This window comes from Staurois parvus, unplaced genomic scaffold, assembly GCF_062004578.1.
Source record: "Staurois parvus isolate SC_StPar_1 unplaced genomic scaffold, SC_StPar_1.0 ptg000193l, whole genome shotgun sequence".
NCBI lineage: Eukaryota > Metazoa > Chordata > Amphibia > Anura > Ranidae > Staurois > Staurois parvus.
Window position 1 is genome coordinate 294,469 of NW_028317989.1, and position 72,089 is coordinate 366,557.

At 42.8% G+C, this 72,089-nt stretch overlaps 1 protein-coding gene across 1 annotated transcript; it reads right to left on the minus strand.

Moving 5' to 3' along the window:
- Positions 1 to 23,171: 23,171 nt before the first annotated feature.
- On the minus strand, positions 23,172 to 51,184 carry PCK2 (phosphoenolpyruvate carboxykinase 2, mitochondrial). Its single transcript, XM_089677861.1, has 10 exons — positions 51,032 to 51,184; positions 31,946 to 32,200; positions 31,281 to 31,465; positions 29,798 to 30,001; positions 29,515 to 29,702; positions 29,230 to 29,392; positions 26,314 to 26,532; positions 26,097 to 26,234; positions 24,591 to 24,686; positions 23,172 to 23,967 (listed from the first exon to the last, which is right to left on the minus strand). Exons 1-10 carry the CDS (start codon positions 51,148 to 51,150, stop codon positions 23,513 to 23,515), a joined length of 2,022 nt encoding a protein of 673 aa, XP_089533987.1. The 5' UTR covers positions 51,151 to 51,184; the 3' UTR covers positions 23,172 to 23,512.
- Positions 51,185 to 72,089: the final 20,905 nt, after the last annotated feature.

Here is a 72,089-nt window from a genome sequence, read left to right on the forward strand (position 1 = left end):
ACTAGTTCTGTTTTTTCATTGACAGTTTGACAAATTGTGGCTCATATCAGGTCACAGAGTTCTCCAGATAAGGCTGGTTCCAGATGATACAATATGCGGCCGTGCCTCTACATATTTTATGGCCTATACCGCTTCCTGAGGAGGAGAAATGAGCGAAACCCTGAATAAAACATAACAACATAAACATATAGAGTAGAGCAAGGTATAATACAATAAAATGAAATACCAAACCTAATAAATTCCAAGGGTGGTTGAAAATTCACTTGCCTACAAGATAAGATGCCCAAAGGAGGGTCTCACATGAAGGTGCCACAACTTCCTCCAGAGAGAACGTGGTGGGTGTAAGGGGTGCCCAAAATAACCCCCCAAATACAGGCTGAAGAGCAGGGGCAGACTGACAACTCATGGGGCCCCCAGGCAATAGGGGATCATGGGGCCCCTGTGTCCTTGCCTAAACTCACAAAAACCTATGAAAAAGATACCAGGGGCATCTCATGGGGCCCCCTACTGACCCCGGGCCCTCGGGCAGTGCCCGAGTTTCCAAATGGTCAGTCCGCCCCTGCTGAAGAGTCAAACATAGCAAAAATAATCCATAGTACTAAAGGACCCAAACAGAAAGAAAACAGAAATGAAAGAAAAGCCAAGGAAAGGGAGGAAAAAGAAATAGGCAAAAGTGAGGGAGGAAAGAGAGAGGAAAGGAAAAAGAAGGAGACGGGGGTCCTCTACAGCTATTGTAGAGGACACTGAAAACAATAGCCTGGAGTTTGGCTTTAAAAATAGAACTATAATCAGTAATTACAATTTTTCAGAACAAATATGATTGTTAGCAAAAACTTATTTTCCAAAAAATATATTTTTTTTATATATAGGAAAAACCTGGCAATGCTCTCAGTATGAAGTACTTTGTCTAACACATTGACAATACAAAATGCATCCTCAATCAGCCATTAGGACTATATGATTATGTACACTAAGGAGGAGGGTTATCCTCATTGTCACTGCTGATAACCTACTACTCAATGCCAGCCAGTGCAGGAATAACCAAGCTTCATCCCTAGATGCTGTGATTGGCATATCAGCTGAGGGCAATGTGGTCCTGCTTCAGTAGGACCACGTAAGTAGGACTCCCTACCCAATTCCTACTCATGCATTCTGCAATCTGAGCAAGCCTTAGTCCCTGTGATGACATCACAGGTACAATGAACAGGCATTCCAAAAAAATCTTAATAAATAAAATAATTATATTAGTTAATAAAGAAAATATAAAAGTACACAAGTTGGGGTTGCAAATACACATAAAAGCTATTGAACATACTTTGATAATGACATGCAGACTGATTTGCAGTAGACGTATCTAATTTTGTTGGTAATTTCCTTGATATATGTTCCTCATGGTGGTTACTAGTGCTTTTGAATTGCGAGAAAAGACACCTTTACTTTTCTGGTTGTCACTCTATAGGTCTGTCTGGACACAATGTTGTGTTTGTTAGGCTGTTTCATTGTGTGATACTTAATTATCACATCTTGTTTCCTTGATGTTAGTTTTTGGAAAAGCTCTTTACTCACTTTCTCGAGTTTGTGATGAGTTGTGGTTTGACCAACTGGAGAATGGTACAAGTTTTACTACAGTTTTTCCTTTTGCAATTTTTCAGATATGTTTAGAATTCAATTTAGATTCATGCATGCAGAGTTTAGACTAACAATTGTCTGTGTTATTGGAGGGCTGCCACAGCTTACCTAGGGAGTAAATGCAAGTCAATGGTCTTTATATTTACATTATGATGATTCAGCAGTAATACTCCATGTATATTGTGATCAAATTGAATATGTTACCTCCTGTAATGGTATTATCTGCTTTTGGGATCTTCAGGAATTTCTATGTTATGTACTCAGATTCTGATGCAGTGGCCATGGATACCAGTGGAGGAGAGCTAATTGCAAATAATGGAGGGTTAGAACCAGGGGCGGACTGACAACTCATGGGGCCCCCGGGCAATAGGGGATCATGGGGCCCCTGTGTCCTTGCCCAAACTCAAAAAAGCCTATGAAAAAGGTACCAGGGGCATCTCATGGGGCCCCCTACTGACCCCGGGCCCTCGGGCAGTGTCCGATTTTCCAAATGGTCAGTCCGCCCCTGGTTAGAACACAAGCTTGCACCACTTCTTCTAAACACCGCCCACCAAAAAAATGACATGCAGCCACTCATTGAGGTGTGCTGGTGGGAGCCGTGTTTAGAGGATGTCTTTGTATGCCACCCGATCCTCTCATTACTACATATACAAATTCTCTTCAAAAATAATTGTGTTTATGTGTGAAAGTTATAGATTAAGTGCAGATGGATTAGAACTCCTATTAGGTTTTTATTTCTGTGTCCCCGTTACGGAAATTCACCCTCTCTATTTGTCCTGTTTGCCATTATCATTGAAAGTAAAAGAAAATCCCAAATTTTGGGTTGTCCCCAGAAAAGTGGGGAAATCTTCCAATGGGGACACTAGTTCTGGTGATCTGGGGTTCCCAGAGATATTCGCTTAATTTTCAGGGATTTCCTCTCCTGTTCGGCTATAGGAGAGGAAGTGAAGGAAATCTCTGCAATGGGACACAGATGGCAAAAAAAAAATAATCAGACAGGGGTTATACCCTCCCTTACTCTATGCAAAATGAAAAACAAATGTTTTGCCTATAGTTCTACGTTAAGCTGACCATATTCATATAGATTTTTTGTTCATCTTGAAAAATTGAGAACCCCCTGAAAGGTCATCTCTGCAAAACATTCCAGATACTTTGGAAATAAAATCATCATATCATCAATGTACTCTATAGATGCAGGTTAGGAAGTTATATTTGGAGCGAATATTTTAAAAGTAAATCATGTTCATGCAGCATACAAGTCAGAGCTAATATGCACCCATATTTAATGGGTAAAATGTACATGTTAATCAGTGGAGTATCCTCCATGTGTGCAGTGTCTACCGGGCATATTGGCCAAAATGCCTTCAGTACCATGCATTTCAGAGAAATGTGATTTAAATAAATAAATAAATAATAAGGGTGCAGGACTTCTTTACCTGCGTTTCTGCCCTTAGAACACGGGCCACACTGATGCGCTTTGAAGTGTGGCTTTAGGCCAAGCAACAGTTAGACATCTCCTTTATTCTGTTGTGTGCAGATTGGTAGCCAGTAGTATATGTTAGCAATGTCCACACAGCCTCGCATGCAACTTTACCACCATCTCCAGCCCTCCCTTCAGACTTTACAGGTTCCCCAATGTCTATTGTTGGGTCCTGGCCCCTTCAACGTACCTCCATGGATACTGGCAGCTGTGGTCAAAAATATAATCTGCTATTAGCCTAATGCACCTATGCATTAGGCTGCATTTGTTTTCCTGAAGAAATGGTTCAAAAATATACTGATCAGCAAAAAAAAAAAAAAAACTACTGTTTTTCCTTTAACAGTCATTACTGCATGTGTTTAGGTGTCTCAACATATTGGACAAGAATGTTGAAAAATGCCAAATTTATTTAAATTTCAATTAATTTCATATGGTATTCTGTTTTTTTCTGCAAACACGGTAAGCAGTTTTTAAATGAATCCTAAAAGTAGTTTGAGAATTGATCTCATCAGGGCTTGACAAATTTGCTTTGAATTTAGGAGCCAGCTAAAAAAGCTAGGAGCCAGGTTTTTTTTTTTTTTTTTTTTTTTAAGCAAAGAGGGGGTTTCCACGCAACAATCCCAGCAAAACAGTACAATTTTTTAGGAGTCATTGAAAATAATGGTACCTGAACCTGCATTTTACGATCACAGCGATTCTGCCATGATCCCAAAATGAGTTGTGAATGGAGCCGCCCTGGTTCACACATATGCAATTCTGCATGTGTTTTCAAACTCGCAGATTTGCATTCCTATTGATGTGGTTCACACAGATGTGATCCACACGCATTGTATTTTGAGTGCCATTACGAAAAGGTCCTGTGTGAGTTTGTAGCGGTGCGTTCCAGACTTGCAAGTGATAGAGTGGAGTGGCATGTGGAGATAGGTGTTCACATAGGATTGCTAATCATAGGAATGTTTGCATTGAAGTCAATGGGAGGCATTTTCCCTTGAAGTCAATGGGACGTGTTTTTGCATTGAAGTCAATGATAGGCAGTTTTGCACTTAAGTCAATGAGACGCAGTTTTGCACTGAAGTCAGAGGGAGGCAGTGTGTGAACCCAGGCACCTGGACACAATTTCTAGATGCCATTGTGACCTGGTGCCTCGGATTTGTCGAGGATCTCATTTGCAAAGGTTGAAATATCCATATCACAAGTGCCAGACGAATTGTGTTCACCCAGTATTAACATTTGATGACCATGGAGTGAAGTGCCATGACTTAATATTATGTGTGTATATTTGTGTGTTTTGTTAGTAACTGTGAAGTTACACAAATGCAGAGAAACCTGATAGCTCTGATTTGGCCATATTCAAATTTCAGCCAATTTGTAGCAGGCATATAGAACACATTTTATTCTCTGTCATTTCTTTATTACAAATAACATACAATTAAATTGGTGTTAAGATATTTTTCACATTATAAATAAGCACTGCAGTTCTTGTAGAGCTGGAATTATTCTGTGTCTAACATTTTCAAGGTCTTACTACAACTCATAACTTGGCCTATGAAGAGTTTGCTTCATAACAAGCTGTGTTTTCCAAAACTTTGTGCCCTAATGTACTGAAAATTCAGTCCAGGTATATTCTTGCTTATATATTCTAAATGCATTCATTTAAAATGGAGTGTATCTAAAAGGTGGCCATATATCTTTTAACCCTCCCCCCTCCAAAATGTTTCCACACTAAATTTCAAATTGCTTCAGCAAGAATCAGAATACCAATTCTCTCAATCTTGCTATTTGGTACTGTTAGTAAGCAGAGTATACATGGGGATCTCTAAGAGATCATCACTTGTGTGGATCCAGGGTCTCCCCTGCCACGCTATTCTGACAGTGGGGACCCCTCCAAAATACAGATAAGCACTGCATCCTTTGGCTGCAAGCATTCATTGAATCCTGGTTCTCCAGCAGGACAGTTTGACAGAAGCCAGTTGTTAGACTGGCTTCTGTTTAACAGAAAGTGGTATACTTGGCCAGTTCTTGCTAGACTGGCCAATTTTCAGTCTGTATATACCAGCTGTTAGTGGGGTGATTTAGATTTAGCAGTCACTTGCCATTGTACTTTCTGCTCTTCGTGAAATTGAGTTGCAGAGGATAACTACAAATCATTGTGCAATGGCAGACTGACCATTTGGAAACTCGGGCACTGCCCGAGGGCCCGGGGTCAGTAGAGGGCCCCATGAGATGCCCCTGGTACCTTTTTCATAGGCTTTTTTGAGTTTGGGCAAGGACACAGGGGCCCCATGATCCCCTATTGCCCGGGGGGCCCATGAGTTGTCAGTCCACCCCTGTCATTGTGTTGTACTACCCTACAAGCTTGCATGCAATGTTTTAATATGTTTTATTCAGATAGTTAAAATATTTTCATGCCACAGAATTTTTGTATATTTTTTGCATTAGCCCCTGGTGCTCAAACCTGCAGCCCATTGGTACTTGTGTGGGCTCTGAACCTCAGCAGTCCTTAGTAGTCCTAAGAAGTAGCATTGAACTGTTGGTTTATACTGGTAATGTTCTTTAGCAATCTCATATAACATGTCCCCAACCACATCAGCTGTTTGCCCAAAGACTGTAATCATCTTATGTAGTATGTCTGCATACCTCCCAACTGTCCCCGATTTGGAGGGACTGTCCCTCATTTGGAACAATGTTCCTCTGTCCCTCATTTTGGTCTGATGTATATTCCTGTATTAAAAATGCACTATTTACCTATCAAAAATGTTTTACAGTGTTAAACCTTTCATACAATTTCTAACTTGTTGCATTTGTACATTTCAAAAGCCAATATAAAGAAATAGTAGTGGTAAAAGAGCACTTGTGGGTTTAACCAATCATTTTTTGCGTATTCATTTTCCTTGTAAGGGGAAGTCACAGGGGGTGTGTTCTATGAATACATAATTTTGCTTATAAGTGTCCCTCATTCCCATCTCAGAAAGTTTTATTTATTTCAGGTACTTATGTAGCTCTGTCAATTTACACAGCTCTTTACCTATATTTTGTACATTCACATCAGTTCCTAACCCTCAAGGGGGGTGTACAATCTAAAGTCCCTAACTTACATTCATACATACTAGAGCCAATTTAGACAGGATCCAATGCACCTACCAGCATGTCTTTGGAGTGTGGGAGGAAACCAGAGTACCCGGGGGGAAATCCATAGAGGCACAGGGAGAACATGCAAATTCCAGGCAGGTGGTGCCATAGCTGGGATTTGAACCAACAACCCTAGTGCTGCCAGGCAGAAGTGCTAACCATTTAACCACTGTGCCAAATAGTTAAGTATGTGTCTGCAGCCTTTTGAGTCTTCTAGAGTAATAAATAAAATAAATATTCTGCAGTATGTGGCTTCATTGCGGTGTCAGTGGCTGCCCTTAAGATCCCATATGCTTTGTAAGCTGACCACCATTGATATGAAATAATTTTTAGAATACAAGTAACAGTCTGTGTGTGCTGGTATGCACAAATACAAGAGACTGCATAAGCAGTAGATAGAAACACACTGCCAAGGTCAATGTCTGAGACAGGGAACGAGCCCAGCACCAATATCCAAGACGGCAGCGTCCGAGGCCCTGAAATAGGGGATGAACTTCATGCTAATGTTCAAGGCCCACAGAGACAAGTGTGAGAGGCCCTGAAATGGGATAAACTCCTCACTAATGTCCGAGGCCCACAGAGACAGAGGAGTGCCAGGCCCTGAGTACAGGGTACGAGGCCAGTATCTCGGCCAGATTAATGGCAAACTGACAGGCCAGGAGCTGCAGCCAAAGAGCGCGGGCTTCCCTAGTGAAACATGCTGCTCAAAACCCCTACAGCTTTGCAGATCAGTAGCTAGACCTAAACCTAGTAGCTCTTCCCCCACTTTGTGTCTTTTTGCCCCATGTTGGCACTTTGTCTGCAGTAGCATTTGCAATGGCAGAGTAGGACTGGCCAAAAGGGATTACTATGTTGCAGTTGGCCAGCTTAAACATGTATTGAAATATGTGTGAACTAAAAATCCCTATTTGTATTGTAAAGTTTGCTGGAAAGCAGATGTAGCAGTGTGCAGAGGGTTCTTCCTGGACCTTTCCTTGTCTTCTGTGGCGCACAAAGGTGTTATTTTACAAATGTGACATTGGGTGCACTGTAGGCCCTAGTGGAGCACTGACAGATTGTGCAATGGGCTAGAACACTTTTAGAGAGTCCTCTTTGGGCTACTTGTTGGGATATATTGACAGTGAAAGTCAAGCTTTCACCTGTAACCACTAGAGATGATCTAAAGGTTGGATATTTCTAATCTGTTCAGGAGAGCTTGGTACCAAGGCCAATGTCTGAGACAGGGAACAAGCCCAGCTCCAGTGTCCAAGACGTCCGAGGCCCTGAAAAAGGGGATGAACTCCACGCTAATGTCGCAGGCCCACAGAGACAAGTGTGAGAGGCCCTGAATAAGGGGATAAACTCCACGCTAATGTCTGAGGCCCACAGAGACAGATGAGTGCCAGGCCCTGAGTACAGGGTACGAGCCCAGTGTCTCGTCCAGATTAGTGGCAAACTGACTGGCCAGGAGCTGCAGCAAAAGAGCGTGCGACGCCCTAGTGAAGCATGCTTCTCCGATCCTCTACAACTTTGCAGGTCAGTAGCCAGGCCAAAGCCTAGTGTCTTTCCCCCCACTTTGTGTCTTTTTGCCCCATGTTGGCATTGTGTCCACAGTAGCATTTGCATTGGCAGAGTAGGACTGGCCAAAAGGGATTACTTTGACGCAGTTGGCCAGCTTAAACATGTATTGAAATATGTGTGAACTAAAAATCCCTATTTAAGTGTTCTTGCATGGCAAGACCACTTACTGTTATCTCACATATATATTCTTATTATTATAGCCAAATTTACCACCCTAACTCCTCCCACAGTTTTTACACTACATAGACAGTAATATACGGAAACGTGCGGATTGTTCCCGATTGGTGTGCTATTACTTTGTGGAACGTTTCGCCGAATGGTTCACAAAATATCGGCGTTTTTGTGGTGAAATTGGTCCCATAGGAATGAATAGAGAAATGTTCAAAACTAGAGTGGGAGCTGACAAAAGCTAGAGTGTGAGCTGAAAAATCAGGACATGATTTCTAAACTGCCATCACTCCCTCATTTTCAAGCCCACCTACACAAATCTTATATCAAAACGTTCAGCTATCCTTGCTGCCACTAAAAATGTCCACGACTATGCCATAGTCCTGATAGTTTTCACAATATGACCATTTGTTTGCAACTCATGCCGCCCATTGACATTCATTGAAACTGCACTCTAGCCACCTCAAATTTGAAGGGCAATTTCTAAACTGCAACTGTGCCTTCATTTTTAATATTTTAGAGACATACTATGCATCAAAATGTAGGTCTGGGTCTTGTGATTCTCACAATATAAAGCTCTTTGGTGTAGGATTTATAATTTTTAAACTACAACCGTTTGAAGATGGAAACCACCAGTGAAGTGAGCAAGTTGGAGCAGTTTGTTTTTAACTGCTCTTCTCTGCCCTTGCTGTAGAGTGAGTTGCTATAGGAACCCAGGTGTGTGAGCAGGCAGCAGATTGACAAAAGCTAGGGTGTGAGCTGAAAAATAAAAGTTGAACTGCATTTCTCACTCTATCAAGCTTGCCATGTGCACTTTTTACATTTGATCAATCAATTGATTAGTGTAATGTTTACTATTTTTACTCACTCCAAACACTCCACACAGTTACTCTGCCCACTCCATAAAGTTACTCTGCCCAGTCCAACCTTTTCACAGTTACTCCAGCCACTCCACCCAGTTACTCTGCCCACTCCAGTTGTAGACTACTGGTGGAGCAAGAACACTTCACACAATTTCCCCAGAAATTGTAGCTTTTCTAGTTTTATTATAAAGTTTGATGGAAAGAGATGTAGCAGTGTGCAGAGGGTTCTTCCTGGACCTTCCCTTGTCTTGCGCACAAAGGTGCCATTTTACAAATGTGACAGCGGGTGCACTGTAGGCCCTAGTGGAGCATTGACAGATTGTGCAATACTGATGCATTATCCAGCTGGCTTGCTATGTTGTCTCCAGCTGCAGTGTATCAGTAAATTATTACCATCCAGTGATTTCATAATCAACCAAAATATCATTATGGTCACAGTCTTCAGGATCAGTTTGTCCCCAATCTGTTTACAATGAATGATATCCTATAAAAACATTATTGACATTTTAATTGGCCTGTTAAACTTATTAAAGCAGTATAAATCATAAAAAAATTATTTTGTGTCTAAAGCTTGTTTTTCATTTTGAAAAAATTAGGGAAAGGTTAGAACATCACGTTTTTATTGTTGTCCCCACTGGGGAACTTCAACCTTTCTGTTTGTCATGGCAGAAAATGGGGTTGATTTACTAAATCAAATAGAGTGTGCACTTTGCACAGTGCTGTTGCTCCAGAGCTTTGTAAATGAGGTAAAGCGTCCCTTTGCAAATAATACCCAAGCACATGCAAGGTAAATAAAAGACATCGCATTTTTGCTCGCACATGATTGAATAATGGAAGTCAGCAGAGTTTCTGCTCATTTACTAAGCTCTGGAGCCACTGTTCTTGCAGAGTTCAACTGCACTATGCAAAGTGCACAGTCTGTTTGCCTTTAGTAAATCAACCACAATGAGACTGAAAGTTAAAGAAAATCCCAAATTTTTCAAAAACAGAGCAAAAGTCTTCCAGTAGGGACAAATGTTTTGTTGACACTGTCAAATAAAGGGTTCAGCTTGTTATGGAGAGATTTTCCCCTACACCTTGTTGCCTCTACAGGGCAGGAAGTGAAGGTATATCTCCCTAATAGGACCATTCTTGTCAGATCAACTTGTTACCATTCTACGAGGAAGTGAGAAATTAGATGGTGGAGGTTCAGTGGACGTTCAGTGGATGTAGATTATCTAGATTTTGCTAAAGCATTTGATACTGTACATCATAAATATTTAATCTGTCAAATAAGGTCTGTTGGACCTTATTCGTACATGAGCGGATCCAGAGAGTAATGATAAAGTATTCTATCACTAAATTGTTTAACGTTGTGAGTAGTGTACCCCGGGGAAATGTCTTGGGGCCAATGCAGACCAGTTTGTTTATTAATAATATAGATTTTGGAATGAACCGCTTCCCCGCCGCCGTATAGCAGATATACTGCTACACAGCAGCACAGGTGCGCAAAATCACGTGTATATATACGTGATTTCGCATTTCTGGGTAGGGGGTGCACGCGCCCTACCGGCGCGCCATTCAGGATGTCAATTACCCGCCCCCTAGTAACACTCTCCCTGTGCATAATTAACCCTTTAATCGCCCCTCATATTAACCCCTTCCTGCCCAGTGCCATTAGTACAGTGCCAGTGCTGTTTTTTAGTACTGATCACTGTATTGGTGTCACTTGGGATGTCAGTGACACCAAGTCAGTTCCCCGCCGCAGTCCCGCTAAAAGTCACTTATCGCCACCATTACTAGTGGGGAAAAAAAAATCCCAGTATCTATACCGCCATTTGTAAACGCTATAACTTTCACGTAAACCAATTAATTTACATGTATTGGTATTTTTTTTAGCAAAGACATGTCGCAAAATACATTTTGGCCAAATTTATGACAAAATTAGATTTTTAAATTTTTTTACTGGACATGTTTAATAGCAAAAAGTCCAAAATATTGTTTTTTTTTCTCAGAATTGTCAGTCTTTTTTTGTTTATAGCACAAAAAATAAAAAATGCACAGGCGATCAAATACCACCGAAAGAAAGCTCAATTCGTGGGTAAAAAAAGAAAGTAAATTTCATTGCAGTGTTGCATGACCGCGCAATTGTCAGTTAAAGTAACACAGTGCCGTAACACAAAAAATGGCCTGGTCAGGAAGGGGGGTAAATCCTCAGTAGGGCAAGTGGTTAAAATGTAAGGAAAGGCTAACTCTAGCTAGTCTTATAACATGTCCTTATCCTCCTCCTACCTATCTTGCATAACCTGTATAAACAACAGATCTGTGTACTTATTTTTAGTCCAGTCCGGTCACTTGATTCAGCAGCTCTGGCTACCCTGAGTCAGTGAGTGTCAGCTGCAGGGGCGAGGAGGGTGCACCAACAGTGGCTGGGCCATGGAAGCCTATGGGTGATATCATGGTTGCAGGAATTCACTCATGACCACATGACAACACTGGATTAAAAAAAAGGTAAGTATGCAGATCTTTTTTATACAGGATATGCAAGAGAGTTAAGAGGAGGGGGAGGGAAGGTTTTTAATAATAGGTAGATTTACCACTTTATTAGCTCAATGTCAGTGTTTGCTGATAATATCAAATTATACAGAGAAATACATTTAGTACATGATATAGCATCATTACAAGAAGACCTTGATAAAATAGGGGGTCGGGCAGCTACATGACAGATGAGGTCCAATAATCAGTGTAGCACTACCCCCTTAGGAGTTGTTACAGATGTGGGTCCCCCTATAGTCCTGCACAGCCAAGAAACATGCATTTTCACATTACCTTGCATCCAGAAGGCAGTAACCAGTCATTCAGCGTGTTTTTTTAAAGTTTTATTGGGGGAATTGAACTTGGATAAGGTAAAAAGAGGAGAAGATAGCAAATCAAGAATTTGGTAAACACCAGAACAATATGTAAAATAAAGAATTATACAAAGATGGCATTAAGCATCCAGTAGAGAAATTGCACAGAAAGCTAGAATGAAAATAGAGTAAATTACTGCACAGTGGAGGGATGTACTGACAGAACAAATGCAGCACCAGTAAGTGCTCTTTTTATGTATGTAATGTAAAAAGATATGGCTATTATGGCTTTTGCTGGTGACATTGTCACTTTAGCCCATACGTTATTCATTATTATATTATTCATTCATTATTTATGTTCAACCAGAAGGCTGAACGAAAAACAATGATTCCATTCCCCCATCCACACACATGGGGAATCCTTCCAGCTGAATTATTGTATTTTGACGGTGGGCAGACTTCCCAGCCATCAGAATACACTGATCAGTGCTGCCGGTTATAACTGGCAGTACTGATCAATTGGCAAAAAATGACAGGGTTGTTTGTGACGATTGCGCGCAATAGAGACATGGATGCTGTACGCGACAATCATCTTGTTAAGGTCTCAGCCATGTTGTTTCTCATTTACAATCATCTCTCCTTTCCTCCCTCCCCCCTTTTGAAATGGAATTTGTAACTGCAAGTTGTAACAAAACTTCAAAAGAGCCTCTTATCTTAAATAAAACACAGATAGATGAAGCTCCAAGAGCTGTAAACCACTAATGAGGCTTGGCAGGATGTCTGTATGGCAGAGACATTTTCCTCTGCCCAATCGTAAAAAAATAACTCAGTCAGCAGTCACACACATGACCTGTTAGGCATTAGGGCTCTAGGAATGCAGAGCGTGCCATGTCTTTTCCACATGTAACCATTTCACATAGAGTTCATAAAAATTAACAGGAATTGGGCACATTAATATTAGGTATATATTTGGATAGATCATTTTAGTGCAAACCAAACAAGGCCATACACAACAATGTTAGCACATAGAAAAAGGGAGAAAGCAGTATCTTCCCTCCTGGGTGACAAGGGAATGTTGTGTTTGGTATCCCTGGGTTTGAAATATAATTCTGAATATTAATCTACCAGTTGCTAGGATGCCACCTGCACCTAATGGAGGTTTTTAACCTTAGTATGAAATTGGAAGGCGACTTGGTCATAACCTTGGTTACCTCCTAGAACCCATCCCCAAACTGGATGATTGGTCATTTGTTCTTAGGCGACATCCCTTTAATATCCTAGAAAAGGACCGACAGGCCTGGAAGAAAAGAGCTCTCCTTTAACATCAATCTAGAAACATTTAACAGACTTGAGAGCCAAGGCAACCTTTTTGCTCGGACAATTGGACTCTGCTAAAACCAGGGCTTTGCAAGTATTCTGCCTTAACTGCTTTCTTTCATTTCTCTGTTGAATTATTGTTCTCTTTATGTCTTAGTAACATCTTTTTCTGTAAATATTTTAATTGCACAGTTTTTAGACGTAGGTCTTCTGAGAGCTCTTTTCTGCGAGGCATGGTTCACATCAGACAGTCCTTCTTGAAGCCAGTAAACCCAAAACAGGTGTGTGTTTTTTAAGGGCAGGACAGCTGTCCAATATCCAATATCATCACACTGATTAGAGTCAAGGTTGGCTCACTCCTGACTCCAATTAGCTCTGGGAGAAGTCATTAAGCTAGGGCCTTACATACTTTTTTCTCCCTGCACTGTGAATGTTTCCATGTTATGTGCAATTAAACCATGGCAACATCTAATGTTTGTGTAGTATTATGTTCAGCAGACTGTGTTCTTCTATTGTTGTGACTTAGATGACGTTCAGAGCACATTTTATGCCCAATTCATGCAAAACTCCACGTAATCCCAAGGGGTTCACATACTTTTTCTTGCAATTGTATATATATATTATATATATATGTGTTTGTGTGCTATATATATGTGTTATATAAATAATTTCTTTTTTTGTTCCAGAGTTATTGAAAATGACTAATGGCAATGATTTTACAGTTTACAGACTGAGAGCTACTATAATAATACATGTTACAAAGGGTATGAGTTATTTGATAACATTAGGAAAGTAAAGACTAATTGCAAAACAAATACTGAGTTACTAAATTCTAAAAACTAGTTACATACAATTTAGGACATAGTAAATGTTTAAGAAAAGCCCTTTGTATTTTGCTATCTTTGCTTAGAGGTCATTTTCATTAGTTATGACGCAAAATCTAGACTGTGACCCAGGGTCCAACAGTCTCTCACAACAACACTGGCAGACCAGTCTGTGCTGTTCCCAGCCTGTTATTTCATACTGCTGTCAGTACAGATTACATGAGAGGCTGCATGTGGCAAGCCAGAACCTGCTGTGATAGAACACTGTGATAATGAAATATTGTCTACTCATATCAGACTGTAACTGTCTTCCTTGTATTGTCATCACATATATTCTTTAGATTCCTGTTACCTCATACTTAAGTTTACAGATAAATCTGAAAGCTGACCTTTAAAAAGCTTACTTTAAGGGTTTGCCCAATTGACTGCATGTCATGTTGTGTATACAAATTAATAAAAAAGCAGCTAATACCTTTTCAAACACAGCTATGGAGTGTACAGCTTCATTAAAGACTGCAGTTGAACAGCCTGTAAAATGTATTGCTAAAAAAGGATTTCAGTTTTTAAGCACTTTCGGCAGCCTATTTAGTAACTTACTGAGTAAGCAGCTTCTTTATTTTTTTTTTATCTTTGCCTATGTTCCTGTTTAAGCTGGTGCCATGACCACTGCTCCAGGTTTTTTGCAGGCTCTTATGGAGCCACCCTTACATGCAGGAACTAGAGTTGTGTCTCCCTACCCTGTGTGCATCAATAGACACACATGGCCCTATAGCTAATAGACTGACTGGAGACTGCACTTTCCACTGTTAACTCTTTCCTGTGCTAGAAGTTCAGGGAAGCCACACTGATAGAGCAGGAGTCAGCAGCACTGTAAACTGCAAGTGCTGGGCTGAGAATTATAACAGTTTAACAGATTTTTTTATTGTGCTCAATGTGGTAAGCTAAGGTTTATTTTATCACTACTTTAACCACTTGCCTTCCAGAGGATTTACCCCCCTTCATGACCAGGCCATTTTTTTCACTATGGCGCTGCGTTACTTTAAAGGAAGAAGGGTTGGCCGCACACTGAAAATGTAGCAATAGCTTTATTGATCCATAAAATACAAATAGCACCAGGACATATGCAGAGCTGTTAACGCGTTTCACACGTGCTTAATCATAACCGTGGTTGTCCTGGTGCTATTTGTATTTTATGGATCAATAAATCTATTGCTACATTTCATCATTCCTCCGGTGTGCGGCCAACCCTTCTTCCTTTGCATTAGGTGTGGTGGCGAGCCAGTATCTGCACCTGTCTTGGTTTGATGTGGATCGTCTGCCTGAGTGGTAATTCCTTTGTTACTTGGCAGCGTTACTTTAACTGGCAATTGCGTGGTCATGCCACACTGCACTTAAATTTATGCCTTTTTATCCCACAAATAGAGCTTTCTTTTGGTGGTATTTGATCATCTCTGCTTTTTATTTTTTTGTGCTATAAACAAAAAAAGTTTTGAGAAAAAAAACAATATTTTTGACTTTTTGCTATTAAACATGTTCAGTAAAAAAAAATTAACTTCCATCATACATTTAGGCCAAAATGTATTCTGGTACATGTCTTTGCTAAAACAAAAACCCAATACATGTAAATTAATTAGTCTACGTGAAAGTTATGGCATCTACAACTGGCAGTATAGATAATGGAATTTTTTTTTAATACTAGTAATGGCAGTGATCAGCGACTTATAGCAGGACTGGGGGACTGTGGCGGGTAATCTGACACTGCGGGGCAGGGGCGGACTGACCATTTGGAAACTCGGGCACTGCCCAAGGGCTTGGGGTCAGTAGGGGGCCCCATGAGATGCCCTGGTACCTTTTTCATAGGCTTTTTTGAGTTTGGGCAAGGACACAGGATTCCCTATTGCCCAGGAGCCCCATGAGTTGTCAGTCCGCACCTGCAGGGGGGGGAACTGACTAACTGTCACTGACATCCCCAGTGACACCAATACAATAATCAGTGCTAATAAAAAGCACTGACACTGTACTAATGACACTGGGCAGGAAGGGGTTAACATCAGGGGCGATCAAAAGGGTTAACTGTGTGCTGTGTGTGTTTTACTGTGTCAGCACATTGCTTTGCTATGCAGAGCAATACAAAGCACTGTACAAGAGCTGACAAGGGAGAGATCTTTATTGTTTACATACCGGTCTCTCCCCTGTCAGTGATACTCGGCGATCGCTGGGTGCCGGCGGGGAATCACGGGCCAGGACCCGGTGATCGACAGTTGAGGCCACCAATGGCGGTGCGGGTAGGACGCGTGCGGCTCATGTGAGCCCCCTACCAGGAAATGCAAAATCACGTATATACTGTTCTAATCCCAAAAACTTCCTCTTTTGAATCTGCAGTGAACGCAATACTTACATCCATGTTCTTTTAACCTATATATAATGGCAATAAGGATACAAACCCTGTCACATATTTTCCCTGATTTGATCTCATCTTTTTTAACAGATATCAGTATACTGCAGGAAGAAATAGATCACTTAAAGCGGAGCTCCACTCAAAAGAGAAAGTTACGTTTTAAGCCCTTGGCCCCCGTTAAGGATTGGTACCTTTGGGGAGGGGGTACTGCACTGCCAGTTCTTAACGGGGAATAAGGGCTTACAGCAGAACTTCCCCTTTTGGATGGAGCTCCGCTTTAAGTGAGCTATTTCTTCCTGCAGTATATTTATATCTGTTAAAAAAGATGAGATCAAATGAGGGAAAATATGTGACAGGGTTTGCATCCTTATTGCCATTATATATAGGTTAAAAGAACATGGATGTAAGTATTGCGTTCATTGCGGATTCAAAAGAGGAAGTTTTTGGGGTTAGAACTTTAACCCAAATAGATCATCAGAGTGAAAGTACACAAGCAACATTCTCTACTACCGTTTATCCTGCAATCTTGATTTTGGACTGTGCTCTTGCCACTTGCTGTTTTCTTTTTTATAAGTCAAGATAAATAATTCACACTTCCCCACTTCTGCTGCAATCGCCTATCGGAATTGGAAGTAGTCCTTCCCCCTCCCTCCCCGTACTCTTCTGGGACAGGTGACAGATCCCAGATGACTACGGGGCCATTCACAAAGCACAGCGCTTCTCGCACATGTGCAGTGGGCACCCGGCTGTGAAGCCGCAAGCTGTCACAGCCGGGTGCCCACACTGAAGATGCCGGTACTGGGGAGAGTAGGGTGGTGAGGACACCACTGGACCAAGGGACAGGTAAGTGGCTGTATTTTAAAAGTCAGCAGCTACAGTTTTTGTTTTTTTCTTTAAATCAACTGGAACTCCACTTTAAATACACTCTGTCCTGTATGCATTTCCAGAAAAGATGTTGTTATTTACTGTTATAGCAGTAGAAATTAGGAATAGCCTCAATGAAAGATGCTTTTTAGAATGGAGATGAGATGTGGCTAGCAACCACTTTCCTGGCTTTCTTATTCTGCTAATTTGACATAATGTATTCAAGTAATTGCTACCAACAGCAGAAAAGTGATTGTTCAGATGACCTATTAAAAAACAGACCTATTAAAAAACCTGGACCCACAAACAAACATAACAGCATATTATTATTATTATTACTACGAGTTTATATAGCGCCAAAGGGTTTGCTCAGCGCTGTACAATAGGGGGGGACAATACATGGCACAGTACAACAAAGACAGACAGCGTACGAGGGGTAAGAGGGCCCTACTCTTACGAGCTTACAATCTAGGACAATCTAGCATATGATGAATTACCATATCCATCCTGGCAGTGAGTAAACGATGACGAAAAATAGTTGATTATGATCTGTCACGTATCTTCTCTGCACACATTAGATAAAAAGGTCCTTATCAGTAACAGAACATATGACCTCCTTTTGCAAATAACCAGACTCATTAGCATCTATAGACAACATAAAGCCAATGGTTGATCTAATTTAGCATGGGGCCTGGATTAATGGCAGTGCCCTGGTAAGGTTGCTGGCTTGCAACTTGGAGGCCTTGGAATCAGATCTAGCCAAGAGATTATATTGTATGTTCTCCCTGTATTCGTATGGTAGAATATCTACCTTCTGTCTTAACTGTCCTTTGTACATGTGCTAAATCAGTATTAAACTGTCACTAAACCCACAAGAATAAAATCTGTGTGTATATGCAGTAATGCATCCTTGTCTTACTCACTCTGGCCCCTAATGGGTTAATCCTCAGCATTGTGTTAAAAAACAGTTTGTTCCTGCCAGTCTCTGCTCCTTCCTTCAATGTCCCCAATTCAGCTGATAATTCTACAGAGCAGCTGTGGCAAGCATGGGCATGCTCTGTTTTATCTGTGTTTTAATGCAGGACATTTCCTCTTTTGATGGGAGCTGTGCAGGTCACATGACTGTGACATCATACATTTGGGCATATATATATAGATGATGTATGACAGCCCACTTCCTCCCTTCTCCTACATGGCCACTAACTAGCAAAAGTACACAGCAGGTGGGATAGTGAAAGAGATTATCATGGATGTATAGCTCCACCCTCACCATGTTGTTGCTGAATAGTAACAAAGCTTGGATTTCAAATATATACTTGTATGATCATTTTATAGAAGGATGTAATGTAAAATCTATAATTTTTCAGCTGTATAATTAAAGGCTTGTGTTTTTATTTTTTTTGGGGGGGGAGAGTCATGTGACCGGGGCAGCACCAATCAGCACTGCCACTGAGTTATGCTTCCTCTTCCGATGTACATGGATACATCAGACGGGAATGGAAGCCACTGTATACAGCTATGGTATACAGGTGCGTAGCAGTTTAATTGTTTAAAATGAACTACACAAACATGAATAGCATACTTTGGCAAAACATATACAGGTTTTTATGATTTATGTGTTTAGTATCACTTTAAAACAGCAGTTTGTTTTGAACAATAATCAGATATGAATGGTCAGATTTTATGTGCCAAAAAGAAAAAATGTGACTAGCAACTGTGGAACATACACAGTTCTGTTTATGTGACAACTTAAGGGATCAACAAATCCCAGGCGCCAGGTCACCATGGAGACTTAAAATTGAATGCCTTGCAAGTGTCCCAGGATTTGATGCAAGCCCCCATATCCTGGTGAATCAAGGCTTGAGTGACTTGTCTGGAGGCGGCGTGCTAGTATGGGCGCAGGTTGCCTCTGCTCCACAGTTTGTGCGGGTTGTATGGGGTACCACACAGTGTAATCTAGTCTCTGTATCTGCAGGGGAATGTTGACTGCAATACAGAGAATGGATCGCGATGTGTGGTATCACATAATCCCGCACAAGCAGTGGGGCAGAGTGTCAAGAAAGGCATGCCTATCGACGAAATGGTTCCTCTGGAAGACCTTTCGTACACAGGCTAAAACATGTTCCCTCTCGTGCTCACAGGAATTGGGCACATGCTAAAGCGCATGCACATACCCATGTGCATACATGTGTGCGCTCAGGTGCACTGGTGGCAGATGTTGGTCCCAAACGGGCTATTTAAGATGGGCCAGATTGTGCTGGAGGGGGGATTGGATTTGAAATTCCCCCACCTCCCCTTCTAGTCCTTTACTCTCCCAAAGTACCCCCCCCCAGTACGTATCTGACCCCACCCAGAACAATTCTCTACCCCTCCCAAAGCACCCCCTCCCCAGTATGTATCTGACACCCCTCCCCCCAGCACTCCCCTTCCAAAGTGCCCCCTCCAAGTACATATCCGCCCCCCGCCACATTCTAGCACAAATCCTCCACCCTCCCAAAGCACCCCCCCCAGTACATATCTAATCCCCCTACTAGACAGCCCAAGTCTGCTCCCCACCCAAAGCACGCCCCATGTACGTATCTGATCCCCTCCCACCCCCAGCACAAGTCCAGTCCCCTCTCAGAACAACTCCCCATTACGTATCTGACCCCCCACCACTAGTCCACTTTCCTTCCAAAGTGCCCCCCCAAGCATATATCCATCCCCCAAAATTCTTGCACAAGTTCTCTCCCCTTCCAAAGCACCTCCCCCCAGTACATATCTGACTCCCACATCCCTCCAGCACAAGTCCACTCCACCCCACCTTCTAGCACAAGTCTTCTCCCCTTCTAAAGGCCCCCCAGCACATAGCTGACCCCCAACCTTGCCTTCTATTACAAGTCTTCTCCCCTCCCAAAGCCCCCTCCCCCCAGTATATTTTTTCTGCCCAACATTCTAGCACAAGTCTTGTACCTCCCAAAGCAACCTCCCCAGCCATACCCAAAGCCTGGGTTTTGTTTAAGCATGCCTCATAAGCCCCTCTCACTGCAAAGTTTGGCCGCACTCATAAAGAAAACAGCTCTTAAGTTATTAATCTGGCTCCTAGGTTCAAAGCAAATTAATCAAGCCATGACGTAAAGTGATTGTAAACCTAGAATTATGTTTGCTTTAAAATAACAAACATGTCATACTTACCTGCTATGTCCAAAAGTTTTGCACAGAGCAGCTCCGATCCTCCTCTCCTCTGGTTCCCCCTCCTGCACTCATGGCTCCCCCCCCCAGTCAAGTACCCCCATAGCATGCAGCTTACTATGGGGGCACTTATGCGGGATCGCTGTAAAGTTTTACATTTACCTCACCCTTTTCTTCCCCATTAATGGGTGTGACGTCACCATCCTCCTGGGACGATTCCTGGGGAATACAGAAAAAGTGAAATCCTGAAGAAGACACTCTCCAGTCCACTACAGGGGCATAATCTCACAAGACTTTGGCTGCTCTGTATTCCCCTGGATAAAGACAGAACAAATGTGATATCATCCTGGCCTAAGCACCATTGGTAGAAGATGGGGGTGAGGTAACTTTAAACCCTAAGGGCTCATGTACACTGCAGCTGATAAGCTGGCGTTCAGGAGCTTTTCTGCATTTTTTTTCAGCAGCCCCTGAACTCTCCCTAATGTTTTCCTATGTGTCCATGTACACATAGTCATTTACAGTTGTTTATAGGCAGTTGAGTTTACAGTCGTTTTTTTTAAAGCACCAAACTTGCATTCAGGAGTAGAATTTATCAGCATTTCAAACGCTTGTAAACGCGGCTAACCCTGTTTAGAAGCGTTTGCGTTTATAAGTGTTTTTTAACTGTTCCATATCCAAATGCTGTCCAGAGCCTCTTTTCATCATCAGAAATGCATGCAAAGCATTTTCCATGTATTCAAATGGACCTAGCACACCATTGCAGTCAGTTTCAGGTTTCGCGTGAAGGAAAAAATGGTAGAACGTGCCCCATTATGCTCATGATGGGATCCGTAGTGAATACAACCAGAAAAGATAGGTCATCTCAACACATACTGCTCTCTCTGCTTCTGCTCTCTCTATTTCTCTCAAAATATCTGAAATAGTTTTTTTTTTACTGTTTTTCAGTGCATTCTGGGCATTTGGGAAGGTCTCCTGATGTTATCTTTAAAAAACGCTTCAAAACACAAACCTACGTTTTCCAGCAGTCAGTTTCCATCGTTCAGAAGTGTTTTCCAAACATCCCATGTACATGAACCCTAACTTTTCCTTTAAAGGCACATTTTACACCTACTAATATTAGGTGATTTGTAAAAGAAGGAGGGGTTCAGGAGAGTGTAAGCAGACATTGCATTTTAATGCAGGGTCTGCTTTAAGGTGCTTTTAAAGAAAAATAAAAGTATTTTTTATATTAATGTTTTATAGCTGAACTACTTTTGGGATATACTGCAGCACTGCAGACTGTAAGCTCCAAGGAGCAGGGCCCTCCTAACCCTCTTGTATTGAACTGTATTGTTGCTGTATTGTCTCCCCTTATATTGTAAAGTGCTGAGCAAACTGTTGGCGCTATATAAATCCTTTAATAATATAATAATAATAAATCAATCTCAAACTTGACTATCCACAAGCTTCATAGCAGCAGTTTCTGTCTGCGATGATTGACCACTGCAGTTCTTCCTCCTTGAGCAGGGCATCTGGTCTTGTGACTGTCCCCTTGTAGTTATTATTATACAGTATTTATAAAGCGCCAATAGTTCACTCAGCGCTGTACATTACAAAGGGGGACAGAACATGTGACAGAACAATACCAATACAATGCAAAACATGAGGGGATTGAGGGCCCTGCTCTTTCCAGCTTACAATCTAGGAGGGAGGGGATAGTGGTATAGGAGAAGATAGCTGTGGGGGATGGAGTGGTAGGAAGAGTGGAGGAGGTCGGCAAGTTAGCAGGGGGTGGGGTAGGCTTCCCTGAAGAGATGGGTTTTCAGGGTGCGCCTAAAGGAGAGGAGAGTAGGTGATAATCTGATGGGTTGGGGCAGGGAGTTCCAGAGGATGGGTGACACCCTGGAGAAGTCCTGGAGGCGGGCATGGGAAGAGGAGACCAGGGAACTAGAGGGAAGGACTTCTTGTGAGGAGCAGAGTGTGCGTGCTGGGCAGTACTTGGATATTAGGTCAGTGATGTAGTTCGGGGCAGTATGGTGGACGGCTTTGTACGTCAGTGTTAGGATTTTGAATTTGATCCATTGCACAATCGGAAGCCAGTGGAGGGATTGGCAGAGGGGGGTGGCGGAAACGGAGCCCAACCCCTCTCAACCCCCCACCTCACCCCCTCAGTCTCTGCCCGTAGTAGTTAAAGCAAAGCGGCACTGGCATGCTTATGTTTGCATTAGGGTTCTGCACATGTAGTAGTTTAAGAGATGCCAGAAAGAATCAAATAATTTTTATACAAATTTACTGTGCATAAAGAGGGGAAAATGGAGGGGTGGATGTGGATGCTGGACTTTAATTTTAATACACATATTCCCCTTTTACATTATACACTTTATGATACTATTTAATATACAAATAAAAGTCTAGCAGCTTTTGCATTCCCATCCTACAGATCAGAGGGAGCTGGTCAAATGCACCTGTCAAGTAATTCTGAATAATATCAGAAGCTTCTCAAAATGATGTCAAATGGATGCCATCACCACCAGCCCAAAGCCTATCAACATACGTAGGTCCTAACTGAATTGGTAATCCCTGCTGAGCTCCCAATCTTTGGTGGGGTGTACAGAACAGGAGCATGGTTCTTTGATCACTCATGCCTCCTCTTTTGGAGGATAGGAGTTGCATCCACATCAAGCTTTAATTTGAGGGGGGACAATATATAAATATATATTTTTTATTTATAAAAATATGTATGTATATAGATTATAAATAATATTGCAAAAACACCTTATAAATGCATGAAACTTTTCTCTTGATTAACGTCATCATTTAATACATGTGAAACTTTGTATCAAGCATTATTCTCACTTCTGATAACACTTGTTTTGGAACTTTTAGCATGCAGTATGTTACACTGCAGATTTGGGTATCGGGCGCAAAATGTCAGAAGGTTAATAGAAGAAGGACACCAAAGACAAAAAAAATGTTTATTCATATTAAAAAAGACAGAAAAATACAATCACAATTCCTGAGGTCATCAGATGGCGGTTTGAGAGGAATAGAATTCTTTGATGCATACATGTTATATAGCATCTTGCTGCTTTTTGTTTGGCTTGTGTCTTCAAGATTCTGAATCACTTTATATAGTGATTAAGCTTCTTGCCCCTATTTTTGTAGTTCATTCAATTCAAAAGGTAGCTTGTAATGTTTTAAATGGTGTTACAGATATGTAAAGAAAGGCACTTGTGCAATGTATGAACTGAGGTGTGCCTATCACTCCCTTTCTGGCCTTGTAGTGTTCCTTCCATTTATCTTCACATGCGGCTCACTCTGGTATGAAGACCCTTCAGCTCCTCCATAATTTGTGGTGGCAAGTCATCATTAACTTGCTCTTTCAAGTATTTACCCACCTCTTGTACTTCTCTTTCCCAGAATCCTTTCGGGAGCGAAAACAGCTCATTTGTGTCAACTCCACCTATCCCTTGCAAATTCAATGCACCCTCAGCAGGGAGATAGCCAATAGGAGTTTGCAGTGCACTCTCTTCTCCCTCTACTCTACGGAAGATCCAGTCTAGCACACGGGCATTTTCACCAAAACCTGGCCATAAGAACTGTCCATTTTCATCCTTTCGGAACCAGTTGACGTGGAAGATTTTGGGAAGACGAAGACCTTCCCTTTTTTGTAGGCTCAGCCAATGAGAGAGGTAGTGGCCAAAATTATATCCGAAGAAGGGACGCATTGCAAATGGATCGTGCATTATAACTTTGCCTGAATGAATATAAAAATACAATTTTAGTAGAATCTGGATCCTTATACACTCACCGGCCACTTTATTAGGTACACCTGTTCTATTGCTTGGTACCACAAATTGCTTAACAGCCAACTGCATGGCAGCAACTCAATGCATTTAGACATGTAGAGGTGAAGATGATTTGCTGAAGTTCAAACCCAGCATCAGAATGGGGAAGAAAGGGGATTTAAGTGACTTTGAACATGGCATGGTTGTTGGTGCCAGACAGGCTGGTCTGAGTATTTCAAAAACTACTGATCTACTGGGATTTTCACACACAACCATCTCTGAGGTTTAGAAAGAATGGTCCGAAAAAGAGAAAATATCCAGTGAGCAGCAGTTGTGTGCCTTGTTGATCTCAGAGGTCAGGGAGAATGGGCAGACTGGTTGCTGCTACATTCAGATGGTAGGGTCAGAGATTGGCATAAACATGACAGCATGGATCCATCCTGCCTTGTAATAATGGTTCAGGCTGGAGGTGGTGGTGTAATGGTGTGGGAGATATTTTCTTGGCATCAGCAAGGTGTACCTAATAAAGTGGTCAGTGAGCATACATCTAAAAGGGATGCTGTGTCTGTCGAAGCATCATCTTTGGACTCACCTTTGTGCTCTGCAGCCGCTGTAGCTTCAGATCTCATAGAAGCCCCAACAAACACACCATGATTCCAGTTGAAGCTTTCATATACTAGCGGCACACCTAAAATATATTTCAATATCCAGCTTAACATACATAGTAAAGGTATTTGGACAAACATACACAGCTCAATTGTTTCAAATTATGCAATTCATTGGAGAATAATGATCTTAACCAGCATGCTTGCATATTGAAGATGCTCATTATTGATCTAAGATATTTAGTAGGAAATGTTTATATCTGAAGATCTATCTTTCCTTTTTCCCTCTGATTCCCATGTGCTATAGTCTGGCATTGTCTGAAAGATCTGCTATCTTGACCCTTAACATAAATGCTATTTGTCAAAAATAAATGTATAAAACTTGTGAGCTGCTATGTGAGTGAAAACAGCTTCTAATTCTAATGAATCGCCCACACCTAACACATACTCATACTAGTGTGTCATAGCAATACTAAATACCAAAGTTGTGCCGTGCTTCACTCAAAATTACTAAATGTAAAACATATGCGCATCTTAGTGCTACTATTACTAATACGTATCAAAGTACTGAAGTGAAATAAATAAAATAGGTATATCAATCAATGTCAGTTTCCAAAAACAAAGTCCATAAACAAGTGAGAAAAATATGAAAGAGGTTAGAAAAAAAGTCCATACATATACTTCTTCAAACATGCATAGAAAAAAATATACAAAACAAAAAATTATAAAATGTCCTGTGCTTCTTAATTGATAATTTTGTGTGAACAAACTTTCATAAATGTGCTCCCCCACCGGTTGTGCTCTCACCTCAAATATATGATCAAACCGTTAAGTAAGGGAATATAACGCTTGTGTCCCTTTAAATGGGTCAGAGTATGGATGAGATGGTATCTTGCTGTTTGGGGTCCTCCTTTGTTCAATCGAAGGCCCTCCTTCCACAGTGGTTTATGTAGAGGATTAATCAGATCATAGCGTGATATCCTTTTAAAACTGTTTTATTATTAAAAGAATTGCACTCACATATAATCTGGATGTAAAACCGCTTTGTGCCAAAATGTATCCTCCAGATTTTTTTCAGTGGTGAAAAACCTAATCTTGCCAGCTGGTGTCCGTATGGAACCATCGAGCATCGTGACGTCAAAGCATCTCCCATGACCTCTTTCATATTTTTACTTGTTTATAGACTTTGTTTTTGGAAACTGACATTGATATACCTATGTTATTTATTTCACTTCAGTACTTTGATACGTTTCATTAATAGTAGCACTAGGAAGTGCATATGTTTTACATTTAGTAATTTTGAGGCTATGGCATGATATATATTGATAGTGCCTACTATATTTGTTATTGAATATAATATATATATATATATATATATATATATATATATATATTCATTAACAAGTATAGTAGGCAATCAAAGGACTTTCATAGAGAAACACCAAGGAAAATAGGAATGCATTATTGCACCAATATATATGTAAATCACTTACCTTCAGGCCGTCTCCCACCAAAAATAATGGCATCTATAGGAACACCCTCTGGAGACTCCCAACTCTCATCCATAATAGGGCACTGAGCAGCAGGTGCACAAAAGCGTGAGTTTGGATGTGCAGAGGGCTCTTTGTCTCCTGTAGATATAAAATTCTCATTACAACTGGAGATCCAAAAACTATGCAGATTAGTTAATAAGAAAAAAGGGCATCTGACCTTTCTTCCATGGCTTTCCCAACCAGGATGTAACTGTAACACCGGGAGGTAGTTCTTGATCCAGCCCTTCCCAATAGACCCCTCCGTCACTGGTCTCTGCCACGTTAGTGAAGATAGTGTTTCTTTCCGCTGTGCTAAGGGCATTGGGGTTGGTCTTTATAGAAGTGCCAGGAGCCACTCCAAAAAATCCATTTTCTGGATTAATCGCACGGAGACATCCTGTAAAAGACAAAACATTTGATCTAGAGTGCTTGCGGTAATTATTTTTTTTGTGCTTTCACTATGGAGAAATAGCAGCTGGTGGACATTCCTGGTACAGGGGACAACAAATAAATAATTTCGACTACAATTTTTTTGGAGTGAAACCATTTTAACATGGGCATGTCGGCGATAAGGACACAGTAAGAATGTTGCTGTTCTCAAACTTTATGGATGATACAATGCTTTATGATGAACAACTGCAGGTATATTTTTGTTACAGATTCTAAGACCAACTAAAGTCATTCTGTAAACTGCTAAGTAAGAGGAAATACCCAAAGAATCAAAATTAAGGCTGTTTATAATTTATAAGTTTTCATAATCACTTGTGGTCCCCAGGGCTTTAGTGCTTGGGTGCTGGGTTGAAGCTTGTTGTCATCCTGTGTATAATTAAATATGGATGACTAAATCAGAAAAATCAGTAATTTGTATATTTTTTATTTCCATGAATATTTGCACGACAATCTGTCAGATTTATGGGGAATCTCACAATTTAGGATCCAGCAACCGTAAGTCACAAACTGTATAATTCTCCACATACTGAGCAAATCTACAAAGCATTTAGCATTTGCTCTATTTGAAAACTGATATTCTCATCTATAAATTTCTGCAAATAGTATAGACAAACTGAAATGGGGGTAGACAAGGGTTTGATTGTAGATATGTATAATCAGAATGAGCATATTAAAGCAAATCTGCAGGACTGACTGATACACAGAAGAGAAAGAGAATTGTTGGCAATATCACGCAGCAGATCGCCAGCATTCAAGCACGGAGTGGGTAGTACCAGGCTTTCTAAACCAGCAACACACACAGATAATGCTTTTACATTGCTCATTTTGGTCCTGTTTACACTATGCTGTGCTACAATAATGCATGTGCTACAACAGCCTTAATCATAGGTCCAGCTTTGCCACATTATTGCCGCCCATTTATTTTGAAAAGGCTTCAACTGCACCACATTGCATCCCTCTTTGTGTGTTGTGGTGTGCTGAAGTGCAAGTGTGTTGTAAATGACTGGCAACTCGAATACACATGATGCAGCAGCATTGAGTAGCGCATACACTATTTAAACATTCTAGGTGTGAACAGGCCTAAGAGCTGAGAGGACACAGCAGTCTGCTATGCAAGGAACTTGTACCTACAGATGTCTACAGGCATCCTGTACCTCTTTCTGAAAATATTAGATGTCTGTCTCTGACTTACTGAGTTGCCAACTCTTCTAGATGGCTTTCCTGCTGTGTTTTGCCAGAATAAACACTTAATGCATATAAACGCATGTAATGCGTTTATGTGTGTTTAGCACTTGAGTGTTAATTAATTTAATTGACCAGAGTAATCATTTATTCTGGCCATTGAAATGAATTAACTCTCAAGAGCTAAATGCTCCTATTACTTAGGCGTGTTTACACACATTTACAGGCATCAAGCATTTATTTCTGCCAATATGCCAATGTTCCTGGATGCGCTGGCAGTGGGTTTGCATGGACACATAGGCTAACATGCAGGAGCATTTAGAGGCAGAAAAAAAAATAAAAATAAGGCAAGACGCCCCTAGGAGCAGCGTTAAAACGTCTACTGTGCAGGAGGGCTTAAAGTGAAATAAGACCTTCTTATCTACATACTTTCTTTCCAGGTCTGTACTTCAGAAAATGTTAAAGCCACTAATTTAACATTACAGCCAGACAACTGGCATTTTCTGGCATGGTCTGCAATGGACTCCCCTATGTTTTCTTAGTACATGTTTTCTTCAATGGCCTCCCTCTTAAAATGCTAGTTTCCTGACATCTCTAGATTCCAGTATGGTACAAACGGTAAGTTTTTTTTTCATTTAGCGCAGCGGAAAAAAAAAACCGTAGGAGCTCGCGAGGAGGTCTCTGTTCTAATGATGCAATGTTAGTACAGTGATCTCTCCACTAAGCTATTGTGTTCTGACAGGAGGACCCCCCCCCCCCATCTAAGCACATTGGCTGAGAGCGCTATTCGGATACCAGTCAGCTGCTGGTTTTCCAGTAGGCTCGTTTGACAGAAGCTGGCCATGTTATCCTCTTCTGCCAAACAAGAACCTGTGCACATGGGCCAAATGTTGGCTGATATCTACTGTATTGGCTGATTCTTCTGATATTTGGCCAATGTGTATGGGTCTTAAGTATTTTTTTCTAAAACAAGTACATATCAAATAGGTAGAGTAGATTTGTAGTCCCGATTCCTCATATCCGTACCTGTTCTAGGGCAGAGACTCACAAAGTATTCAAGCCATGAAACTAGCTATTTGTAGAAACACATGTTAGCAAAAGCTGCCTACATATTCTTCTTAAACAGGTGCCCTTTAAGATCCATTTTCCCATCTGTTTTCAGATGTGGGGGTGTGGATGAGAGTATGCTAAAAGACTGGGTTTTTGGCTACCTTTGCAGATCGGGGCAGTCTGGTCCACAGATTTAATGACAGAATGAATATTAGATGCACTGTACAGGAGGGTGCATTCTCTATGTGTATATGAATTACACATTTTTATGTCTGTAAGGAATATATCTTTACAGTAACAAAGAAAATGCATCCATCTTCACTGATTTTGCCCTTGCTATTTTAATCTTACTGCTTAGTTCACTGTGTTCCCTTTTGGCAGCCCTGCTACAGCAACTAATTGTACCACTCACCTTCACTGTCGAATTTCATCCAGGCAATGTCATCTCCCACACACTGTACTTTCCAGCCAGGCAGCGCTGGCTTCATCATGGCCAGATTTGTTTTTCCACATGCACTTGGGAAAGCAGCTGCGATGTAACGCTTACGTCCAGCAGGGTTTGTGATCCCCAAAATCTAACATGGGAAAAAAACCCCATAACAAAAGAATGTACAGTAACAGGAAAGGCTCAGGAAACAGAAGACAGAGGGTCTAGTGCAGGAGAGAGTGTACAGGGTGCTATAAGCTCCTCTCTCACCAGCATATGCTCCGCCAACCAGCCCTCATCCTTTGCGATTCGGGAGGCAATGCGCAGAGCGAAGCATTTTTTCCCCAACAGAGAGTTTCCTCCATATCCACTGCCGAAGGACACAATTTCACGGTTATCAGGGACATGGGCAATTATTGTCTTTTCAGGATTGCAGGGCCAGGAATTCACAAGGGGTGCTGTTCAGAAAAATAAAAATACATCACATATAACATATATACAGTATTTATATGATGCATACTGATCAAAAGATAACATAGAGATTTTATCCTACCTTTAAGAGGAAGTGGCTGTCCCACGGAGTGCAAGCATCTCACAAATTCACCATCACCCAGTACATCTAACACTGGTTTACCCATTCGAGTCATGATGCGCATGCTGGCCACTACATAGGGAGAATCTGTGAGCTGAACCCCATACTTAGACAGTGGGGAACCAACTGGGCCCATACTAAATGGTAATACATACATAGTGCGACCTAGGAAAAACAAATCAAACACATAAATAATGAGATAGAGAGTAAGATGATAGAGGATATATATGAAATAGGAGTGGGGAATATATGGAGAAAGAATAACAAACTAAATCTGGCCATAAAATCATAGCTTTCTTTTTTTTCAACCCATAGATACCTTCATCCAAGCTAAAAAAGCACAGACAGACAAATTTGCCGCTGTAGCTATTGTATTCTGACAGCCAACACGGCGGACTATCAGAATACCCGAAGAGTGCCTGCATCTGATTGGATGCAGACCCAGCTCGGCTTATAATTTTACACCCTGCTCCTTTGATTTTTCAGTCAAAGGATGGTGGGAGGAGTGGTGAAGACTGGGCCACCTACTGATGGAATAGGAACTAGATAGATTTCCCCAGTGTTACTTATTTCCTTAAAGCAGTAGTAAACTGCAAACAAAACTAGGGCCCTTGCAGGATAATGTCATAATATGCTAGTATGCATCGCATACTAGCATATTATGACAGACTTACCTTAAAACAAAGTCCTCCAGTGGCATGCTGTCACCGCTGACAGGGCTTCCATTTTCACCCGATCTTCCTTCCAGGTTCGCGGGCTCTGAATAGCTGAGTTGCAATGATGTTACTTCGGCTCATTTGCACGGCTCTGAACAACTCTCAATAGCCTGCATGTCATCCATTGAGTGCGCATGCGCCAGTCATGTCACTGCTACTAAAGTAATTATCTCCTAAACAGTGCACAATTAGAAGATATTTATTGTACCTACAGGTAAGCCTTATTATAGGGTTACCTAAAGGTATAAATAAAAAATGGGACTTTACTACAACTTTGAGTGCTAGGCTGACATAATTTACATTCTATACACTGTCAGATTGTCATATTATTGCTCTGCAATCATTTGTGGCATTGGCAAATAGGACTTTACTACCACTTTGAGTGCTAGACTGACATAATTTACATTTCATACACTGTCAGATTGTCATATTATTGCTCTGCAATCATTTGTGGCATTGGCAAATAGGACTTTACTACCACTTTGAGTGCAAGGCTGACATAATTTACATTCTATACACTGTCAGATTGTCATATTATTGCTCTGCAATCATTTGTGGCATTGGCAAATAGGACTTTACTACCACTTTGAGCGCTAGACTGACATACGGTAATTTACATTCCATACCTTGTGAGATTGTGACATTATTGCTCTGGAATCATTTGTGGCATTGGCACCATGAACAGACCAGGCCAGTCTATTAACAAACCTCAGACAAATGATACAAACCTTTCATGCAGCCAGGGAAACGTTCACTTTTTGCTCGCTCAAAGTCTTGAGGGGACATCCAGTTCCCCAGCTGTCCTTTTACACCTTCCAGTGGAATTGGCACAGTGTCCCTTTGCCTGTCAGTCACTATAACAGTCTTACTCTCCACTCGGGCTACATCTTTTGGGTCAGTTCTTGCCAACCAGCTATATAACAGAAAATAGGTAAAACCATAATAGTTCAATTTATTGCCTAAATAGAAAGTCGGCCAAAGCTCACATTTATTATAAAAAAAAACAAAACAACTAAGCAATATCAACAAGGACACACAAAAACACTGAAAAAGAACATGGACTAATAAAATAAGCAATCATGAAAATATGCCTAAGAAAACTGGTTGGATTTAGGACCAGAACTATAAGTGATAGAACCCCATAGCAAAACCACTAAAGGTCCCCGTCGTCTTTAAACTCTACATTTATTTGCCTACCTGACACAAATGTATTTCATTGCAATTATGTATAGGTTCCTAAATTCTATATCCAAAAATATATTTGAAAAATGCTATTTCTGCATAAGTCATTGTGTAGTCAAACAGCTTCAGGCCCCAAACCATTAGCAAGCTCTGCTATGGATATAATCACATCCTTGGCTATATTGTATACTTTATGGAAATGGCAGCTTACCAGTTAGAGTACTTGCTTAGTTTCTTCAGCATCCCCTCCTGCTGTAATAAGGTCAGAAGGGTGTTATTTTCGGAAGGAGACCCATCACATATGTGGATGTTTTGGGGATCACACAATTCAGCTCCTCTTATCACAAATTCTCGGACACCTGGAGGGAGACGCTCCATCTGTGCGCTGAGCGTCTGCACAGCGTGTGCCCTGCGGCATCTTACCCGCTGTGCCTCCACCCATGCTTTAACTGTCCGGGAGCAGGGCCTATACATGAAAAGATATAGTAATAGTGAGACTTCACTCATGTTCAGTCTAGAAATACAGTATGCATGGTAGCAACATCACCCTGATCTCTAAATTGCCTTGAAAACATGCATAACTACCACAGCATCAATTCTGAAGACTAAACACAAGATAGAAGAACATTACTCAGTAAGGAGAATATATATAGAGAGACAGCCACCGAGGTATAAAATGTGACATAAAAGACAAACATACATAAAAAATTCAAGATTACATATAAGTGGAATGTTGTATACCACAAATGTAAAAACTGTCACTGTGCCATAAAAACCTATAGCAATCAGTAAGCAAATACTTTTTATTTTGAAGTTAAACAAATAAAATACAACCCCTAGAAATGTATTAAAAAAGAACAAAAATATTTATAGCTTTATTTTTCAGTTATGATGGAAAATAAAATCAGTAGTTGACAGAATTAGTCAGCATTTGTAAATCACTAGTATTGTGTTCTGCATACTTTTAGGGGTTTGATCAGCAACCAGTTTGTTCCTACAGTGATAGTTATTATATCTGCTGGAAACTGCAGTTATAACCACAAAACAGAACAAATATTAGGTACATAAGCCGCTATCAGCAAATACCTGATGTAGGATAAATTCTAATTTGGAACCATGTGGTTGCTCCTGACCAATGAGAGCTTGCCATTGTGAGCATTATTATGTATACTCACTCCAGGGCTGTGTATTGTGGTGAAGGGTATGCTACAGTGGTAGTGCGGAGCATCAAGGCCCTTAAGTGCAACAGGGCCCTGAGGGGTGGCCAGGAAATTTAGAGTTAGGCCACCTTTTTATTTTTCATGAAAAGGTGAACCTACTCTTTAACATTTTTATCTAGCCACCATATACAACAACTTTACTAAAGTCAGAAAGTTGCCTTATTTTGCCCTAAATTTTGTGCACATCATCGCAGAATATGCACAAATGCTCAACAGAGGGTCAATTGGAGACAGACAGAATTAGATCTGATTGATAGCAGTGAGAATCTGCTGAGCACTGTTATTTTGTTTTTTTTCATCAGGCTTTCTGTGTGTTAAAGGCATAAAGATGGGAGTTCCAGCATCACCAGCACACGTGTTCAGAATCACCAAATCACAGCTCGAATGAGGGTCAGTACTAGGCAGGCAGGGTTGAATTTTATTGTTAGCTGTGTAAATATTTTAAGTACTGGTATGCTTTTTTCATCAGGCTTTCTTCATATGAAACGCACAAAGAGGGTGTCCCAGCATCCCCAGCAGGTGTGTTCCAGGATCATCAAACTAAGTGGGGTGGACCAGTTCTGAGAAGCAGTATCTGGACAGGATACTCAGCAGCTATATTCTCTATGTGCATTTTAATGTTAAATTTGTAATTTGTACTGTTGTGTACCTTTACACAACTCTGGTACAAAAAGAGACACTGTCATTTTACCCATTCAGGAAAAATTGATAGTGTCTGTGTAAAAGCTCTCTCCCCAAACCTCTGAAGCCATTTTCTCAGGTGATCCACAACCAATTATTATTTTGCCACAGTCACCACTAAAATACCTGGTGCCTAGAAATGAGAGAGAGCAGTGCTGTCACTCTCTGCATCATGTGATAGTGCTCAGTCTAGTAACTAGGCCCAAGCTCAATATCGGGGATAGAGGCCACATGCTCCCCCATATTGCTGGCTGAGAGCATTAGGGGATTGCTGGAGAGGTAACAGTGGGTTGGATGGAAGGTCTTTACACAGACTGTCACAAGGATACTTTAGGGCAGGGATATTGAAATAAAATTCACCGAGGTCCGGGCAGTAAAATTTTCATGTGTCAGAGGTCCGAATCTCATGTAGGCTTTACTGTCTTCTGCCCCCTCCATGTTACTGTTTTCAAACAATCCGCATTACAGTTCTCAGCCCCCACTTTAATGTCCTCAGCCTCCACACACCACAGTCCTTAGCTCCCCCATTACTGTCCTCAGTGCCCCCCCCCCATCCTTTAATGCACTCAGCTCCCCCATATGACAGCCTCTAGCCCTTCACATTTCAGGCCATAGCTCCTCCACTTGAATTTTAATGTCCTCAACCCCCCCCCCCCACACACACACACACTACTGTCCTCAGTTCCCCCACATTACTGTTCTCAGCCCCCCCCAAAAAAATTACTGTTCTAAGTCCCCCCACATTCAGTCCTCAGCACCCCCACATTCAGTCCTTGGCTCCGTTTCACATCAGCCCCCCTTCACACTAATGTCCTTAGCCCCTTTAACTTTGCCCCCCCCCCACTGTCCTACCTTACACAGACAGTGATTGACAGACATTGATTGATTGCTAGGACTGCCCTTCATCCTAGCAACCAATCACCTGCTTGTTAACCTCAGGCAGCTCCCGCCCTCCATCCAGAACTGTCCTGCTTCCCGCTGTCAGCTCTGTGAGAATGACCATGAAACGGCTGGGGGAAGAAAAGGCTCCTCAATGGCGGGACAGCATGGGTCCAGATGGTACAGTGACTCAGTCCGCCATTTAGTGATGCCTGTTTTAGAGAATTAATATATCTACAACATTTGCAACACTTCTTATAGCTTATACCAGTGGTCGGCAAGCCGCAGCTCGCGAGCCACATGCGGCTCTTTACACACATTAATGCGGCTCTTCTGTGTGCCCCTCCCTCCTCTCGGGCGGCTGCCCCAAAAGTCAGGACTCTGCAGCTAGCCCAGCAATGGGCAAACTACGGCCCACATACGGCCCGGCGGACCTTTTAATCCGGCCCGCGGAGCGTGGCAAACATTGGCTGTCAGGATGTAGGCGGGGCAGCGTGACGAACTCCTCTCCTCTCACAGTCCGCCCTGAAGACCGGAACGGCGCGGGAACACGGCGAGAGGAACGCGCGGAGCAAAGGTAAGTGAACTGACACAATATGGGGAATGAATTACTATAGGGGGGATGAATTACTATAGGGGGGATGAATTACTATATGGGGGATGAATTACTATGGGGGATGAATTACTATATGGGGAATGAATTACTATAGGGGGGATGAATTACTATGGGGGATTAATTACTATGGGGGATGAATTACTATATGGGGGATTAATTACTATGGGGGATGAATTACTATATGGGGGATTAATTACTATGGGGGATGAATTACTATATGGGGGATGAATTACTATGGGGGATGAATTACTATATGGGGGATGAATTACTATGGGGGATGAATTACTATATGGGGGATGAATTACTATGGGGGATGAATTACTATATGGGGGATGAATTACTATGGGGGATGAATTACTATATGGGGGATGAATTACTATGGGGGATGAATTACTATATGGGGGATGAATTACTATTATGGGGGATGAATTACTATGGGGGATGAATTACTATATGGGGGATGAATTACTATGGGGGATGAATTACTATGGGGGATGAATTACTACGGGGGATGAATTACTATATGGGGGATGAATTACTATATGGGGGATGAATTACTATGGGGGATGAATTACTATATGGTGGATGAATTACTATGGGGGATGAATTACTATGGGGGATGAATTACTATATGGGGGATGAATTACTATGGGGGATGAATTACTATATGGGGGATGAATTACTATGGGGGATGAATTACTATGGGGGATGAATTACTATGGGGGATGAATTACTATATGGGGGATGAATTACTATGGGGGATGAATTACTATGGGGGATGAATTACTATATGGGGGATGAATTACTATATGGGGGATGAATTACTATGGGGGATGAATTACTATATGGGGGATGAATTACTATATGGGGGATGAATTACTATAGGGGGGATGAATTACTATGGGGGATGAATTACTATATGGGGGATGAATTACTATGGGGGATGAGTTACTATATGGGGGATGAGTTACTATGGGGGATGAATTACTATATGGGGGATGTATTTTCAGTTTTAAAAATGTGGCTCTCAAAATAAATTTCAATTGTGCTTTTGGCGAGATTTGGCTCAGTTGAAAAAAAAGGTTGCCCACCACTGGCTTATACAAAGACTCCGGTGTACATTGTATATTTTGTTGCTAAAATCCTGTTTTTATAAATATGTCCCCAAATTTACCTGAATTGGTACAACTCAGGATATAGCTGCACTGAATACAAAAATCAGTCTCTGTGCCAGGAATTCTATGAATGTGCTAGACATAATACAATTGATGGCAAACAGCAGAGGGCCTCACCAGCTGTTTCATCATCAGAAAACTAGCAACTGTTCATTTGCAATATAGAGCAAAGGTCACAGCACACAATACACTTGGAATATTATTAACAAAGATCAACTTCAGGCAACGCGCATAGTCAGTATGTAAGCTATTAATGCTACAGCAAACATTACAAGCCTGCTATGATTGCAAAAGTTTACTCAATTTACAAAGGTGTACTTTTGATCTGGGTTTCATTGAATTACTTGGTAAAGTATTGGGAGAATTTTCACATGGCTTTTGAACAGGGCTGCAGTTTTCATAATCAGATCATTCTGGAAATCTCTTTGAAGTGACTCTGTCACACACATTAAACTTGAAATAACAGCTATACCTGTGGAGAAGAGAGTAAATACTTACCTCTCAGTGCCCTAAATTGAAGAAACATTGTCTGTTTCTTCAGGAACTGACACTTCCAGGAGTGTCAATATTCTGTGCTGATCCTTAATTACTACTGTTTCTCGTAGTGATTTACTATTGAGTGATATACTGTACTTGGCACGTCAGGATATGGGGGAGTAGCTTGAGCACAGCGCTGGAACCTGCCAAAGCCAGGAAAGGTAAGTAATACATCTTTTGCCTACCACTTTGCCTTGAATGAGCAAAGTTCAGTTTCAATTTAAGAACTGCAGATGGGGTGCACAGAACTGCATATGCACTGACCTGCATATTTTAAGGCTGACATATTTTAAGGCTACACCCCGAAGCCAGTACTGTGCTACCCATAGGACAACAAGGGAAAGGACATTATCAGGAGCCATATTGCCAAACTGGGCAATAGTGGCTCACGATGATTAGGCCAATGTAAAAAAAAATAAAAAATACATTCACCTATCCACACTGAAGAGCACAGATGGACATATCTCTCCTTCCGCCTATTGTATTCTGACAGCCGGCACCCGCAACTTCTGAAATACCCAAACAGTGAATTAATTCATTCGCTGCTGTTCGGCTGACAAGTTCCTTCCTGGCTTCTTCAATTTTCAGGTCAAAGTATGTCAGGTGGGGGGATGCCAACAGGGCCACCCACATCTTAACTGTTAGCAGCTTCATCAGGACGCTAGCTATACACATGGCTTTGAGGCAACTTCAAGCACTTTTGATCCTCCAAGAATTGAACATACAGTCAAAAGTGGTTGCCTGAAGCAAGTGATCTAGCTCCCATTAGTTTTTTTACCTGAACTCAATCGATTGTGGTGGACTATAACTGACAGCTCCAATGCAGGTTATGGAAAAATATCGGTTGAAAGTGGTCAGAATCTTGAAACTAGACTGTCTAATCCTGATTATAGCCCTATGTCTGTTGGGGCAGCAACAACTAGAGAAATAATTGGTATTTTTAAATATATCGGGCTTCCTCCTCCTTTTACCAGCAGCTTTCCTGCTTAGATTATTGAAGACTGACGCGATGTACATGTCTGTCTTTGTTGCTGTACATATGCACTGTAGGAGTTCACTGTGACATCTGCCTCATGCTGTTGTGGCACCTTTGCTGAACTTGACCACTTCCGTGAGAGACATGGAAGTGGACTGCTTGGTTATTCCCTAAAAGCAGTTGACCCTTCCTAGCTTTGTTACTTTACTCTTGAGTTTATATGGTACTTTGTGGGCAGCACAGTGGCTTAATGGTTAGCTCTTCTGCCTGGCAGCACTAGGGTCGCTGGTTCAAATCCCAACTACGGCACCACCTGCCTGGAGTTTGCATGTTCTCACTGTGCCTGCATGGGTTTCCTCCAGGTGCTCTGGTTTCCTTCCACACTCCAAAGACATGCTGGTGGGTTAATTGGCTCCTGTTTAACTGGCCCTAGTATGTGTAAGTATGGATGTGAGTTAGGGACCTTAGATTGTATGCCCCTTGAGGGTCAGGGACTGATATAAATGCATGATATATATATATATATGTAAAGCGCTGTGTAATTGATAGTGCTATATAAGTACCTGAAATAAATAAAATACTTTTGCTTTTCTTTTTTGTATGCCTACTTTACCCATGTGGGCAGTGGAGCTCTACTGAAGTTGCCAGGTTTCCGCTGTACTATTCTATTGTATTGGGCCCCCTGCCGTGTACTCATCTTATGTTGTATGCAATGAGTGGTGAAGTTTCAATAAAGTTGTCTATAAGAAAAAAAAATAGTGTTCAGAATTTCCGCTAGGTTCTTTCAAGGCAATCTTGATCCCCTCTCCATGCAAATGAAATCACTAACTTACACATTCATTTCGATTCCATCTCAGTCAAGACTGGTTGAGACTGGAGGAAAGGTGTTATGCATATGGACCGTTTTACTGTAAAAGGAGCAATAAAATAATCGTCTTGTACCAAAAGCTGTTGTAATTGCAATGCCATTTGGTCAAAGTTTAGCACTCTTCTGTGTCAGTATGTAAAAGGATATATTCATTTATCACAGAGAAGCCTATTAGGGCTGACTGGAGTATGCATGTTGTGTTCCCGTAACTTTTACCAGTTCATCTTGTTTTGCTTAGCTCTGTAATTACAGCCCAGCCTTAGTGACCTTTAACCCTACATTCGATAAACAACACGTACAAAGAGCTAAGTTCATCGACAAGTTATGCAGAAAGTCAGGATAAACATGTATTCAGCATTTACCTAGTTTAGATCGTACCCTATATTTGCCAAGGACCCATGTCTGAGTATGTACTGGAAATAAATTGGATCTCAGACAGATGGCTTTTCTATATCACAGGGCAAGCACGTCTTGTCTGATTCTGTTCTGATAGGATATCATACAACGTCTGGCCAGTGTGCGGACCCAACATTAAATCTGCACGGGCAGCATGAGGAAGTAGCAGGAATACAACGGTGTGTCCATACTGTAGGTGGTATGGATCCAATACTACTCCACTAAGACTGGAAATGTAAAGAATCTCGGGCACATTAAGTCCACAAATGAGTATATGACCTTACGCTGATAATCCTATTATAACAATATTATTTTTAGGTTAATATTCTAGTGGTGAAAATTGCAGTGAATGTATCTACTGCCTTTAAACAGGTGTATTGGAAGTCAGGACAGATTGGGACACTTGGCACTACTGAATGTCCCCCACACCCTGGGCAAGCAAGGGTGTACTAAGTTGAACAGCTCAATATGCACCTCCGTATTCATCAGGCCCCAATGTATGGATCCAATACTACTCCAGTCTTAGCGGAGTAGTATTGGATCCATACCACCTACAGTATGGACACACCGTTGTATTCCTGCTACTTCCTAATGCTGCCCGTGCAGATTTAATGTTGGGTCCGCACACTGGCCAAACGTCGTATGATATATATCAGAACAGAATCAGACAAGACGTGCTTGCCCTGTGATATAGAAAAGCCATCTGTCTGAGATCCAATTTATTTACAGTACATGATTTATATAGCGGCAACAGTTTGCTCAGCGCTGTACAATAGGGTAAGATATATACATACAGGGTGGATAAAAATCAATGATTTTATTTTTAAAAATCAAAAAAATCTGATTTTTTTTATTTAAATCAGATTTTTTTAAATAAAATGCTTTTTGAGGAAAATATATTACCATCCAAAGGTTATTCCATCATGAAATAAGGATTAGTTTTTTAATTATGTAGAATAAGGCTGTATATGTTTAATTATTTTGGTAAATAAATTCCATTAATCCATTCACAATGTCATTCTCTTCCAGAGGTTTTTGTAAGATTATTGGGCAGTTTCTCTGCCTACAAGATATTATCACAGATGCTTAGTTTACTTTTGCAGTTCTCAAAACTGAATTGGACTCAGCGGAGATCACATGCCTCTTCACAGCAAAAATGTTATAACATGAACAGAGTTAAGAAAAAGACCTTAATCCTAACGTCTACAAACCTATGAATACAGAATCAACCCCTTCAGTGCTAAATTTCAAGAAGTTCACGGAATAGAATAGAAACAATATTTTTCTGATTGTTTGGAGTGGAATAGATCTGCACAAGAAGAAAGTGAAACTTAGGGCTCGTTCACACTAGGCTGTTTTGCCAACGCTTGCCAAACGCCCCTATAGCGTTTGGCAAGCGTTGGTCCGGCGTTTGCGGAGCGTTTTTTAACGCTCGGCAAACGCTCCGCAAACGCCGCATGCGCGGTTTAGCGGCGGTTGCTAGGCGTTTGCCGAGCGTTAATAACGCCCCACAAACGCCTATAATGCAGTTTGAGTGGTGTTACCGCTCCGCAAACGCCCCGCAACCGCGTCGCAACCGCACCGCAAACGCCGGCCGGGCGTTTGCGGAGCGGCACCATAGACGAGAATAGGAGGCTTCAAAGCCTCCTGACTCGTCCAGAGGCGTCCGTTTTGCCGCGACGCAACGCGACGCGACGCAAACGCTCCCGTTAGAACAGCACCATGTGCTGTAATGTGCAGAATTGGCAGAGGCGTTTGGGAAGCGGTAAAAACGCTTCCCAAACGCCTCTCTGCCGCCTGCACACAAGGCTAGTGTGAACGTAGCCTGAGTGTGAGGAGGAAGGGGCTGACAGTCTAAGTTTCTGAAAATATATATATTTTGTTTAGCCAAATTAGTTAAGAAACATGGATGTTTGTTTAAGCAAATAACATATGCTGGAATGTTATTGTTTCAGTTGAATAAATCTATTTAAATTGTTATTATTAAGGTAATGATTATTTTTCTCCTTCCTAAATACAACAGAAAAGTTGTCCAAATATGAATGATTAACCTATTAAACTGGGGATAAAAAAACTAATATGAAAAGTTGTTATTCTAAAAATCTTCATCTACTTGTATATTAAAGTTATACCAGCAAGAATTAGTCTTTATGTAGAAAACTAGGATTTAAATCAAGCCTTACTGACTAGTGATTTAAATCGTGATTTAAATCAGTTTGATTTAAATCAAATCCACCCTGTATACAGCCAGCCGGTTAGGAAGATGTGACTTGGCAAAGGTGACAGAAGCCCCAGGCTTTTGTGATTATGCTCCGTCCCTAGCAATCGGAGCCCAATACTGGGTCCAACATCGCGGTGCGGGGCGTCCTAGGGACCCAGCCTGGGAGTCATGGAAAATGGAGTGAGGTCCCAGGAAAAGAGTATGCACAGTTTATGTACAGGAGTACAGCTTCCTAGTATTTATGTGAAACATATGAATCAATGTCACTGGGAATTAGACGACAGGTTACTGGACTGGTGGAGTCCGGTACAAACTCAGCAGTACCAGCTCAGGAATACTGCACAATACAGAGAGAAGAATATGAAGTGTATTGAAGATCTGGTACTCATAGTGCATATGAGTGTAAAGAGTAACTAATATATAGAATGAACAATGTAAGACGTTGAATGTGAGAATGTGAGTACAGACGTTTGGCCATGGATTACAAGGCGTTTATCATGTTCTTATGGATAAGTGTCACTTTTAATTTGGAGTGCTGCCTTAAACACTAGCCTTGTGTTTTATGGCAGCTTTAGCCCGCCTTTGGCGGCTCTGGCGAGCACTCTCTCTGGGTCCACATATGGGCGCAGTAAGCCCCGCCCACATGATGACCATAAGCACTCTTATGCAGGCCATAGATGGGTCGAAAATCGGCCGATTTTTCTTTTAAAAAAACGAAAAATCGGTCGTTCAAGTGGCTGACGTTACCATTAATGGTAAAAAAAATCGGGCGATTTTCATCCCGTCTACAGCCGGCAAAAAGTGTCCCTGCAGAGAGCTCTCCTATTTCTTTGACAGTTCCTTGACATTTACAGAGGTTGCAACAATGTATCTATTTGTATCCATTTAGGATACAGATGTTTTTATTCGGAAACAAATAGATACAATGTTGCAACCTCTGTAAATGTCAAGGAACTGTCAAAGAAATAGCGGAGCTCTCTGCAGAGACACTTTTTGCCGGACTGGAATTCCTCTTATTTTTCATCCTTCTTCTTCTCCTTCTTCATCATCATCCTCTTCTTCTTCTTCTTCTTCATCATCCTCTTCTTCTACTTCATCATCATCATCATCCTCTTCTTCTTCTTCTACTTCTTCATCATCATCCTCTTCTTCTACTTCTTCATCATCATCCTCTTCTTCTTCTTCTTCTACTTCATCATCATCCTCCTCTTCTTCATCATCATCCTCTTCTTCTTCGTCATCATCATCCTCTTCTTCTACTTCATCATCATCCTCGTCTTCATCTTCTTCTACTTCTTCATTATCATCCTCTTCTTCATCTTCTTCTACTTCATCATCATCCTCTTCTTCTTTTTCTTCATCATCGTCATCCTCTTCTTCTTCATCATCATCATCCTCTTCTTCTTCTACTTCTTCATCATCATCATCCTCTTCTTCATCATCATCCTTCTTCTTCTTCTTCTTCTTCTCCTACTTCTTCTTCATCATCATCCTCTTCTTCATCTTCTTCTACTTCTTCATCATCATCCTCTTCTCCTTCTTCGTCATCATCATCCTCTTCTTCTCCTACTTCTTCTTCATCATCATCCTCTTCTCCTTCTTCGTCATCATCATCCTCTTCTTCTTCTTCTTCATCATCCTCTTCTTCTTCATCATCATCCTCTTCTTCTACTTCTTCATCATCATCCTCTTCTTCATCTTCTTCTACTTCTTCATCATCATCCTCTTCTTCTTCTTCTACTACTTCTTCATCATCATCCTCTTCTTCTTCATCATCATCATCATCATCCTCTTCTACTTCTTCATCATCATCATCCTCTTCTTCATCTTCTTCTACTTCATCATCATCATCCTCTTCTTCTCCTACTTCTTCATCATCATCCTCTTCTTCTACTTCTTCATCATTATCCTCTTCTTCTTCGTCATCATCATCCTCTTCTTCTTCTTCGTCATCATCATCCTCTTCTTCTTCTACTTCTTCGTCATCATCATCCTCTTCATCTTCTTCATCATCATCCTCTTCTTCTACTACTTCATCATCATCATCCTCTTCTTCTTCTTCATCATCATCCTCATCTTCTTCTACTTCTTCATCATCATCCTCTTCTTCTTCTTCATCATCCTCTTATTCTTCATCATCATCATCCTCTTCTTCTTCTACTTCTTCATCATCATCATCCTCTTCTTCATCATCATCCTCTTCTTCTTCATCATCATCCTCTTCTTCTTCATCATCATCCTCTTCTTTTTCTTCATCCTCTTCTTCTTCCTCTTCTTCTTTTTCTTCTTTTTGTCTTCCTCTTGCAGGTCACTGCTCATGCGCAGATTTTTTATCGGTAAAAAATCGTCCGATTAGCCCATTATTGCCGCGAAAATTGGCCGATCGGCAAAATCGGCCGATTTTTTTCCAACTTTCCCGATTAAAAAAAACGGCCAAAATACCAAAAAACGGCCAAAAAAATAGCCCACTAACGCTCCGAAAATCGGCCGATTTTATTTTCGGCCGAAAAATCGGCCGATTTTCGACCCATCTATGGCCTGCATTAGGCTGACGATACAGAGATTGAATCTGATCAGATTCTCACTGACTAAGCCACAATACATTCTGTGGGTGGCCCTGTCAGTACCAACCATCCTGACAAAACTCGATTTTTCAGTCAATGGTGGCCGAGCAGTGCCTCCATCCAATCAGGTACTCTGACAGTCATGGTTGCTGGCTGTCAGAATACAATAGCTGTAGACTCTTCCATTTATGTTGGGAATTGAGTGATTTCTCATGTTCAGGCACAGAGGGATAAATCTTAATTAAGGGAAATCTTAATTTTTATGGCCAGTGTTAGAGAAAGCCTGAGAGTGCAAATCTTAACCTGGTTGCTGTTTATCACTGTCTATTCCTTTATGTTACTATTTATTTGGAACAGGAGTTTATTATATGTACATCTTATTTATTGCAGATAATTATATAGTGTCCACAATTTACTTTCCATACGATTTACAGTCCATACTGTACATTCACATTAGTTTGTGCCCTCAAGGAGCTTACAGTCTAAGGTCCCTAACTCACATACATAAACACACGTGCATATTGGGGCCAATTTTAGACAGGAGCCAATTAACCTACCAGCATATCTTTGGAGTGTGGGAGGAAACCAGACTGCCTATAGGAAACCAAGGCAAGCGCAGGGAGAATATGCAACTCTATGTTGACAGTGTCCTGGCTGGAACTTGAATCATGGACCCCTGTGCTGCAAAGCAGGGATTCTACCCACTAAGCACCTGTGCTATCCTAGTAGACATCACAGGTTTCCACATATGCAAAGCTTTGAAAACCTTTTCTGATAACCATAATATTGAGAGTTATTTATTTGATTACCTATTATAGGCCCGTTATCCACTTACCCTTACCCCCCTTCCTGACCAGGCCATTTTTTGCGATACGGTGCTGCGTTACTTTAACTGACAATTGCGCGGTCATGCAACACTGCACCCAAATGAAATTTATGTAATTTTTTCCCATAAATCGAGTTTTCTTTCAGTGGTATTTGATCACCTGTGCGGTTTTAATTTTTTGTGCTATATTCAATTTTGAGAAAAAAACAATATTTTTTACTTTTTTGCTATTAAACATGTTCAGTAAAAAAAATGTACAAAATCAAATTTCGTCATAAATTTAGGCCAAAATGTATTCTGCTACGTCTTTGCTTAAAAAAATCCCAATATGTGTAAATTAATTGGTTTACGTGAAAGTTATAGTGTTTACAAATGGCGGTATAGATACTGGAATTTATTTATTTTTTTTTACTAGTAATGGCGGCAATCAGCAACTTATAGCGAGATTGCGGGACATTCTGACACTGGGTCACTGACATCCCCAGTGAAACCAATACAGTGAACAGTGCTAATAAAAAGCACTGACACTGTACTAATAGCACGGGGCAGGAAGGGGTTAACATCTGGGGCAATCAAAGGGTTAACTGTGTGTTGTGTGTGTTTCACTAAGTGTGCTGTGCTTCACTGTAAGAACACTGCTTTGTAAGCAGTGTGCAGGAGCTGACAGAGGAGAGACCTGTGTTGTTTGCACACAAGTCTCTCCCCCGTTGGATATACTCGGTGATCACCAGGTGCCAGTGAGTAATCAGATTGACATCCAAGGCCACAAATGGCCCCTACCAAGAAATGCAAAATCAGGTATACGTGATTTTGCGCACCCATGCCGCCCTGTAGCAGTATTTCTGCTTTAGGGCAGCGTGGAACCGGTTATTTATGCAGCACTTTACATATATAGCACACTCACATCAGTCCCGGCCCTCAAGGAGCTCACAGTCTAAAGTCCCTACCGCACATGCACCAAGAAACGTATTTCCCTGGCTGATTCTTTTAGAGATATATGAAAATAGAAAATGTTCAACTTGGACACAAGCAGAGCCATCATGACTGCAATCTGCCTTACTTGCCTGCAAGAATAGACCCATTCTAACCGTATGTGGCGGTGTAACTTACAAAGTAGACATTGTCCAAGTAGTATATATATTATAAATGACAATCATTAATAAATACTACGTTGTCTGGAATTGAGCCTAGGCACTGAGTATATGAAGTTCTAGCATGAGACAATTATACTCCTGCCTCTGCTTTCTCTGAAGTGGTGATATTCATGCAGACAACTGAGAGCTGCAAGTTCCGTTTTGTGGATTGTAGATGACAGTGACTTGCCCATGTGAATAAGCAAAGCCGCCTTTCAGAAATGGGGTGGTCATAACCATGACTGCTGCTGGGGGGCTCAGCTGCTAAACCAACATGACTAGTTACCACCGCATTCCTTACTGAAACAGCCTATTATAGGAAAGCTCTAGCTGATGATACAGAACTTACGTCTAGCTATTCCTAGACAAGCACAATCAGAGTAGCTAGATGTACATCAAGAGCAGGGGTGGACTGACAACTCATGGGGCCCCCGGGCAATAGGGGATCATGGGGCCCCTGTGTCCTTGCCCAAACTCAAAAAAGCCTATGAAAAAGGTACCAGAGGCATCTCATGGGGCCCCCTACTGACCCCGGGCCCTCGGGCAGTGCCCGTGTTTCCAAATGGTCAGTCCGCCCCTGATCACGTAAACCAGCGTAGCATACACTGTAAGCTGGACATACACTGTAAGATTTAATTCCCCTTACCTATGGATTCCGGTTTAGTCTGAATGGAGGAATCTCCTCTGCCGGCTATTGTATTCTGACAGCCTGCATCTGTGGCTGGCAAAATACACAAACAGTGCCTGCAGCTGACACTGACAATCCATTCCCCGGCTCCTTCGATTTTCAAATTGTAGGACGTTAGGTGAGTGGTTTCTGATCGGGTCTCCTACAGTTTGAATTGCATGCAGTTCCTGATGACCAGCAACTCTTAGATTACACCCCCATATTAATTGTACACTAAAGCTGGCAATACACTGATCAGTGTATTCTGACAGCTGCTGGTGGCGCTGTCAGAATACGATATTAATTCTTGGGATTCCTCCATCTATCTTGTTGTGGATGGAAAACTAAAGCCGGCCATAAATGATTTGAAATTCGTCTGGTTTAGAAGACAGGCCAAATTTTGATCCATGCGTGGCCAGTGTGGTAGAATAGAAGTTGATCTATCAATGAACTTCTGTTCAACTGCCCTGTTGGTATATTTCCCCTTGATCAGAGCTGCAGCCAATAGGCTGCAGCACTAATCTGTATATTCTGATGGTGAAGGAGTCTCCCCACTGTCAGAATACAATGACACAGCGGAGAGGATTCCCCCATCCACCTCGATTGTGTGGATGGAGGAATTGGGTCTGTTTTGTTACATTACATTCAACGTGATGGTTGAACAAAAAAAACTGATCCATGTATGTCCAGCTTAACAGACTCCTCCATCCACACAAACAAGGTGGATGGAGAATCCCCCCCCCCAGCACATTTCATTCTAACAGCGTCACCCGCAGCCAAAATACACTGCTCAGTGGTACCCGCAACCAGAATACACTGATTAGCGGCACCCGAAACCAGAATACACTGATCAGCAGTACCCGCAACAAGAATACACTGATCAGCGGTACCCGCAGCTAGAATAAACTGATCAGAGGCACCCGCAGCCAGAATACACTGATCAGCGGTACCCGCAGCCAGAATACACTGATCAGCGGTACCCGCAGCCAGAATACACTGATCAGCAGCACCCGCAGCCAGAATACACTGATCAGCGGCACCCGCAGCCAGAATACACTGATCAGCGGCACCCGAAACCAGAATACACTGATTAGTGGCACCCGAAGCCAGAATACACTGATCAGCTGCACCTGAAGCCAGAATACACTGATCAGCTGCACCCACAGCCAGCATACGCTGATCAGTGGCACACAAAGTCAGAATACACTGGTCAGTGGCACCCACAGCCAGAATAAACTGATCAGTGGGACCTGCAGCCAGAATACACTGATCAGCGGTACCCGCATCCAGAATAAACTTATCAGCGGCACCCGCAGCCAGAGTACACTGATCAGCGGCACCTGCAGCCAGAATACACTGGTCAGCGGTACCCGCAGCCAGAATAAACTGATGAGCCGCAGCCAGAATACACTGATCACCGGCACCCACAGCCAGAGTACACTGATCAGCGGCACCCACAGCCAGAGTACACTGATCAGCAGCACTCGAAACCAGAATACACTGATTAGTGGCACCCGAAGCCAGAATACACTGATCAGCGGGTCCCACAGCCAGCATACGCTGATCAGTGGCACACAAAGTCAGAATACACTGGTCAGTGGCACCCACAGCCAGAATAAACTGATCAGTGGAACCTGCAGCCAGAATACACTGATCAGCGGCACCTGCAGCCAGAATACACTGGTCAGTGGTACCCGCAGCCAGAATAAACTGATCAGCCGCAGCCAGAATACACTGGTCAGCGGCACCCGCAGCCAGAGTACACTGATTAGCGGCACCCGAAGCCAGAATACACTGATCAGCGGCACCCGCAGCCAGAATACACTGATCAGCGGCACCCGCAGCCAGAATACACTGATCAGCGGGACCTGCAGCTAGAATACATTGTAAGCTCGGAAGAGCAGGGCCCTCAAACCCCTCGTATACTGTTTTGTTACTGTATTGTCTCATGTTCTGTCCCCCACTATATTGTACAGTGCTGAGCAAACCTTTTGGCGCTATATAAATACTGTATAATAATAATAATACACTGATCAGCGGTACCCGCAGCTAGAATAAACTGATCAGCAGCACCCGCAGACAGAATAAACTGATCAGCGGACCCCGCAGCCAGAATACACTGATCAGCGGTACCTTCAGCTAGAATAAACTGAAAAAGCGGTACCCGCAGCCAGAATACACTGATCAGCGGCAGCTGCAGCCAGAATACACTGATCAGCGGCACCCGAAACCAGAATACACTGATTAGTGGCACCCGAAGCCAGAATACACTGATCAGCTGCACCTGAAGCCAGAATACACTGATCAGCTGCACCCACAGCCAGCATACGCTGATCAGTGGCACACAAAGTCAGAATACACTGGTCAGTGGCACCCAGAGCCAGAATAAACTGATCAGTGGGACCTGCAGCCAGAATACACTGATCAGCGGTACCCGCATCCAGAATAAACTTATCAGCGGCACCCGCAGCCAGAGTACACTGATCAGCGGCACCTGCAGCCAGAATACACTGGTCAGCGGTACCCGCAGCCAGAATAAACTGATGAGCCGCAGCCAGAATACACTGATCACCGGCACCCACAGCCAGAGTACACTGATCAGCGGCACCCACAGCCAGAGTACACTGATCAGCAGCACTCGAAACCAGAATACACTGATTAGTGGCACCCGAAGCCAGAATACACTGATCAGCGGGTCCCACAGCCAGCATACGCTGATCAGTGGCACACAAAGTCAGAATACACTGGTCAGTGGCACCCACAGCCAGAATAAACTGATCAGTGGAACCTGCAGCCAGAATACACTGATCAGCGGCACCTGCAGCCAGAATACACTGGTCAGTGGTACCCGCAGCCAGAATAAACTGATCAGCCGCAGCCAGAATACACTGGTCAGCGGCACCCGCAGCCAGAGTACACTGATTAGCGGCACCCGAAGCCAGAATACACTGATCAGCGGCACCCGCAGCCAGAATACACTGATCAGCGGCACCCGCAGCCAGAATACACTGATCAGCGTGACCTGCAGCTAGAATACATTGTAAGCTCGGAAGAGCAGGGCCCTCAAACCCCTCGTATACTGTTTTGTTACTGTATTGTCTCATGTTCTGTCCCCCACTATATTGTACAGTGCTGAGCAAACCTTTTGGCGCTATATAAATACTGTATAATAATAATAATACACTGATCAGCGGTACCCGCAGCTAGAATAAACTGATCAGCAGCACCCGCAGTCAGAATAAACTGATCAGCGGACCCCGCAGCCAGAATACACTGATCAGCGGTACCTTCAGCTAGAATAAACTGAAAAAGCGGTACCCGCAGCCAGAATACACTGATCAGCGGCAGCTGCAGCCAGAATACACTGATCAGCAGCCCCTGCAGCCAGAATACACTGATCAGCGGCACCCGCAGCCAGAATACACTGATCAGCGGCACCCGCAGCCAGAGTGCACTGATCAGTGGTACCCTCAGCCAGAGTACATTGATCAGCGACACCCGCAGCCAGAATACACTGATCAGTGGCACCCGCAGCCAGAATGCACTGATCAGCGGCACCCACAGCCAGAATACGCTGATCAGTGGTACCCGCAAGCCAGAATACACTGATCAGTGGCACCGGAAGCCAGAATACACTGATCAGTGGCACCTGCAGCCAGAATACGTTGATCAACAGGACCCACAGCCAGAATATGCTGATCAGTGCCACACAAAGTCAGAATACACTGATCAGTGGCACCCACAGCCAGAATAAACTGATCAGCGGCACCCGCAGCCAGAATACGCTGATCAGCGGCACCCGCAGCCAGAATACGCTGATCAGCGGCACCCGCAGCCAGAATACGCTGATCAGCGGCACCCGCAGCCAGAATACGCTGATCAGCGGCACCCGCAGCCAGAATACACTGACCAGCGGCACCCGCAGCCAGAATACGCTGATCAGCGGCACCCGCAGCCAGAATACGCTGATCAGCGGCACCCACAGCCAGAATACACTGATCAGTGGCACCCGCAGTCAGACAAAGTTTTCAACATGTCTGTTCCATGGTAGTCAATCAAATGATCGACTTCTACTGAGTATGAGTGGCCACACACTGACTGCAATTTGGCTGGTCCTTGCTGAACCAGACTTCTGATCAGTGTATGGCCATCTTTAGAACTATATGCGCCTACTGTGATCATGGGCAGTTAGATGGGAATGACCCGTACACATACAGACCCATCACCACCCACTGCTGACTTTATCTCGTGCAGGCTGGTCACCCCTTATTGTATATACACCTATGACTATATGGGACTGTCTGGATTGTGTGCTCCTAGATGACAGTGTGTCATTCACAATACAGCCCTGGTTCCGGATGTCCGAATGATGTCCCGCATATGCAGTATATGTATGTAATGTACACACGAGTCACAGTTATAAATGAAGGTATTGCAAGAATGTCTGTGCTATGTGTAGGACTTAACACGTGTGCACCACCCCCCCCCCCCCCCCCCTTGTGTGTGCTGCTCTCACTCTCCCCTTCCCATTCACTTACCCCACAGTGCGCACAGAGAAGGTTGGCATCTTAGCAGCACTAGCAGGAGATAGGAGACAGCAGTGGGTCACCCAGATCCTACAAGATGAGGCTAAGGGGGAGGTGTGGGGATACAACATACAGGGAGGGACTGGGGGTAGGGACACACAAGAGGCAGGACAACAAGAATACCGGTTTGGGGTGGTGAAATTAGACCAAAGGTCTTATATGTGTCTATGTGTGTTACATCCTGTATGAGAGTTACAGCACAAACAACCAATGTCATCGTGTCACCATTGTCTGTCCCTCCCCCCAGACCCTAACTTCCTAGAATAGCCGGCAATTTTCTTGGTGACCATTGGCTGTTGTGTGCCAAGCCCCTGGCCATGCCCCTCCCCCCACCCAACTCTAGCACACATCTGGAGGCGGGGCGTTACACAAAATCCTGCATCCCCTGTATCCCAGAGCAGTGTGCACTCAATGCCATGTGTCCCTGTGACCTGTGCAGCCCCCCAGCTCTGCCTGATGCATCCCTTATGTCTCTGCTACTGGTAGATGCAGTATGTGCGCAGTACAAACGCCTATGTAAGAAAAATGAATGCATGCACCAGGGGCGGACTGATCATTTGGAAACTCGGGCACTGCTGAGGGCCGGGGTCAGTAGGGGGCCCCATGAGATGCCCCTGGTAACTTTATCATAGGGTTTTTTGAGTTTGGGCAAGGGCACGGGGGCCCCATGATCCCCTATTGCCTGGGGGCCCCATGAGTTGTCAGCAGGGGCGGACTGACCATTTGGAAACTCGGGCACTGCCAGATGGCCTGGGATCAGTAGGGGGCCCCATGAGATGCCCCTGGTACCTTTTTCATAGGCTTTTTTGAGTTTGGGCAAGGACACAGGGGCCCCATGATCCCCTATTGCCTGGGGGCCCCATGAGTTGTCAGTCCGCCCCTGGTTGTCAGTCTGCCCCCGGTATGCACCTACTTTACACCATTGCACCGTTGGCATGTCAGTTTAGAAAAGTACAGTATGCAGCATTTTTCTGTACTGGAGCACACTGCAAACGCACATTAACGCATGTAAATGCAACATAGTAAAAACATAAATAAGAAAATGATAAAAATAAGCCCTGATTCACACTGAATACAACTTTAAAATCGCACTACTTCACTTGAATCAGTGTGATTTGTACCTCCTGATATTAGTGTAGCTTGCAACTTGAACGCAACAGACGTCAATGCGAGTCGCAATGAAATAGGAAACGTGCCCGGTCATACCAGTGCGAATTGAAATCACACCTGAAATTGCATCTAATGAATGTGAATGTGAGATTCTCAACCTGTGTGATTTCTCAAGTAGTAGCATTACTTTTTCTGCAGTTTTGTTGCAATTTCACATACATAGAATACAATGGAAATCGCACTGCAAATTGCAAGAAATCGTTGAAAGTCTTCACAAGTAGCAATTAGCGCTCGGTCATACTGCTGCGATTTGTGAATTGAAACCCCACCTGAAATCGCATCTAATGAATGTGAATGTCAGTGTCTTAACGTGTGATTTCTAAACTAGTTCTTGCATTACTTTTTCTGCAGTTTTGTTGTGATTTCACATACATAGAATACAATGGAAATTGCACTGCAAATTGCAAAAATTGTTGAAAATCTTCACAAGTAGCAATAAAGTCTCCAGAAATCACACACAAATTCCAAACACTAACAATAACATATAAAGCCATTTATAACTCTGCCCCAAATTAAATCATCAATCTTGTCTCTAAATATCACCCAAACTTTCCGCTCCTCGCACGACCTCCTGCTCTCTAGCTCCCTTGTCTCCTCCCATGCTCGTCTCCAGGACTTTTCCAGAGCTTCCCCCATCCTCTGGAACTCTCTACCCCAATCTATCCAACTATGGCCTACTCTGCCCACTTTTAGGTGATCTCTGAAAACCTATCTCTTTAGGGAAGCTTATCCTGCCCTCAGCTAATACTGGAATCTTCTACTCTTCCAACCAGTCCATCCCCCACAGTTACTGCCTTTTGTACCACTAGCCCCTCCCTCCTAGATTGTAAGCTCCCAGAATCAGGCCCTTCTAACCCTCTTGTATTGAACTGTATTGTTGCTGTATTGTCTCCCGTTATATTGTAAAGCGCTGAGCAAACTGTTGGCGCTATATAAATCCTGTATAATAATAATAATAATAATTTTAAATCACAGCGATGTGACCGGTGACAAAAAGTAGTGCAGGAAGTATTTTTGAAATCATGCTCTGAATAAGACAGTGCCATAGAATACATCAGGTGTAACTTCAAGTATGATTTGTAAATCGAATGTAGCATCTGGAGTTGCATTGGTGTGACCCAGGACTAAACCTGTAAACGCACTGAATACTCAATGCAAACGCATATGCAGAAACGCACAGTGAACGTGGTGATGGTGGTGGAATCAAGCCCTCATTTACATAGTGCCCAGCATCTCATTAGCAGCACATTGATTTCTGTGCGCTTCAAGTCAGGTTACCCCCAAGGTGTGGGCACATTTCTTCTGAGGGCCAGTGTAGCCCTGTGGTCTGGTTCACACCAATGCAGTTTGCTTTTGATTCATTTTTGCATTCCTTTTTGCATTTTGATCTGCGTTTTTACACACGCATTTTTACTGTGTTTTGCATTTTTATTTTAAAGGGGAAAAGTTTTTGTTGCTGGGCAGAATAAAAACACAAAATGCAGCAATACGCACTACATGCGTTTCAACAGCATCTCCATTGATCTCTTTTGCAACAAAAACGCTGCTTTTTGCATTTAAACCTTTCCAAAAATGCAGCAGCTGAAAAATGCATAGATGGGAACATGTCCCAAAGGAAACCATGTTAAATGAACTGTAGAGCGTTTCTGCCAATAGCAATAAAAAACGCATTGGTATGAACTAGGCTGAAACGAAAGGGGGATTCCCTTACGTTGCAGAGATTTCCTCTCACTTCCTGTTGTGTCTCTGAGACAGGAAGTACCGGTATATCAACCTACTGGGACAGACAGCAAAAGAAAAAAAACCTGATATAAGTTGTACCAATTTCCTACTGTAGCCCAAACAAAAAAAATAAATGATAGCTAATATGGATTTCTAGCTTCCATGACTGGCAGGTCCCTGTGTTGTGGGCTATTAACCCTTCCATGTCTGGCAGGTCCCTGTGTTGTGGGCTATTAACCCTTCCATGGCTGGCAGGTCCCTGTGTGGTGGGCTATTAACCCTTCCATGACTGGCAGGTCCCTGTGTTGTGGGCTATTAACCCTTCCATGACTGGCAGATCTCTGTGTTGTGGGCTATTAACCCTTCCATGACTGGCAGGTCCCAGTGTTGTGGGCTATTAACCCTTCCATGACTGGCAGGTCCCTGTGTGGTGGGCTATTAACCCTTCCATGACTGACAGGTCCCTGTGTGGTGGGCTATTAACCCTTCCATGTCTGGCAGGTACCTGTGTGGTGAGTATTAACCCTTCCATGACTGGCAGGTCCCTGTGTGGTGGGATATTAACCCTTCCATGACTGGCAGGTCCCTGTGTGGTGGGTTATTAACCCTTCCATGACTGGCAGGTCCCTGTGTGGTGGGCTATTAACCCTTCCATGACTGGCAGGTCCCTGTGTGGTGGGTTATTAACCCTTCCATGACTGGCAGGTCCCTGTGTGGTGGGCTATTAACCCTTCCATGACTGGCAGGTCCCTGTGTGGTGAGTTATTAACCCTTTCATGACTGGACCTCCCAGTGTTGTGAGTTATTAACCCTTTCCTGACTGGAAGGTCCCAGTGTTGTTGGTTCTTAACTCTTCCATGACTGGCAGGTCCCTGTGTAGTGAGTTATTAACCCTTTGACTGGCAGGTCTCTGTGTTGTGAGTTATTAACCCTTTCATGACTGGCAGGTCCCTGTGTTGTGAGTTATTACCCCTTCCATGACTGGCAGGTCCCTGTGTTATGGGTTATGAACCCTTCCATGACTGGCAGGTCCCTGTGTTGTTGGTTATTAACCCTTCCATGACTGGCAGGTCCCTGTGTTGTGGGTTATTAACCCTTCCATGACTGGCAGGTCCCTGTGTAGTGAGTTATTAACCCTTTGGCTGGCAGGTCTCTGTGTTGTGAGTTATTAACCCTTTCATGACTGGCAGGTCCCTGTGTTATGGGTTATGAACCCTTCCATGACTGGCAGGTACCTGTGTGGTGAGTTATTAACCCTTTCATGACTGGACCACCCAGTGTTGTGAGTTATTAACCCTTTCATGACTGGCAGGTCCCAGTGTTGTGGGTAATTAACCCTTCCATGACTGGCAGGTCCCTGTGTAGTGAGTTATTAACCCTTCCATGACTGGCAGGTCCCTGTATTGTTGGTTATTAACCCTTCCATGACTGGCAGGTCCCTGTGTTGTGGGTTATTAACCCTTCCATGACTGGCAGGTCCCTGTGTAGTGAGTTATTAGCCCTTTGACTGGCAGGTCTCTGTGTTGTGAGTTATTAACCCTTTCATGACTGGCAGATACCTGTGTTGTGAGCTTTTAACCCTTCCATGACTGGTAGGTCCCTGTGTTGTGGGTTTTTAACCCTTTCATGACTGGCAAGTCCCTGTGTTGTGGGCTATTAACCCTTTCATGACTGGAAGGTCCCTCTGTTGTGCGCGATTAACCCTTCCGTGACTGGAAGGTCCCTGAGTTGTAGATTATTAACCATTTCGTGACTGACAGGTCCCTGAGTTGTGGATTATTAACCATTTCATGGCAGGCAGGTCCTTGTGTTGTGGTTTATTAACCCTTTCATGACTGGCAGGTCCCTGTGTTGTGGGTTATTAACCCTTTCATGACTGGCAGGTCTCTGAGTTGTGTATTATTAACCACTTTGTGACTGACAGGTCCCTGAGTGTTGACTATTAACCACTGCGTGACTGATAGGTCCCTGAGTTGTGGATTATTAACCACTTCGTGACTGACAGGTCCTGGAGTTGTGGACTATTGACCCTTTCATGACTGGCAGGTCCCAGATGATCAGTGCAGATGTCCCCTCAGAGAAATGGCGATAACCGGCATTTCCTTATTTACAAGCTGCGGTTGGACAAAACTGATCACATGTCAGAGCCAAAGTCATCGGCTCTTTCCGCTGATCAGTGATCCAGGGACACAGCGCACCACTGATCGCCGTGCTGTGCGTGGTTAGAGCTGGAGGACGTCATATGACGTCCTCTCAGAACGAGGGAACCACCCTGCTCCTGTCACTTCCTTATATGGTGGGTGGGAGGCAGTTAAAAGAGAAGTGTGGCTCCCCCCACCCTCATTTATACTTACCTAGGTGGATGCAGCATCAGTCCAATGGGAGCGGACCCTGACTTTAAAGTCGGGATCTTTCCTCAGCTTGGACTGGTTGAGTGATGTCACCCGACAGGTGGTAGGGCGCACGAATCATACATGGATTGAAATGTGGCCAGTTGAGCAGGGACCAATTGAATTTCGATTGATGAATGGAAAGGGTGATTGTGCAAAAGCCAATCTACCAATCAGTGCCGCTGGCTATAGCTGGCAGCACTGATCTGTGTATTCTGACAGTGGGGAAGTCTCCCTGTCTACAGAACACAATAGCACAATGTGTGGATGGAGGACTCAGGTCAGTTTTTTCATTCAACCCGCTGACTGCACAAAATAAGAGGACTAATGTGTGGGTAGGGTTGCCACATCATCCCTGTAAACTGGAGCACATATTAATTACACAGGTTCTGTGGCTGATTAAGGTGGTAATTAAACTCACTTGGTGCTTTATTTGCAATAAATGAGCCTCAAAACCTGTGTAATTAATATGTGTTTGGTTTTAAAGGGATGAGGTGGCAACCCTATGTTTGGGGTGCCTTAGCTGGATAGGTATTGGTGAGATTACCTAGGTTTATATTTCCTTGAAATCTCATTTATTCAGGGAAGCCTACTAGGGTTGCCACCTAATCCCTTTAAAACCTGAACACACATTAATTACACCGGTTCTGAGGCTATTTTGAATGCAGATAACGCACTAAGTGAGTTTAATTTCCACCTTAATTAGCCATAGAACCTGTGTAATTAATATGTTTTTGGTTTTAAAGGGATTAGGTGGCAATCCTAAAGCCTACCCCACCTCCACATAAAAACTGTTCTTGAGTTACCTCCATCAAATCATCCCCTGCAGCTATCTTTTGTAGCACCTCCCCCTCCCTTTAGATTGTAAGCTCCATAATCAGGGCCCTCCTATTCCTTCTGTATTGAACTGTGTTGTAATTGTAGGGCCCCCCTTTATATTGTAAAGTGCTGCACAAACTCTTGGTGCTCTTTTTGTTGTATCTGCCTATGTCTGGGCAGCACAGTGGTTAAATGATTAGCACTTCCGCCTGGCAGTACTAAGGTTGTTGGTTCAAATCCCAACCACGGCACCTCCTGCCTGGAGTTTGCATGTTCTCCCTATGCCTGCGTGGGTTTCCTCCCACACTCCAAAGACATGCTGGTAGGTTAATTGGCTCCTGTCTAAATTGGCCCTATTATGTATATGTATGAATGTAAGTTAGGGACCTTAGATTGTACACCCCTTGAGGGTTAGGGACTGATGTGAATGTACAATATATATGGAAAGCGCTGTGTAAATTGACAGCTCAATATAAGTACCTGTAATACATAAATAATAATATTCAGAATTTAAATAAATGTCTGCTTGGAGGCCTATAAGTATGACAGGGTGGATGGCATTTCTGAAAGTTGATGTAAATCCTAACCTGATTTTTAAAACATAAAATACTTATTTTTACCTTTTTTCACCCTATGTTGCCTCTCATCCCTGCTGATTTCCTGTAGCCTCTTTGCACCCACTTCCACTCTATATGTATGTATTCCAGCAATGGCTGCATGGCGTATAAAAAAGACTGATAGGTCTGGGAAGTTTTTCAGGCACAGTATGGCTTATGCCGGCCATACATGGGTCGAAATTCGACCGATTGTTCGTCTGAAAATCGGACTTAGGAATACTAAGATGATTTTCGCTCTGTTAGTGGGTCTATGGCACTGGCCTATTTTCGTGGTTCCTCCCCTTTTCGGTGATCAGGCATGTTGGAAAATTTGTGAAAAACAAACGATTTTCGACTCAATGATGGTCAAATCGTTTTTCCGAAAATAATATGCGCATGAGCCATGACCAGGAAGGAGCAAAAGTTTCACCTATTATATGGGGAGAACTTTATGACTTCGTCGGCCGATTTTCAAAACCATTGATGGCACCATCGGATTACTGAGCAAACAACGTTTTTTGATTTTCGGACGAAAAATTGTTCAGAATTCAACCCATGTATGGCCTGCATAAGTTTACACTTGCAGTTGGAGTGCAGTAACAACATGCGGCTGATTAGTTTTTTGTACTAATTTTTACTAATTCACAGAAATCTGTGTGTCCAGGAGCAGAGTAGATACTATGAATGTATTTAAACACACATAATCTCAAGTATACAGGTGAAACTCAAAAAATGAGAATATTGTGCAAAAATTCATTTATTTCAGTAATGCAACTTAAAAGGTGAAACTAATATATGAGATAGACTCATTACATGTAAAGCAAGATAGTTCAAGCTGTGATTTGTCTTTATTGTGATGATTATGGCTTACAGCTCATGAAAACCCCAAATCCACAATCTTAGAAAATGAGAATATTGTGAAAGGTGCAATATTCTAGGCTCAAAGTGTCCCACTCTAATCAGCTAACTAAGCCATAACACCTGCAAAGGGTTCCTGAGCCTTTTAATGGTCTCTCAGTCTGGTTCAGTAGGAATCACAATCATGGGAAAGACTGCTGACCTGACAGCTGTGCAGAAAATCATCATTGATACTCTCCATAAGGAGGGAAAGCCTCAAAAAGTAATTGCAAAAGAAGTTGGATGTTCCCAAAGTGCTGTATCAAAGCACATTAATAGAAAGTTATGTGGAAGGGAAAAATGTGGAAGAAAAAGGTGCACAAGCAGCAGGGATGACCGCAGCCTGGAGAGGATTGTCAGGAAAAGGCCATTCAAAAGTGTTTGGGACTTTCACAAGGAGTGGACTGAGGCTGGAGTCAGTGCATCAAGATCCACCACACACAGATGGATCCTGGACATGGGCTTCAAATGTCGTATTCCTCTTGTCAAGCCGCTCCTGAACAACAAGCGTCAGAAGCGTCTTACCTGGGCTAAAGAAAAACAGACCTGGTCTGTTGCTCAGTGGTCCAAAGTCCTCTTTTCTGATGAGAGCAACTTTTGCATCTCATTTGGAAACCAAGGACCTAGAGTATGGAGGAAGAATGGAGAGGCACACACTGCAAGATGCTTGAAGTCCAGTGTGAAGTTTCCACAGTTTGTGTTGATTTGGGGAGCCATGTCATCTGCTGGTGTTGGTCCACTGTGCTTCATTAAGTCCAGGGCCAACGCAGCCGTCTACCAGGAGATTTTGGAGCATTTCATGCTTCCTTCCACAGACGAGCTTTATGGGGATGCTGACTTCATTTTCCAGCAGGGCTTGGCACCTGCCGACACTGCCAAAAGCACCAAAACCTGGTTCAATGACCGTGGGATTACTGTGCTTGATTGGCCAGCAAACTCGCCTGACCTCAACCCCATAGAGAATCTATGGGGCATTGCCAAGAGAAAGATGAGAGACATGAGACCGAACAATGCAGAAGAGCTGAAGGCCGCTATTGAAGCATCCTAGTCTTCCATAACACCTCAGCACCACAGGCTGATAGCTTCCATGCCACGCCGCATTGAGGCAGTAATTGCTGCAAAAGGGGCCCAAACCAAGTACTGAGTACATATGCATGCTTATACTTTTCAGAGGTCCAATATTGTTCTATGTACAATCCTTGTTTTATTGATTGCATGTAATATTCTAATTTTCTGAGATTGTGGATTTGGGGTTTTCATGAGCTGTAAGCCATAATCATCACAATTATGACAAATCACGGCTTGAACTATCTTGCTTTGCATGTAATGAGTCTATCTCATATATTAGTTTCACCTTTTAAGCTGCATTACTGAAATAAATGAACTTTTGCACGATATTCTAATTTTTCGAGTTTCACCTGTATTTAAATACAGGAGAACTTGCTCTGGGAAGCAAGATCTTTGCTTAGATGTTCCATATTATTCAAAATGCAAGAAGCGAGTGTCAATGCACTAACAGGCCTAAAGGAGCTACTTCTGCTAATTATTAATTGGTTAATTACATCCAGCCAGTTTGTGCCAGTAAGCAGCATACATAGCTGTGGAGGGTGTACAGAAGTCAGCATTTATGCAGTGTGCAGGGGATGCAGGCTTCTATGGAACATCTGCATAGTCACCTCCCTACAGTTCATCCTCTTTCACCTCCTCCTCCCTCTACCTAGCTGATGTAACAACATACTGGTCTTAAGTAGTAATCATCTGCTCTCCTTCCACATGTGCACGTACTATCACGTAGACATCATGTATCACATTACCATGGAACTCATACATATCATTTAGAGAAACCAAGTTCTACCTGAGTCACACAAGTCATTGAGTGGAAGATATATAATTGTAGAGCTACAAGCCTATGCACCCATCATTATACACTATATTGCCAAAAGTATTGGGACGTCTGCCTTTACACGCACATGAACTTTAATGGCATCCCAGTCTTAGTCCGTAGGGTTCAATATTGAGTTGGCCCACCCTTTAAAGCTAGATCAGCTTGAACTCTTCTGGGAAGGCTGTCCACAAGGTTTAGGAGTGTATCTATGGGAATGTTTGACCATTCTTCCAGAAGCGCATTTGTGAGGTCAGGCACTGATGTCACACGAGAAGGCCTGACTCGCAGTCTCCGCTCTAATTCATCCCAAAGGTGTTCTATCGGATTGAGGTGCAGGCCAGTCAAGTTCGTCCTCCCCAAATTCACTAGCTGAAAATACGCAATACATATACAGTATATTACACAGGGTGTTTTTGGGGAAAAGAGGGCATTTTATATTTTTTAAACAACCTCCTTCTGATCAAATCACAAGCCATGCGGCATGCTTTCCTCATACCTGTTCTACACTGATGGGCTGTTTGTGATTTTGCAATATTTGCTTTGATTGCAATTATTCTTAGTTGACAGAATGGAAGGTGTCCATTGACTTGAGAAGATTGGACAGATTTCTATAAGTAGTTTGTGAGCTTAGCAGATGTTCCCTGGCTGACCAAGATTTACATAAATATTGGATGATCATTGTTTTCCCTCCTAGATAAGACTTGCACTTTGGTCGAGAGAGGCATTCCTACTTGTTCCTAATAAACAGCCTTGTACACAGTGGCCTAGCTTCCTTTGGCTCTGATGTGTATTGTTGTTACAGACAGCCAGTGGGGAGAAATGCTGGCTACTGCAGAGGGGGAGATTTCAGGGCTCGGGACCCAGGGCACCCCACAGTAGATGAGGGGCAGGTGCCCCTGGCGCCTAGAGCTAGCGCTCCCCTTCCAGGTGAATTTGTAGAGCCTAGTGCCAGGAACTTGTTCTGGCACCAGACTCCAGGAGGATCCACAGGACGTTGGGATTTTGTTGAAATCCAGGACAGTTGGGAGGTATGATTTGCACCCAGGGGTGGACTGACCATTGGGGAACTCGGCCACTGCCCGAGGGCCCGGGGTCAGTAGGGGGCCCCATGAGATGTCCTTGGTACCTTTCATAGGCTTTTTTGGGTGTGATTTGAGTGTGGGCGAGGACACAGGGGCCCCATGATCCCCTATTGCCCGGGGGCCCCATGAGTTGTCAGTCCGCTCCTGTTTGTACCCTAAGAATTTTGGGCCCAGGGCAACTGCCCCTGTGGCCCTACCCACTCTGTGATATTGCTTGTACTGAGTATCGCTAGCCATATACACATAAATTTCTCTTGTTCAGTTTCAGGCTGAACAAAAGAAATCTATTAGGTTACTCCATCCATGTCAAATAGTCCGTATAAGGGACTCTTCCCTGCTGGATATTGTATTTGGATGTCTATAATGCTATACCCAAACAATGACTACGTCTGAATGGGTGCAGCAACTGTTTGACCAGCAATTTTCCATCCACCTCATTTGATTTTTCAGTCAAAGTTTGTCAAGCCAGGTGACAGGTGCTGACAGGGACAGTCAGGATTGAAATTGAAAGATTCAGCAGGCATCGGACACAATTTGAGCCATGTATGGCCAGCTTTAGGCTTAGTCATGCATCCAGGAACTTTACCCCATGTTCATTTTTTACTTCTCTTCTTACCTTTTATCATAAATGAAGCTACTCACCCACACAGCTGAAATATGCTGATTTGCTGCCATATGCTGGGTCCCACTCCCGAAGGCGATCTTCCTCTCTGGCATCATCAGGAGCTTACTGTCTCCTCATTGTTCTTGAACACAGCACCCTGATGAGGTGCCATCAGATCCGCTTTCCTCTAGCCTTTCTGGTGGAGAATCTGATGCCTCCTGGAATATGTAACGTCCACCACTGGGTGCCACCATCCTGTTACACAATGTAGAAAAAGTAAAAATTAAGTTGTCAATAACAGCTCACAGGTCAAAGACTTCTTCACCCTTCCTGCTACATCATATGTCTCTGCTCTCTGCATACATCAATAGCCTAGCACCATAATGCACAGTAACACATGTATTGCTGTGCCATTCATTTTGAATGGCACTCCAATGTACTGTTAATTTAATGGGCCATGCAATTAGCGAGCGACAGATCATAGCAGTGATTTTTTTCTGTGGGGTAAAGGAACTGCTGCAGCTCTGCTTGAGCTTCCATCTGCTCTATGAATGGAGACTGACAAATGAATGAAAGGTCTGCCTCCTCCATTCATAGAACCCTTTTCAAGATTCAATGAATGGAGAAGTGGCGAAAAAGGCAGGCATAGTTGGCACTCCTGATAAATGCCTATGACAAGTCCACCAGCTGTATTACCTATTGCAGCACCAGAAGATTATCATTGCAGGTGTATAGAGGGGCAGAGCATGGAAGATTTCAACCAGGACAGCCTGCATCAGCACAAAAGAGAACCTTATTAAATGTAAGTACAGTTCCTTGTGCTGATTAAAAAAAAATAACTCAATTTAAGCCAGCCATAGATGTATCAAAATTTGGCTGCTTCAGCAGGACCTGGCCGAATTTCAAATCCATCTATGGGCAGGCTGGTTGTACTGAAGTCGCTCTGTTGATCAACTTCAGTACAATCAGCCTGTTGGTTTTTTCCAATGATCACTGCCGCTGGCTATAGCTGCCAACAGTGATCAATGTATTCTGATGGCGGGGAAACCTCCTTGTCAGAATACAATAGCTCAATGGGATGAATACGTCTGTCAACACTAACTGTGTTGATGGGGGAATCAAGCAATTTTTATCCCTTCAACCCGTGGCCGACCTAAGCCAAGACCAGCTTTGATTTGCTCTCCTTTATAGTAAAGCGGAAGCGATGACCTGACATCACATCCAGTTTACTTGGAACTAAACAGTGCCATTTTTAAAAAACTGAAAGCATTCAAAAACACTGATCTTGGTGTTTTGAATGCTCTTAAGTGCAGAAGAGGGATTTGGGGTCTCATAGACCCCAGATCCCTCCATAAAGAGTACCTGTCACGTGTCTATTGCTGTTACAAGGGATGTTTACATTCATTATGAAAGCAATAAAAGTGATAAAAAAAAAGTAAAGCTACAGTGTAAAAATAAAATAAATTAATAATTAAAAAAATTAAAGTGCCCCCAACCCCCAATGCATGCACGCAAAGGCAAACGCACACACATCGATCCTGCACGCACACAAACAGAAATAGTTCTACATATGTGAGGTATTGCCGCTAACATCAGATCATGGGCAGTAATTCTAGCACTAGACAGGTGACAACATGTAAAGGCTTTTAAATTGTTGCCTATGAATAGTAAAATTGATGTCGTTTGTAGCCGCTGCACGGACGTGCGCAATTTTAAAGCGTGACATGTTTTGTATCTATTTACTCGGCGTAACATCATCTTTTATATTTTACAAAAAATTGTTTGTTTGGTTTTTTTTGCACTAAAATTCGAAAAAAGTGTATTTTTTCCCCCAAATACAAATACTTTGTGAGATAAAAAAAAATGCAAAACCCACCAATTTATTCTCTAGGGCTTCTGCTCTAAAAAATATATAATGTTTGGAGGTTCTAAGACATTTTCTAGCAAAAAAATGCTGATTTTAACATGTAAACAAAAAGTGCCAGAAATGGTTTGGAGCTGAAGTGGTTACAGAGCATGGCCCTTTTACAGAATCATTCCACTCAATACAGGCCACTGTTTCCTTTGAGTTTGACACGCCTGCTTCATCCTGTAGAATCAATTTACTAACCAGGAGGGAACATATTTTGAACTGAACTCATTATGCTGCAACATTTCATAGTAATCACATGGGCCACTCTAGTTAAACTTTTACATGAAAGATTTATGATGCATACACTCCAGATATTCACACTGAATATAAACTGTAGAAATCAGCATGAAATTTTTGTAAACAATGTGCAAAATGAGCATGAAAAAGCACATCAGCTGCATGCAATGAATATGAAAACCTCATAAAATCAGTGAAATCTTCATCATGTAGCTTGGAAAGGATGTCAGACATTATGACAATCCCGTGGATACCTTATCAAATTTCAGCATTATAAGTATTTATTTTTTATCAGGCTTCATTAAATACAAAAAATAACAGTTCATTTAAATGTATTAAAACAGATCTATCATAGGTACAACCTTTCTGCTGTTGTGCAGCTATTCCTCTAAAGGTGGGCATACATGATTAGAAAATCAACCGATCAGTCATCCGACAACCGAGAGGCGTTTGTTCGTTGGTCGAAATTGTGGCCCACATTAACCAATGTAAAAAAATCATTCGTCGAGGAATACGTAGTGTTGACGTCTTCCGTACAAGTGGAAGTGATGCAGTGTACGTATGACCTTGTAGCCACACCCTTCCGGCCAGAACGAGTGATATACACAACAATTACCAGCAATGAGTATAATATAGTTTATTACATTATCTATATACATAAATAGTGATACATAGAATATAATCTGCAAAAAAATGGTTTCATTATCTCATTAGGCCAATCTACTTTTAACATTTGGATTTTTCTTTCATGTTTACGAAGATTCCTTGGTCATAAACATCCGGGTCATCTTCTGTTTCCGCTCATGCGTGATAGCGCTTGATAGATTTTTTTCGTACCGTCATACCACCGCATAGAAAATCGGTCATCGTATGTAAAGCGACAACATTTTTCACTGTTATTCAACCAGATTTTTTCATTCATAATGTCATTATTGGTTACAACATCCGGCTCATTAATGAAGAGAAAATCGTTCCATCAGTGGTTGTGCAAAATTTTCCAAAGGATTTTCTTATTGTGTGTACTGGGCAGAAGGGTGCATTTAGATGGGCGCTGATACACATCCTCCATGCTGAGCCAGTTTTTTTGTGTGTGCATCCCAGTGTCATCAACCTACCCAATTGAAATTCATTGACATGACATCTGAATATTACTGGCACAGCCAAGTTTTTACTAGCATTACCAAAAGTTACAAAAATTACAGCTTTAAGTGCAAATGTTTTTATTTAGACGACAAACAAGTACAATATGCAATTAGCAATGTGATTTAAGGTAGATATTAAGGAAAAAACATATATTATTTTTGATATAGTAAGTAACTAGCTCAGGACAGGACTCAGGAGGGCAGGAAATTAGAATGGGCAGGCACACACATGAAATTGACTCTCACAGTGACTCTGACAGTAGTGTATAGCAGCACAGACGATGATGACGCCTCACTGACATGACACGTCCCCTCCTGAGTCATAGTGACAGTCTCTCTCCATGCCAGGTGGGCCCTTCAGCCCACTTCAGTCCAAACTGCACTGACAGTCCCGGTCCCGGCTTGCCTTGCTCCTGTCCTGCACACGAGGCTCTGGCCGCTTTACTCCCTTGCACCATGACATCACACAGCACACTTAGGCACCACCTCCGCCCCCCCCACCGGCACCATCTGAACACACTGTAAGAGGCACTCAGATGGTCTTGGCCGGCTCCAGACCAGAACTGCGCATGCGCAGTCCTGAGCTGAGCATCACAGCCCTATTTTTAACTGGCAACCTTTTCCTGTCATAGGCATTTACTCGCAGGAGAAAAGTGCCCGTTTTTTACTGGCTGCCAGTAAAAATACTGTTGGTTGACAACTCTGGTGCATCCACCTTGGAGCTGCGCACAGGCAGCCCGTAGAAATGAATGCTCAATCTCAACGCACATGTTCCTGTTTTCAAAGTTGGCTGTGTATGTAAGTGGGTGCTGCACATGCCTGATGAAAGCGTCCTGCGAGGCTCTGAAACGTTGCATCTGCTGTAATGATGTGATCACTTAATAAAGCTTTTGGACCCAGTATGGAGACCCACGGTGTGCTGGTGACATTCTTCTTCTTAGCACATAGAAATGGATGCAAATGCAGCAGCCACATGGACACAGTCCCTTGTCAGAATTTGACATGCGTGCAGGAGCAGCTGTACGGATCTAAACGCACTCAAATCCACGCACCTGCTCCTGCCAGCATGTCAGATTTTGACATGCGACTGTGTCCGTGCAGCTGTTGCGTTTGCATCCATTTCTAAAGGTAGGAAATAGCAAGACAGATTGAGAATTCCAGAAAATGGAAAAGAAAAAACAAAACAAAACAAAATTTGTGTGTTTTTTTGGGGGAGGAGTGTGTACCTTTTTTTTATAGGTACCCATCCTACTTCCACAAATCCTGTGTAGGTGAAAATTATGCCAGCTTGATCTGCCAACCCACAACCTGCTGGGACACATCACATATCCCAGGAGGCTGAGGGACTTTCCTGAAAGCGCCATATGTTCTTGTACATGCCTAGTGGGGAGCAAGCTGTGAGACATCAGGAAGTCACAAACAGCTCTCACATCCAAGATGGTTGTGCCAGCAATCCAAAGCCCAGCGAAGGATTGGCTCCAGGAAAGACTGCACTGGACTCCTGGGCTGGCAAGTGCCTGTTTTCCTAAAGCCAGCAGCTACAGTATTTGTTTTTTACTTGTTTTTTTTTTGAAGGGGAGGGTGCATGTGATCGGCACAGGGCCAGTCAGCACTGTTCAGACAGAGGGTCAGGGGTTATGCAGCCTCATAGGACAGTCAGAGGAAAATGAAAACGCCTCCTACAAGTTTAACCAGTGCTTGGCCAGATAGAAGTCACAAGACTGCTATATACTACTGATGAGAAAAGGCATTTAGCAATTTATATTTACTAAAATAATTGCATTTCTATGTTGTGTGTACTGTGGGAGACCAGATATAGTGAATGCAGGGTCCTGGGTTTAGTAACACTTTAAGCCATGGGACCTAATATATTATATTTTGTAATATTAAGTGCATTGATACACATATAGGCACATCAGAGGAAGACAGATCCTTCAGTGGCTGGCATACTTCATGTACTGATTTTGGACAACTTGAATCCTGCAAAATCCAATCATAATTTATTTTTCCTTTAGACTAAGGGCCAGTTCACACCAAAATGTGGTGCAGGAAAGGTGTGTTTCATGTGGGTTTCCCACACTGGATGAGACATGCTGCCCTTGCGAAATGCGTGCGGGTGCTAAATAATTGTTAATAGCACCCCAAATGCACAAATTGTATGGTACTGTAGTACCATGCAGTTTGGTGCACTGCAATCTGAAAAAGTAGTTATTGCAATACTTTTCTGCATTCCAGTGTGTTTTGCATCCCATTCAAATGAACGAGTTGTCAGAACTGGACTGTACAGGAACGCATGCTTTCCAGTGTGAACTGACCCTCATATATTGTCATCTGCCCTCTCAGGGAAGCAAAACCTACTGCTCAGGAAGACCTAACCCACCGATAGCTGTTTTTCTGGGATAGTTTACGATATTTGCAGGTACAAAAGAAAATACCACAAGGACAATCGGGTAGCCTTGAGAAAGCTTGCAGATAGCTAGTGAAATGGTCGTTGGTTGGGTGGATTTGAGGTGTTTTTAAAATACACTGTGTTTTGCTATGGAATAAATAAAGAAGAGTGGGTGAAGCCAAGAGTGCCCTTGTGGGATTTTCTATTGTATCTTATACATGGACTAAAAATGCAAATGAGCACAGTGACCCTGTTTGCTGCCTGGAAAGGATAAAAATGTATGCATGGAGAACTCCTGTAGATACCACCATTAAGACACCTACCTACATCTCCCCTTGATATATAATGTTCACAGGAATGACTGCTGTGAGCTGGGAACCACCACGGCCGGGATCGTCACTGACGGATGTACGGCCATCTTTGAAACATTTTCACTATTCAAATGTCTTACCTCAGCTGAGCGTGTCATCATCTGTAGCTATCTGAGGGTTTTATGCCTTTGTTCATAAGAAATTTCATCACCACACGCTATTCCATGCACACACTAACACTGTTGTCTGCCATCTTGATTAACGGTCTTTGTACTGGCCCTCGGCATGTGCGCCGCCTAGGACACACTTGTCACTTACTACTGCGTGTAGTACCACCAGGCTAGCATCCCTTTTTATACCTGTAAAATTAAAGTCCCGGTTTGACTTGAATGCCCCTCATACAATGATGAGTACCACAAGTGTACTTTTTTATTGCATGATACCAGAAGATGCACGTAGACTAAAGACATCCTTGTTATCAACAACACTTCTCTTTTTTCTGTGGATGCCAAGGAAGTAAGAGTTAAAGAACATTTCATATACCTTTGTAGCACTGCTCTCTTAGCAGTCGCTAGAAGATTTGGGCCCCCCTATAGCCCTGAACAGCCAGGCATCACACATCTTCACACAGGCTTGCATCCAGAGTCAGAAATCAGTCCTTAAGCGTTGGCTTTGTTGTTTTATTTAGGGGATTTGAACTGGGATAGGGTTAGGGGTGTACAGGATACCCAAAGGAATTGATGAACTGAGGACAACTTCCTAGAACTATTCACAAGCCTTCAATGCCACACAGTCTTTGATGGAGAGCTAGCTAGCATCTCCCAATGTACCACCCCAGACCCTAGATGAACTTCTCCTCTTCACCCAGCAATCTGGAGGTATCCCTAAACAGGGGATCTGTTCCTATCATTTTAAGAGATGAACAGTCATTAGTAGGTGGCGAATTTGGTTTCCCACCAGAGTGCTCCTTCTCCTATCCACCCAGAGGGTGCAGGGGTACTCACTAAGATCCTCTCCTGTTCCACTGGTGGATTGGTGGCTGCTTCCAGGACTTTTAGCTCCTTCTTTTCCATACAGATGGTCTTTGTTCTGGGGGCCAGTGAACTCTGAGCTTTCCTCCTTTCCAGGCCTGCAGGTAGACCCCATCCCACTGGGCCTCCTCACAGCCTCCTGCCTTGAGCCTCACATCTTTCTCACCATCTTCCACCTGAACTCTCTTGCAGTTGAGCAGGCTGCAACACTTTTAAGGGTGTCCTGGCCACTTTCCAACCTCCTGTTGGGGATTGGCCAGGATCCCTCAAAAGTGCAGCCAGCCACTCCTCAGATCCACCCACTGCCTCTAGGGGCTTCCTCCAAAGTCCTAGAGCAGGGGGAAATTCCAGAGGTGCTGGCCTGCAGAGCCTTTCAGCTCCTGACCATAATTTAACCTTCTGGCTATTAAACCCAGACTACTACTCAGCCTTCCTCATTAACAAACACTAGCTCCCCCTAGCTAAACTAGGAAGGTGCTACACCATATATGTGTGTGCTGTACTATGCACGTGTATGAAAAAGTATCCTGTTATCTTTGTACTGCTTCCTTTGTGTGAAATTCCTGGTATTCCTGCCAGTTCCTCTGCTTTTCTATCAAAAACTGAGCACACAGGTATGAATGCACAGCGTGGTCAATTTTCTAGCTGTGCTGAGGACTCTCCTCCAATGATCATACTTGTCCTGATGAGCCCCCTCTGTACAGACATTCATTTGGAAGAACAGTGTACTGCTGTTTCTCCTTCCTCAGCTCCTTATGCAGCTGAGAACACAGCTTATGTGATCACATAGAAAAAAGGTATTTACTGTATAATGTTTTTATATACAAATGTTTTGCCTTTCATTTCTACTTTGAACTCAATGGATTGTTTTACAAGGTGAGGGTTTACATATACTTTAAGGAGGATCTATTGCTTTGACTATTCAAGACAAAATTAAAAGTTCTTTTGACAGGCCAATCCCCCCCCAACCACTGACACAAATTCCTCCCCCACACTACCCCCCACTCAGTTTTTCTGTTGGAAAACTGAGTCTAATCCCTGTGTGAGCTATGTGGTATGTAGCAGAGTTTACACAGGGCTGATGGGCTAATAACCTTCTTACCTTCCCCATGGGACAATGTTTGGGCCTGGTGAATAGTCATACAGGCCAAAGCACTGCAGCCTGAGAATAAGTGGAGAAGGTCATATGTTCTCAGATACCCATTATTACCTTTCTGTTTCTAAGGGCACCCACCAATAGTAACAGGACAGTGCTGCAAAGGTGAGCATTGGGGGGTTGAGGGATGACCTGTCAAGAGAACCTGTCACTTTGCGCTAAATGGGCAAAGTGTCAGATTCTCCTTAACAACTATGAACGAGCATTTCAGAACATCATAAGCTCTTTAATCACACGCATGTTTTTCCAAAATGTTGGAAAATCTGTATGTTATCATTTACCGAACATTCCCTTTTCCATATAAGAGTTGGTTAAGTAAGTCTGGCCATACATCATGCAATTTTCCTTATTTCAACCCGTGGATCTCTTGATTCCACCATCAATAGTGCTGGTGTTGATGGGGAATCCCTCTTATTGTGTTCTGACAGTGGGAGGCTTCCCGGCTGTCAGAATGCAGTGATCAATGCTGGTGGCTATAGCTGGCGGCAGTGAGCATGCAAAAAAAAAAAAACATTGTCGATCAACTTCAGTTCAACCAGCCTGTCCATAGATGGATCGAAATTTGTCCGGTTCCTGTTGCATTTTGATCTGTCTAAGGCTAGCTTAACTGATATTGTTTTAGAAACGGTAATACATGCAGGAATGGATAGATAAGACAAATTCTGTCTATAACCAGGGTATATAAGACAGCTTTATATATATCGTCAGTGTATTGGATTAAAAAAAGTAATAATAATAGTGTGTATTTTCCCTCAGCAATTTTTTCCTGTGAAAGCATTGTTTTTCTGTGTTATCAGTTTACTGAGCATTCATTTTGGTCAGGGTTCTTTTTTGTCATGGTAAGTTAAAACTAAACATTTGCTTAGTAATGAGAGATATCTGTTGGAAACAAACCCTTCCCCATGGCATGTAGGAGATCTATTCTAACAAGGGTTTACGCATCCCTGTTTATGGCCACAATTTTGGGAGTCCCCCTGTTACTGCTGTTTTTAAAGTTCTGAGTTCTAACCATAGATGAAAAAAACTGCTATCATCCACATTAGTGAAGAGCTATACAATGGTACTGCACAGAGCGGCCCTAAACCTTCTCTTTTTGGATACCTCGCCAGCCCTCTCCGCTCCTTCTTCTGCCAAGTGCAGAAGCACACAGCTTGCTGAGAGGGCACTTGTGCAGCTGTGCTCCCAAAACGGGCTGTGTGCATCCATAGACACACACAGCATGGCTCAGCAATGACCCCCTCACTCCCTCCTTAGGGGATTTAACTGATAGCAGCAGGAGCCAATGGCTCCAGCTACTGCCTGTGATTCTTGTGAGGAGAGGAAGAGGAGAGAGTTCTGTAGCATTACATCAGTGGATGAGGCAGGTAAGCAATTAAAGGGGTTGTTTGCATTCCCTGCATTAGAGTAAAACAGGTCCCCGTAATTGTATTGCTCCTCATCTCCCTATATACATAATTCTTAGCCCTATCTTGATCCAGCGCTGTCCCATCTGCAACAATGCTCCTCTCTCTCCCTCTTCTCACAGGAGACAGAGGCAGCAGCAGGAGCCATTGACTCATGCTGCTTTCAATCAAATCCTGTGGGGAGGCATTGGGGGGCGGGACTGAGACGAACTGTGTGTGTTTATGGACTTACATATCCTGAGCAAGCCCGCAGGTGTGCCCCAA

What these genes read in the sequence shown, in the direction of transcription:
- PCK2 (XM_089677861.1), bottom strand. Translation starts at nt 51,150, where the DNA reads ATGTTGTATCCCCACACCTCCCCCTTAGCCTCATCTTGTAGGATCTGG. An exon ending in CTAAGCAAGTACTCTAACTG is followed by an intron (nt 31,466 to 31,945) that starts GTAAGCTGCCAT and finishes TCTGTTATATAG; the next exon opens with CTGGTTGGCAAGAACTGACC. An exon ending in ACAGCCACTTCCTCTTAAAG is followed by an intron (nt 29,703 to 29,797) that starts GTAGGATAAAAT and finishes TTTTCTGAACAG; the next exon opens with CACCCCTTGTGAATTCCTGG.